General features: G+C 37.2%; 1 protein-coding gene across 1 annotated transcript; it reads left to right on the top strand.

Annotated features, from left to right (window-relative positions):
- The first annotated feature begins 39,554 nt into the window (after nt 1-39,554).
- On the top strand, nt 39,555-57,624 carry LOC117414943 (kit ligand-like). Its single transcript, XM_034024801.3, has 11 exons — nt 39,555-39,749; nt 46,857-46,915; nt 48,157-48,270; nt 49,517-49,579; nt 49,820-49,972; nt 50,446-50,623; nt 52,013-52,087; nt 53,230-53,354; nt 53,943-54,040; nt 56,030-56,095; nt 56,297-57,624. Exons 2-10 carry the CDS (start codon nt 46,898-46,900, stop codon nt 56,058-56,060), a joined length of 855 nt encoding a protein of 284 aa, XP_033880692.2. The 5' UTR covers nt 39,555-39,749; nt 46,857-46,897; the 3' UTR covers nt 56,061-56,095; nt 56,297-57,624.
- The last annotated feature ends 14,465 nt before the right edge of the window (nt 57,625-72,089 follow it).

Raw genomic sequence — 72,089 nt, 5'->3', positions numbered from 1 at the left:
GCATTCGGAAAAATAGGAGGCACTTTTTCACACAGAAAATTGTGGGAGTCTGGAACCAACTCCCCAGTAATGTTGTTGAAACTGACACCGTGGGATCCTTCAAGAAGCTGCTTGATAAGATTCTGGGAGCAATAAGCTACTAACAACCAAACGAGCAAGACAGGCCTAATGGCCTCCTCTCGTTTGTAAACTTTATGTTATTATGTATATGTTTTTGTTTGGTTTGATTTTCATGCTCCACAAATCTCATACAGCGCCTACCGCTCTCTATACTCCTAACTCACCTCACCTCACCTCTGGGCTGTAAGTGCGGCCGCTAAATAGCCCGATGCACAGGTAGCGCTCATTGCGACCCTCATTATCATGATTGAAAGTTATATCAGCAATGGGTTAAGGGGCTCATATTTTTAAAAATAAGTAAGAGTTTGGTATACTTTTAATCATTGCTAACTTATTTCTTAATGAAAAATATCAGTACAAAAGCTGATAAAAGTGCCAAAACTAAGTTTTAACTTTTTAATTTTATTAGTCAATAAATAGGAAAATCAAGTTTATCTTTTGAAAAATGAAAGAAATATTTCACTAATGTGTAATGTTATAATGCCTAATCGATTTGATGTATATTTCTCTTTATACAGCAGTTTTTAGTTGTGTCACGGTAATGACAGATTTATTTGCTAAAACATTTTTTAACAAAAATATATAAAAAATACATTAAAATTTCAGCTTGGCTGAGTTATGTTATATGCAGATAAGACTTTTTCTTATTTAATTTTGGTTGTTTCACAAAAAAAAATATCACATCAATTTCTCAATTTTTTGGAACCCCAATTTGTCCCCGTTCTGTAGAATGAACCTAAAACATATTTTCTCTTTGAAGGATTTCATTTTTTCAGGAGGAGTCAAGACTTACACTGTAACTTACTGTTGAATCTGACATTCCTTATCAGAAGGGTCAACAACTTACTTTCTGTCTAATGTCACGTAATGCAAATACAGTAGGGCTAATTGGATTTTTCAGTTTAACTCAATTCCTATGGGTAAAAAAAAAAAAGACTGTTTATCTTTCAGTTTTAATGAATAGAACTTAACATATCCATGGTTTTGATCTTTGGGAAGCTCAGCTGGAGCGTTATGAAACACCTCATTTCCTGCTCTTATTGATGAGAGCTGGAAGGGATTCTCTAGTTATGTAACATGTTAGTCATCATCACATGAATTATATTTTTGAGTGAACACTTTTGCAAGTTTTCCACTTTATGTGCAGGAATCATTCCACATGGACCCACTTTTCCAGGGCATTCAGAATTAGTCTGGGTCAGGTGACAGTCCAGGAAAAAAAGGAAAGAGGAAGAAAAATCTATCTCTCTCAGTATGTTGTCATCCCAGACATCATATATGCATTAAAAGCCAAAAAGCACTTTTACAATTTCTATAGAAAACACACTGTACAAAGGTAACATCTTTAAATAATTATTGGAAAAAAGCACCTATCTAGCAATAGGGCATTAAAGTGAATCAATATTATGAATCAAGTACTTATTTCTTTTTTTAATGAATATCAAGTGGGGAAGCAAAATTGTTTAAAACAATTTTCAGTGCCCTTGAAAATAAACTATCTAGCCTTTTTCTTTCTCATTGTAAACCTCTTAGCTCAGCCTCTTTGTCTCTCACCGGCCCCTTTTCCATATAGTTAAGGTGGTCAGATTATTATTATTATTATTATTATTATTATTATTTGTTTATTTAGCAGATGCCTTGATCCAAGGCGACTTAGAGACTATGGTGTGTGAGCTATTATTATTATTTGTTTATTTAGCAGACGCCTTTATCCAAGGCGACTTACAGCTGCAGAGTCACTTACAACAACGTCTCACCCGAAAGACTGGTAACAAGCCCTTTTCTTTAACCACCGGACCACACAGCCTCCTGTGTTTAACAGTTTGAGTCATGTGATGAGAAGTGTGCTTCTAGTCATTGGCATTCTTGGCTGAGAAGACCGCAGAGTGTGTGAGTTCGGGAGGAAAATGATCAAGTTCTCCTCCCCATCCTTTAGCCAATCCAAACGGAGAATTCCCAGACTGGGCCTTTGCTTTCTAGGCTGAACACAGTTGATTGGTAAGATTTGTTGCTTAGTTATAGTGGTTGAAAAAGAGGCAATTGGCTTGACAGTGGGAATGGACATTGTCAGTTGATCTGCAGTCCTCCAGCCCAACTCCAATTGACATGGTGCCAGATGGCTGCATTTCTGCCAATGCGCACCTTATATAGCTTAAACAATAGTTTGCAACTGCTGTGGTTTATGTGAAGATTTCACAGGAAGCTTTCCAGAATAATAGCATAATCAACACTTAAATGTATGCATTATACTATCATATACTCACTGATGAGTATATGATAGTGTAATGCATACATTTAAGTGTTGATTATGCTATTATTCTGGAAAGCTTCCTGTAGTTCACTTAATGTGTCAGTAACACATCAAAAGAGAGATACGTTTCCAGTGCATTTAGACAGCTACAGTACTGGTTGTAATGAAGCGAGTGTTATACTCTAGTAAACCTCCAATTACCTGCAAAGTTGTAACAGTTCATGGAAAAAATCCTTAAAAAGCCAACACAGAGAAACATTTCAATTAAGGTATGTCTACCTTACAAATTATTTTGATACCATAATAATACCCTCAAGTAATCTTTGCAGAACTGTAAACAGACCACAGCATTACCACAATGGATTTGTATCATGTAGTCGTCTCTGGCTGAGAGAACACCCCTCGGGAAGCAAGCAATGTGTTCTTAGTCAAAGTATTCTCTAAGACAGAGCTGACCACCAGACACAATATGAATCAATAAATAAATGAAAAAAAGATGTATTACTTGTCATGACGCTTGTGCATCAACATATGAAATTAACAGAAGAGAAATTATGTATGTTAATAAACTATAATAATAAAGTAACAGACAAACGTTAATAAACTAACTGTCAAACTAAAATTACACAGCACCCCTACACACGTAAAAAAAAATGCATCAGCAGCTCTATATTAATTATGAATACCTGTACAAGAGCAATAGTCAAGACACACACACAATTAACAGAATGGTGAAGCAGCTCACCAGAACGCGAAACACCAAATTGCTCAGCTATTTGTCTCCGATTCAGGTTTTTTTTCCAAGAGCTCGAACAATTTTTAACTTTTTGTAATAAGTGACACAGCGGCGCATTTCGCTGTCTGTTTACATGCCATTTTGTAGCGATGAGGTGCAGGCGTGGAAATCAGAATACAAAACGAGGCAATGACAAATAACAGCGGTTCTGGAAAGATTGAATAAACCAATCAGTGTTCCTCAAGACACTCTCACCATGACAAGTCAGTTTTGACAAGTTTGAATAAACCATTTGAATTTAAGTTTGATGATGATGACTTATCAGGTTACAAAACAGTACTGTATCAGTTGTGAATGAATCGCTATCAATGCCAAAAAGGTTCTTTTAAGCTAAGTTCCTGTTATGCTAAGTTCCTGTTCCTTTGGAGGAGCATTTACAATGGGAAGAATCAGTTTCACCACAAGATTGTTCTCTTAGCCAAAGTTTTCCCTTAGGAGTTGTTCCTATATACGGAGACTACTGCATCAGGACCTATTGTTACACCTAAATACTCCTGTGATATAAGTACCAGTACCACTCTACCAATGGTGCATACAAATTGTAGCTACCCTTGGTCTTTCCATTTCCTATAGGTACTGTACATAACGATTGCTTTTGTTCTTTCCAGAAAGTCACCAGCCACATTATGAGCACATATCACTGCTAGCTACAGACTACTGAGTAGATTACCTACTGTCATAAACAGAAACAAACAACTATGGTCCACTACTAGCTACTGCTTACTACTAAAAACAGAGGAATACATAGAACAAAAGACTGCAATCCTAAAGCTTTTAATAACTGCTGGATGAAACATGGTACTGTCAGGTGGCTCTCTGAAAAAATAATTCTGTAACTGGGCTAAGGTAAACCTGAAAACCTTTGCTTTTATATTACCAAAGCAGTAGTCAATGAAAGCGGCGGTCAGTTGATTCATAAAACCAATTTAATACAATCTTTTTTTTTAATAATCTATGCACCCCCAAAATTGATTGTCTTGGTGTAATAAAATCGCTTTATAGAAGATACATCCGATTTGAGTGAGTGTAGGAGTTGAAGGGCTGTGATATTTAGATCTCCTGCTGTTTAAATCATTTTAAAGGGCCACCTTTTATTTTCTGCATCACACTTGAGAAGTTTTGACCTTCCCAAGTGCTATTGGGGATTTGAAATATAGCAGAGAAAACCTGAATGTATCAGCAGAATTGCTTACTCTTGTCTTTACCTCCCTCCCTCCTTTTCTTTCCTCTGTGGCTGTGCTGTTGCTGAGCAGATTATAGGCTATTATCTTCAGGCAGTGAACTGCAGTGTGAATGATGAGGAGCTGCTTTAAGTCCCTCATGAGGCCGGTTGTTTCCAGCTGGCTTATGTCATGGCAACGGCAGCCATTAATAACGTAAAGAGGAGTATCCTGGCCAATCAGAAGGGTTTGCCCCTGCACACATGCACTCATACAGAACAGCTGCAGCCACAGAGCTTGCCATCTCAGCCTAGGGAGTGCTGCCATTCAGAGAAAAGAGAGAAACTGTTGAAAATTGAGGCATGCAGGCTAGGAAGTCTCGGGGGATGGGGAGGGGGTTGACTGTGGGAGAATGCTACCATCTGTTCAGGCTGCTGGATTCCTGCAGCAGGGTGGCATAAGCTTAGGGTACAAAATGCTTCGAGATTCATACCACGAGATACTATTGGGATCAGTAGGAACTGATAAAACCACCACACCTACTGAATTGTTAGCGTTTTAATCATATTGAAATTCTCCTTTCACCCTGTACAATACAAAAGGCTTTCAAAGAGGCCACGCCCTCTGTCACCCACCAAAATAACACAGTAAGGGTAAGCTTCTGAGCACCCAGAGACAAGGAAGGGATTAATTATCCAGGAAATGTAGCTAGGCTATTGAGGGTTTATATACTCTAATACAGTTGCTCTTTTGTCTCAACAATTGTTGAAAAACAATTGTTTGAACAAATCTATACATTGAGTCGTACTTTCTTCGAAGTCCCGAGTTATTAGTGGGCAAGAAATCCCTAGGAGTCTGTGGGAGGGTGGTGGGTCATTCACTGACACACAAGAAACAGCAGGTGTACTTGAAGCACCGCACAGGTGCCCAGTTTTATTGTGCTGGGTGTACTTTTTATCTTCAGCCCGCAGAGGGTGCTGTTCACCGTGGTCTGCGTACCAACTATGGTAAGACAGAACCACGGACATACCAATACGGTACGGTTCAAGTGCGGGCGCACTTACAAGTGCTCAAACAATAATTCCAGAACCAAAGGTGAAAGAAAACAGGAAAATAAAACACAGTAACAAAACTACAAAAGAAAAGGTGCTGCACTTCGGCAGCGTTACCCCAGCCGCCGCTAGCCGCACGGCCCGGGTCTCCGTCCTACTCTGGCCGTCTCCTCAGCCTACCCTTACACTACACAAGGGGTCTGCCCACGGGTTCCCCACTACCGCTAAGTTCTCCGTTCTTTGTCTTTTTTTTGGTACTTCGTTGTTTTTCTTTTTGGTCCCGGTTCTCTCTCGGTCCCGGCTCCCGTACTTCCCAGTACGTATTTAGTTTTGTTCTTTAAAAGGGCAGACCTGAGGAAACAGCAGAGTATTATTTTTATAGGGCAAACAATCCCATTAAAGCCCGCCTACCAGCCACTCAGAGAGGGGGAAAGCGCACACACCCTCCTCCCCACCTCTCCGTGTCACCGCCATGACTGACAGGCCGACCCCACGGGACTGCCGCCCCCTCCCTGCAGCATCGTGCCTGCGTCAGACGGCCAGTCCAGATCTCTCCCTGTTACAGAGTCACAAACTAAAAGGTATTGACAATGTCGACCCACAGAACTTTTTCGACCTGAAAAAAACAAGGACCAGGGGTCACAAATGGAGATTAGATAAAGGGGCATTCAGAACCAAAAAAAAAGGAGGCACTTTTTTACACAGAAAATTGTGAGGGTCTGGAACCAACTCTGCAGTAATGTTGTTGAAGCTGACACCCAGGGATCCTTCTAGAAGCTGCTTGATGAGATTCTGGGATCAATAAGCTACTAACAACCAAACGAGCAAGATGAGCCGAATGGCCCACTCTCGTTTGTAAACTTTCTTATGTTCTTATGTTCTAAACGAGATGTTGTGGGTTGTTCCATTACCCAGCAACTCAGAGTTGCGATTCTTACCCTTTATGCTTGACTAGGGAAGCTTTTTCACCCAGAACTTAGAAACACTGACCTGGAAGGCTAATCTGGTTTCTGACATGTGGAAAAGTCTGAACCAAAGAAAATCTTTAATCAAAACAGACGTCCACTTATTATAAGCTTCTGCCAGACAATTTAACCCATTCTCTCACTGTGTGGATCTCAGATTAATCACTACACAGAGCAGTTGATTTTATACTTAATTTTGAAATGTAGATATGGTGTAATCCTCTCGTTTTCCTGGCTATACCTCCAGGTGCAGTTGGTGTTGTATCTTCTTTCATAGCAAACAGGCTCTTTTTTCATATTTCTAGCTTTGTTTGCAACTATTGCTCTTTAGTAGTTCCACTGTAATGTGACAGTCAGACAAGTCAGAATTATGAATAGAGTTGTAGCCTTCATATTTCACCCACTGGGGGAACCAGCACAAAATAGATTGACCAAAATTGAAAATGTTTCGATATGTTTTATATAGTTTAATATCCTGTATTTTCTTTAAGTGTTAGTAACGTGTTCAGTATTGCATAAAAACTGTGCAGGTAAATATCCTGTACCAAATATGAATCCAGCCCATGTGAGGTTGTTTTTTGGGGTGTTTTTTTTACATTTCTGAATCTCAGTTTATCAATCCATAAATAAATAATGCATCTGAAATTTACTTTTTTTCTTGTTCTGTCTTCCCAGGCATATGGGATTAATTGTCCCCATGCCTTTTGATTCTATAAACTCTTTCTGAATAATGGTCCCTGGGTTCTCCTGACTCTCACTGAGATGACACAACTGAGCAGAATATTCTCAATTGGACTATTTATAATAATTAGCTCAGAGCCTTGTGGATTTAAGTAAGTAGTTCAAACCAGTGCTTTCTGGTCCAGTCTATTGCCCCCCTCAGCTCATAGAACTTGACCTTCTAAACATGTGTGCTATTCTATTACAGTGTTTGTTTGTCTGTGTAAGCTTGGCTTTAAGCACTATATTTATTCATATCATAAAGAATTGTTATAATCTATGTAACACTGACTTATGTAAAACATAAAAGAATAAATAGTCCAACCGAGAATATTAAAAAACATAAAAGAATATGTAAAAACGACCTCTGTAATAGGTTCAAAGTTGCAGATGAATTCAAATTTGTATTCAGATTTGAGAGAAAGGATAACATTAAAATAGTATACTTGTCTATTACAGTGTTAATGTATGTTTGGGTAGGAGGTAAGCCTCTGCTGTCCTGTCCACTCCTCCCCCTTGTAAAAACAGGTAGCCAGTTCCCCAATGTAAATAGTGTGTTTATTATTATACCCTGATATGGATGCAGATGTCACACTTTAGTGGTCTGTATATACAGTATATAGATAACCTCTTGTTCAATTGTCACAAAACATACATAGAATCTGTACTATAATATAATGGTGCTTGGAGGCTCTTTGCACCTTGCTCAAGGGTACAGCAGCAGTGTCCCCCACCTAGGATTGAACCCACAACCCTCCGGTCAAGAGTCCAGAGCCCTAACCACTACTCCACACTGCTGCCCATTACTTGGGTCATTCAGCTGATGTAAACAGAATTGCTGAGACAAATTACGCACTAGCTTATCTCTCAAACTCTGTGTAACTGGAATTAGCAAATCAGTTGAATTTGAAGAAGACGGTGTCTCCTCTTCATCAGGAACTTCAGTCAGTCTGTGCTTTATCCCTGTTGCAAGTGGGTACAAAGAACTAGCCGTAATGTTTCTCTGCAAAAGTACTGTAGTCAGTCCGAATGGCTGTAGTAGAAGTAGTATCTCAGCCATTAGCAACCACTGCTCAGTTGTGAGATCTAAAGTAGCTACGTTAGACTTTTTGGTCAAATCTGGGTTGGAAAAAACAGCAATAACCGGCTATTTTAATTCAATAAGGCGTTCAAACATATAATAAACTGTGTTCCACCTTGTTTGTACGTCCTGTATTAACTTGAGTGGTGCTTTTTCTGTGTTGAGCATTTCTGTTTGTTTCCTATTTCCACTCTTTTTAAAATGTGCAACCAGTCTTCTTGCTGCTGCCACTAACGTATAGACTTGTTGTACATCCTCTAAGCTTTTCTGAATGCAGAGATTTATATTGTGCCCTGCACAGCTCACACTTGCCACGCTACCAAAAAGATTGTTTCTGCTAAATTCACAGCTGTGTGTCTCATGTGATTTTCATGTCGCTAATACTTTTGACTCGAGTTCCCAATTTTGCTTAATGTAATGGCAGGTGACTATTAAAAATGTTTCTTGTGCCATGCTTGTCCGTACATCGGTAGTGATGGACATTGAATTACACTCCTGGCTTTAATCCTGTCAAAGCTTTTCCTTTGCACGTTCATGATCCAGAGTAATGAATTTGGAGACTGTCTTTCGACAGGACATTTCATAGCCCGGAGCAAGATTCGCAATCAGATTTTTAAACACAGCTCCCTCTACTATAACAGGTCTGATATCTTGTGTGACAACATCCACTATCAGGCCTGTTATTTCTTTTGCTCTGATGCTTTTTTAATCAACCTTCTTTCCAAAATAAGCTGTCACTGAAGGTGTTGCTTCCTTTTGTTTTTTACTTGTGTTCCCGCTGTTGTGTTTTGTAGGGTGCTGTCTTACTAAATGATCCTGTAGGTTGGTGGTATTGCCACAGAAGCTCATTAAAACAACACAAGCAGCACATTTTACCTTTCCATTTTGTTCTTTTGTAAAAAAAAAAAAAAAAAAACTTCCAAACTTCTGACGGCATTATTTAAAATTAAATTAAATTGACAATTTAATTAGCAAAATCTGATCCTGAAATGCAGCCTACCTCTAGTCACTTCTCAAATTTTTTATTTTTTAAATTTTTTTGTCACGGTTATTACTCTGAAAATGTACATGCTGCATAGCGAGCGGGGTGGTTTTGTATTATTATTATTATTTAAAGGATCCAAAGCAAAGGTAAAGAATAAGAGTGTAGATTTAAATTTTGTCCGTCCTAATAAAAAACGGTCCTATTAATGAACTGATAGATGCATTTTGTTTTTCAACCATCGATGGTTATTCCAACGATTCGATGCATTGATGCGTTGTCCCAGCCCTACTGTCAGCCTTGCAGCTGCCAGCATTGCCACTGGCAACATGTCCACTGCCAGAACTGCCTTGGCTGGAGGAGCAAGCCTGTCCGCTGCCAGCGGTACCACGGGAGGAGGACCTCGCCCCACTGTCAGCATTGCCTTTGCCAGGATCACCCCACCCCACCTCAGCCCAGCATTGCCGCTGCCAGCGTTGTTCCTAGCAGCAGTTCCTCTGCAGGAGTGTGCCACCCCGCTGTCGTCCTTTCCGCTGCCAGCGGTGCCACTGGAGGAGGACCTTGTCCCCCTGTCAGCATCTCCGCCGATAGTATTACCCCGACTGGAGGAGACAGCCTGTGCCCTGACAGCATTGCCACCCATGGGCCCATGGATGCCTCTGTTCCTGGCCCAGGACTATGACCAAGACTGTAGGGCTTTTAAGGGGGAGGTAGCCTTTAAGGTCAAGTATGCTTGACACAAGGGGGGAGATGTGTGGCGGGGTGCCCCACCTTTGTGCATATTTTCTGTTTTATGTTGTATGTGCGATGTTTAAAATATAACCCCTCATTATTGGATGATTCTCTGATCCTGGTATATATAAAAACTAAAGTTGCCAAAATAAAGAAAACGTACACAGTGTAATCCCCCAAAAAACACAAGTGACTGTCATTGAAAATATCTGACTTGGACACAGTAAATAACAAGTTTACTTAAGTGTTCTGTATCGCTTTAATTAACAAATCAAGCCAAGGCTGGGATTCAAATATTGGATAACAGCTCCAACTGTTGGGCCTCATGTGGCTCCTGTTTCTTCTCAATCTTTTCAGCCACCCAAATACATTTATTGGGATCAGCTTTCAGCTGTAGTAACCGGTTTTCATAACCTCTCTGGTTTTTGTCACTAACATTGGAGAGATTAAACAGGCAGCCCCCAGCCTGAGAGGCCTCATCACCAGCTGAAGTGAGAGGAATACAGCCTGGGAATAACCAGGAGACCCTGTGATTAGATACAGGCAATTATTTGATTTTTAAAAATATTTTACACAGACACCAAGTAGAAGAATATAAATGTGAGATTTTCTCCTGAGGTGCTGATTAATTAGTCTATCAATTAACAGTAATCCCCTGCCAACTGAGATGATTCCTTAAACTAAAAGCAGTTTTAACCCTGACGATGCATCACAAGACTGAGCAGTGAATTATACGCGGATTAGCAGAAGGCAGTGTAGCCTAGTGAGGAGATCTAGGAAGCCTTTAATAGTTTAATGATGGATTTAGGATAGATACAGATGTATACCGCCACACATGCTGGGACTATATTTTAAATTGGCTCCTTATAATATTGCCCTGCAATATTATAAGGAATGAAATTAGCTAGATCTGTTCTGACTTGTTACCTAACACTGTCCTATATTTCAAAAGTCACAGTACACCAAAATACAAACATTAACAATGAAAGATATTTTCCCAATCATGTATTTTAATGTAAGTGCATGTTTCATTTAACATAACAAAGTGTAGTTGCAGTTCAGTTAATGTACTGGGATTTAGAAGTGTATCTGCATGTTAAGTATACAGTACATTTTACAACACCTGGTCACATTTTATGCTTATTCAAATGTGTTCAAGTATTCATTAACATGACAGCCCTGCTAATCTATGCATCGCTTTTTTAATTTATTTCCTGGCTTGCCTAGTTGATGTCAGTGACGGCTCTTACTGTGCCTCACTAAAGTTTCTTGGCTTCACAGTTCCAAGGACAAAGAGGAAAATAAGAGACTGGCAGGCTGAGCAGCTGATCCTTCCTGACACCTCTCTCCCCTGGAGACATATGTCCCATTAAAACAAAGCCCATGGATTCCTCGGGTGCCAGTGCTATATAAGCTCAAATACTGGATATATCTGGCTAGGTGACTCAGACTATACTAATGCATACTCATAAGTGTTAAATTCAATTGTGATGCGTTTCATCCATGCAATTATATATACAGCACCTGGTTATAAAGACACATTTAGCAGTATAACTGCATGGTTTAGGCTATCTACATGTAATGATTCTGCGGTACTAGGATACGGCCCCGAGCAGCAGGAGAGTGTACTTCAATCCTTAGGGGAGTAAATTAAGAGATGAGCTTTAAAAGTGGGAACCTTTTCTGATGTGTGAAGCAATTAAGTACTAATATAATATAATGTATTCTTCTAACAAACCTGATTTAACCTGTACGCTCAAATAAAAGTAACAAATCTGCTACAGCTGTGCCTCTGGCTGATGTTATTCATCCACTAGAACTGTCCTGTCTAGCTACCCTAGTCAGCCTGCTATCTTCAAGGAACACGCCCCTAGTGTGATAAACCCTCTTCTGCTACCTACAACAAGGGGAGTTTGCATTACATACTTGGTTAGTCTGGATGTGGGATGTTGTGGCTATCTGTGCTCTTACTGAAATCACGTTAAGCGCTGTATAAAACACATCTTAATCTATCCTAATATAAATCGATAAGATCCCCTTTGGTACTGCACTATCCCCACAGTAGGGATAATACCATTTGCTTAAAATACCACAAGATCTAGTGCTAAAAGCTGCTAATTAGATATTACCTACATCATCACTGCCTGTGCCCACTGCAACCAATGACAATACATATCTATATACACAGCATGATTTGTATGCTATTTTGGAAATAGAAATCAGCATTCTATTTAGACTTATGTAAAGGAAGGCACACATACAACTGTTATACAAGTGAAAGTTTGTACAGTAGTTCATATCCAATCAATCAGTAGACACTACACTCCAGTGGGCATTTTTGGTACTGCAATACTGATGTAATTCAAGCATTCATGTTTCCCGTTATGCAGTGTGCAAGAGAGAAAGGCATTAAGTTATTGCTTCAATCACCATAACTTGAAGTTACTAAACTTTTAAAGCTGATTGTGCTTCATTATTTAGAATATATGTGAATTAAAACGTGGCTGTTTGCTTTCTTGTGTAATTTTGGGTATAGCTCCCAGCACAATTAAATTCAGAAAAAAAGATATATAAGCTGCCCAGGCACCACAGGCTTCAGGAAACTTTGTGGTATTTTTCAATGTAATTATCAACCTGCCTAGTGGTGCCTGTCTGCCCCCTCACCCACTCAGGTTAATCTAAAAATGCATTCACAAATTAGCATGAATGGGAACAAATGCTGCCAGCACAGATGATAAATATGCATAAATCCCTCCTGACTTTCATTCACGGATCCATTTATAGGTACAGGGATGTGTAATTATGCAGTCTTGCTGTGTGTATGGGAGGATCAATGCACTGGCACATACTTTGGAACATCATTTGCAAGACCATGGCCCAGATATTGGAAGCCATGCGCAAACCCCTCGCACAATGTGTGCCTCGCAAAAAATTAGTGCTTTTGCACAAAAAATTATATTTTCCAACACGGCACAAAACAGTTGAGTATTTGTTTTCTATGGTGCAATAATCATTTAACAAGGGCCCCTCTCGAATGACTAATCCAACTAACACCACCATGAATGCCTCCATGAGCCACGAATGCTTGTGGAATGCAAGTGTTAAGGAAGTCCTGTATTGTTGTGTTCATCAGAAAAAGATGTACCAAGGTTTGGAATTCATGTTAAATTCTTTGGAACTGAGTATAGGGAAGTAACTGTGTAGGGAAGATATATATGTAAAAATCATTTCCAAAATCTCCACCTTTAATAGTTTTTTTCACTATTTTCAGAAATTGTTGTTGCTGAAGCCTGCTTAGTCTATGTCATACATGCACATGATATGCTGTCGTCCATTTGGCAACTATACCCACCATTGCTAACACAAAAAAGCAGAAAACAGCAAAGATGTGTTACATTTATCCTGTTATATTAGTCACATTACACCAAGATAACAGTCAAAGCTTAAACATAATTGGAAAAAGTCCCTGGTTTGGTGTTCAGCCTCATAAGCAAAGAAGAGAGAAAGAAGAAGTATCTCTATTACACAAAAGTGATGGACACAGATCTCGTCTCCACATGGTTCAATCCTGTTATCAAACCACACACAGTGTGAATGCAAGGATGTTACTTTCAAGTAGTTACTTTTACATATGCTGAGAACTACCAGAAGAAGCATAAAATTTGACTGGAGTACAGGATTTTCATACTGCATAATAGCAATAGCCTGGGTCAGGCCCTAAAAACTGAAAGACCTGAAAGTCGCTGCTACAATATTTAGATTTTGTTTTACAAAACAGTTTCACAAGTGTTGTTAGTCAGCTCACAAACTTAATACAAATTTCTGTTAATTATGATAGATGCCTTTTCTTACAATTTTAAGGTATGCTATAACAAAATCGTAATTTTGTTTTTACTGGTTACCTTCCGCAGTTTGATCTTCATTTGTATCTGCAAGTATCATCTGATCAGTTAAATGCTGACTTCAGAATAGGTCAGAGATCAGAGTGCAGCAAGGAAAACTTAATTTTACATTGTTATTATTAAGCAGAACCAAACTGAAGCAGGATATTTCAGTTTAAATATGAATGCTATTTTTTATCACACAACAAATATATAAATAAATAAAAAGCAAAAGTTACAACCAACAAATGACCACATAACAATGTAGCTATAATGTAAAAACCTGTTTAAAATCTCCTAGGTTGCCACTTTTTACAGCTCTGTATTGGTGGTCAGTTATTGATGAAGCAATGGACAAACCAGAACAAACTCTGTTGATGTACTTTCACAAAATAACAATTGAAACCTTCAGTGCAAGTACTGTACATAGTTATAGTAGTATTTCACTTATTGGGTCAAGGAATAAAACTAGGTAATTTTTATTGATATTTTTGTAACAAAATGATAAATGAGCATTTTGTAATTACGTTCTCTCCCTCTCTCTCTCTCTCTCTCTCTCTCTCTCATACCTGTCAACATTGAGTTTTCAAAATAAGGGAGCTTTTGTGAAGCTGAAACCTTAGTGGCCTGAATTGAAGTGAATACCTACAGAAGACAAAGGCATCCAACTATTCCACTTTATTACTGAATGATAGACTGTGATAAGGTCTCCTTCTAATTGTTTCTAAAAAGGAAAACTATCAAACAGAAAAACAACCATGACATGTTTAACAACGCAGATGAGATGTTAAATCAATGTCCTATTGTAAGTGACTCTGCATATAATGCATGGTTCACAGCCTACCTCTGTAAAGTGCTTTGTGATGGTAGTCCACTATGAAAGGCGCTATATAAAAAGATATTATTATATGTAACGTTCTTGATATCTGGTTTTCCTTTGGCAATGAAAGATGTTATTTATTTATCTGTTTATTTAGCAGACGCCTTTATCCAAAGCGACTTACAGAGACTAGGGTGTGTGAACTATGGATCAGCTGCAGAGTCACTTACAACTACATCTCACCCGAAAGACGGAGCACAAGGAGGTTAAGTGACTTGCTCAGGATCACACAATGAGTCAGTGGCTGGGGTGGGATTTGAACCAGGGACCTCTTGGTTACAAGCCCCTTGTCTTTAACCACTGGACCACACAGCCTCAATTTTCTGAGCATCACTGACTTTTGGTGTTTTTGTTATCTCTAGTGCTTACCACAAACATTCTTACTCCCATGTCCCACCGTTAAAATCAGTGCTGGATAGTTTACAGAAAGTATGCCTTTTTCCAACATTGTTTAGGATTATGTGAAAATATGTTGTGGTCCAAGAAGCTTGAAATTTGCATCAATATATACTTTTTTTTACCGGGAGGGCTTCTAGCATGCAAACCATTGTAGGCGGTTGAGTATGTGAGCTTCAGGGTTGCCAGATTTCTAACAGAAAAATAGCAACCTTGTTCTTCAAATTAAGCCCAAAAGAAGCGAAACCCTGGCCACGACCCTTTTCTGGTCACACTTGCCAATCTTTCATAACCAAAGAGCGTAAACGGGGGACTTGGTATTAATTTCCGTTTTGCTGTTAGACCTGCTTTTCGTTGATATGTGTTGGAAATATGCGCTATATCTAGCCTCAGTCGACTCGTCTCTTCTCTTGTGTTTCACTCTTTGCTTGTTTGACATTTTCCATTTCGCAATTTGATCAAAATAATTTGTTTAAAGACTGAAATAACCTTTCATTTCATTCTTTAATAATTTGTAAATGCTCAGATTGCAAAATGGTTATTTTTTAAAGCTTTTTCAGCTTTTAGTCTGCATTTAAAAAACTGTGTAGACAAAGTTTGAAATTCATAAAACTGTTACGAACTGTTGCTGGTTTCTTTAACTTAAAGCTTTGGTGAATGGGGCCCACATATTCTTTTCCCCCACTCTGTGAGGTTTTCTTTTACTCTCTGCTTGCATTGAGCATACACTAGGACAATGTTATAACCATGGGTTTATCCTGGCAAGCTTCCAATCTAAATAAAAAGGGTGTGTTTTCTTTCCTCAGATTTTCAGTTCTTAAAAGTACAACATTATCAGCCTTTCTTTAAGTCACTAAATTAATGATACTCTCTATCCTCAATGAACCACTGTAATTTACTCAAATCAACCCCAATCTGTGATCACATTTTTCACGAACATTGATTGTTACAACGTTTAGCATGAGAAGTACAAACTGCAAGTACACAGCTATGGCCAAATGGCCACACTTATTTCTTATATACTATATTGGTGAGCCACAAGAGGGCACTATTGTAAAATTGAAAAACATTTGAGGACAGATTTACTATCACCACATTTCCATCTGTTCCAGTATCAAACTTTGGCTTCCATTGGTTCCATTTGCAATCTGAAATATAATCTGCAACTGAACATTACACAAACGTCAGAGATCACCTGTATGTCTTGTATGTTTTTGTACAATTGCTATTTAAAAAATATATTCACAGACCTCAAATATTTTCCTGACTGTATAGTTTATTCAGAGCCCTCGTGTTTAGCCTACATATTTTTTTCTGCTGTCCAAAGTTTAAACCCTGCTTCATCCTTGGCATTGAACAGTCATTAGGTAACATCAGTGTGTGTAGGAGAGATCTGAGGTCCAAATTGATCTATTCTTAATCTGATGCTAATTGAAATAAACATCTGAAATCTGAATATACACATTCTGTTCCCAGTGCACAGAATCCAGCCACCAACAACAGAGTAACACCATCACAGTGAGCCTGAAATGAAAGACATGAGAACAAGCCAGAACTGGATCTCATAATGACAGGCCATCCTGGTACCTTTGCATATCGTTTTGTTTCCAGGTACTGTATTGTGATTTATTGATTTCAGATTTGCATTAGATTGTACCCAAAAGCAACATGGATAAATGAAGTGTTGTTGAATCAAGTTGTTTTTTTCTAATCACATACAACTACAACCTGGCATTTTGAGGCATCATCGCTATTCCACTGATCCTAGCAGAACCAATGTGCTTTGGGGATAACAACTCTGCCAGGAGTCAGCTCATCAGAACCCTATTTTTGGTTTTGGGTTTGTGCACATTGTTGCTGGCAACTTTTGGAACCAGGTAGAGCAAATAGGCAGATTTCTCGCAACATACTCTTTATATATATATATATATGCATGCTCTGAGCACACTCTTAAACTCAGGGGAGACGTTCAGGAGGACATAAAGATGTTTCAGACTCCTGTAATTAGATTGTTCGTGCACTGGGCTTGCAACGTATCCAGATGACTTTTTTAATAATCGAGAAAATGACACAGACTCATTTAATTTGAAGTTTTAACAAATCAGAGTTGTATCAGTACTCCTTCTGTTTATTAAATGCTTAAAAATGGATTGAGTAGTTACAGACTACTTCCAATCCCAGCTGACAGGCAGCCTGGGCATTTCCAGTGCCTTTACAGGTTTAACAGCATTAATACTTCAATACAGTAATAAAAATATAGTTATCATATATTTAGCTCTTAGGCTATAAAATGCAAAAAAATGCAAAAATAAAATGCAAAAAGCTAAAGCGCCTACCGCTATGTTCTAGAACATTCAATATATCATTCTCTACAGCTAAAATATAAATATAATATTATTTCAATCAATACAGGTTAGTTTAAATCATCCAATTAATGTCTAATAACTCAGCATGTTCCCAACAGGATTCGAACTCTGTGCCAGGCTCAGCTCGGACTGGTTCTGCAAACACCATGACAGGCCTGTGCAGCCAGCGTTTTACATCACAGGTGTGGGTGACCAGGGTCTTTACTTGATACCTGCAAAAACTTAAATCTTGTTAGCTGGGCTCCTATCTCTACATTCCCATTCCCATCATTAGTGGGAAGACTTCAAATAAATGAAACCGTTTCTATCAAAGAGTCACCTTTCACACCTTTCACTCAAAAAAAGGTGCTCCCTACAAGGGATGGGTTTCAGGGTCACTCCATGACTAATATATATATATATATATATAAATATATATATATATATATATATATATATATATATATATATATATATATATATATATATATTGTGACAAAGCCGCAACTCACTCACGGTTCTTTGCCCCTTTGAAAAGTGACCCAGCACACAGGAATGGAGGTTTCGAAAGCGCTGACGCGCTAATTTTTAATAAACAAACAAAACACAAAATAAACACCTGACTCTTATATGAGCACTAACTAAACAAACAGGAACCTACTGATCTGCAGGACGGCTAAGCCGTTTACCTGCCCGACAAAAAAATGCACTTTTTGCACTTACTCTTTAATGGCTGCTTGGAAGCAGAGCACCTTTTCTGCCTCCCTCTCCTCGGCAGCCTTGAGCAGACTGACTTCCCCCTGGACTACACTATCTCACAATATATATATATATATATAGTCGAGAAAACCATTCAATGGCCGAGTGAGACCGATTGGAATCGAGGGAAGCCGAAAAAAAAGGGGCGGATCTGAGCAATACACATAGCACCGGCAACACAGAGATAACACGGCCATAAACAAACAAGACAGCTGCTTCTGCATCCAGCGCTCAAAGAATATTATAGACATTTGCAGAGCTTTTTGAGATGTTACAGTAATAAAATAATAACTTGGATCGCATTATTGAGGAGTTTGGTGATAAAACGAGTGATCAGGAGATTATTTATCAGTATGCACGACTATGAAGAGATGTGATAAATACAGCGAACAAGGGGTGGGGCGGGGCTGGAGATGCAGTACTGAGTGTCCTGTTGATATGCAGTGCCTTTTAAACCTGTTTTACTGTGAAAAAAAATACTTTAAAACAGTGTGTCTAAAATAAACTGCACGTGTGAAAATAAATTGGACCCGACGTGCTGAATAAATGGACCACTATGGGTTATGGGCAAACCCGGTGGTCTGGCGAGTCTAGTTTTGCCCGGGACAATCTATTTCGCGAAGCCCGAAGTTACCACTTTTTTTCGGCACTCGCCCGCATCCAATCAGGTGAATCTAGATTGGCCCAGCACTTGAAAAAGACAGACAAGAGCTGGTCAGACTGATGCAGAGCTCTTGTCCTATCCATGTAGCACCTCAATGCCCGCACCGGGCAGAGGAAATTCAATCTCTCATCCTCCTCCTCCAAAGAAAATGGGAGTGGATGGAAGGACTCCAGTTCCACAGACTGATTCATGTGGAAGGCTGTGATCACTTTGGGGAGGAAAACAGGGTTTCTATGTAGTGACACCCTGCTGCCATCGTCCCAAATACGCATACAGGAGCTGTGCACAGACAGTGCCTGTAATTCACTGACTTGCTTAGCGGAGGTGATAGCCACTATGTGCACCATGTACCGTGCACTGACACTATCTCAATCGGCCGATGACCGTGTGCACCGTGAGAACCAAGCACCATGTGCGCCAAGTACCATAGCACTACATGCACCATGTACCATGCAGCACCGTGCGTTCTTGCAGTGGTTATGGTGTTTATTAATTAATTATAAATTCAGACAATCACTGCTTGTGGCATACTTTGAGTTAGTGCACATTTAAGTTCTAGTTTAGGGCTGTGTTTTTAAATTTGATTTTTGTCTTTTCATTCAAACTAATTTACATATTTTGCCTTATCTATTTAAAGGTGTGTATGTCGAAGGTGCATGCCAGTGCCAACACAAATGGACATCTTTCTACACCTACACTACACCCTGCTGGAGGAAATGATTCTGATTAGGTAGTGTCCTCTATGATATCTTCTGCCCTATCCGTTTCTGTCATTTATGCTTTCGTGACCTTTATGAGACTCTTGCAAGATCTGTTAAAAATAAAATTTATAAGAGGACTAACAATTAAATCGCAGACATTTGTTTGTAAAACTTGTGGATTTCTGTTTACCCTGTAGGGAAAATGAGAGGGCCTGTACTATAATGGTGTAAAGTAATCTAATCATCTGATCTTCTGCAAATAGTCAGAAAAAAAATTACAATAGACACACAACGACTAACTTCCATTTCATATTTGTGTAATAGCAGCCAAGTCATTAAAAGGTAAAAAAAAAATAAAAAAATACAAGAAAAACTTCATATATCAAAGCGCTCCGGCTATATACATTGCATCCATATCAAGTAACACATTATTGGGGACCCTCACCTCAGCTATGTTACGCTTTCTAATTGCACTGCATTTCTTTTTCATCAGAGGTCGTGACAGATCTATCTCATGATTGTGTCATTTATTTTTATCATAAACACTATGCCTCGAGTCAAGTGGAGACTTTTGGGCCAGGCTTCGAGTCGAGTCTTTTGAGCAGAGACTTGAGTCAAGTCGAGTATTTTCTTGCAATGACTCGAGTCGAGTCACCGAAAATTGTGACTTGAGTCTGACTTGAGTTACTGCCTGTACCTAGCAGGGTTTAAGACCCAGGGGAGTCCTGTTGAAGGCAAGCTCACATACTTGATCCATATGTAAAGCTTCTTGAACAAAAACATATTCTCACATAATCTGAAATAACGCTGGAAAAGGGCAACTATGCAGGACTGATTTTAACAGTGGGAGCAAGATTGATGTTTGTGATAAGCAAGAGATCACAAAAACACCCAAAAGCCAATGACGCTCAGAAAACCAGTGCTTCAATAATATCTTTCGTTGCCAAAGGAAAAATGGAAATTAAGACAGTTACATATGCAGAGGCCTTTACATGTTGTGACTAGTTCAGCAAATCTGTAGTTGACATGTTCTCAGACAAATTGCAACGTATTCTGCAGGAAAGTCTAAAAGTCACACAAACGGTGAAAGGCGTTTACATATTCAGCATCTACATTGCTTTAGACATTCGAATTGATTGATAATATGTGTTTATTTACAGTACTAGTGTGTTCATTTAAAATAGAAGATAGTTGACAATGAAATGTTACTGGCAGTGGTATTATTGATCCGCCAAATATGTGCAGTATAATGAAAAATGTTGTAATACCCCCCTTTTTTATGATGACTTATTGAATTTAGAGTTTTTTTTTCTTGTTATAAAGTAGGTGTCATTGCTCGTCCTTTAGGTTTGTCCTGTGATGAAAGTAACAACGGCAATTGTGTATGTATGCTTTGCTGTCGCCTAATCAACGACAGTGGACCTGCTTACAAAGTATTGTGGCTGCTGCCAAATCAGCCATCTACAACCACAGTACAATAAGAACCACAGGGGCCAAGAGAGAATCTGATTATGAAGCATGTCATGGTTGTTTTTCTGTTTTGATATTTTTCATTTTTAAAATCAATTAGAAAGAGTATATCATTCAATAATAAAGTGGAATAGTTGTATGCCTTTGTCTTATGTAGGTATTCACTTCAATTCAGGCCACTAAGATTTCAGTTTGCAAAAGCTCCCTTATTTTGAAAACTCATTGTTGACAGGTTTGAGCAGATCCAATTTTATTTAACACTCCCCAAAATATTAGTGACTGCTACTGTTGCTTCCTGATACCTGGGGCCTCTTTGCTTGAACCTGTGCATCAACATCTGGAGCAAATGACTGGATGAGGATATCTTGAGTATTGAGTTTAGTAAGTTGAGAACAACATTTAGAGAAAGCTTGCTGCTTCTCAGGACACACTATTTCAGCAGCTTTTAGCAGCATTTCTTCAAAAATGGTGTTGAAAAAACAGCTATTTCATGGGCAATCACATAGCTCGCCTTAATAGCCGCATCACTTACTGGTATGTTACAAGCATTAGTAAACATCGATTGCTGCTTTTTCAATGAATGTTAATTGAGAGTTTTAGATTCACCTAACTCTCCTCTCATTTCTTGCCATGGTTAGCTTCATAGTGTCTTTTAATGTTGTATTAAGCACGTTGGCTTTCCATTCATGTCCACAAAGGAATTTCTCTTGAAACACACAGCACTCTTGGTCCACCTTTCTCTTCACGGATAAAGACATGGTGACACTTGTCACTACAGAACTTACAAATCAAAACTAAAAACCTTTTTTTGGTATCACTGGTGTCGTAACTCGAACAAGCTGACACACTGCAGTCTCCCCACGTGGTCGGCGATTGACAGCAATCGCAGCAACATGATCATTTGTGTTGCTTATGTGAGGAACTCGCTCAGACACATGTTTGCACACGTGTTCTAAGCGTGAAATAATCAAAATATGTGCTATTTAGGGGAATGTAATATGCTATGTATGATAATTGTTGTTAAATACAAAAATGTTGAGGTTTTGGCTTTGTCTTGTATTTTTATAAATGTCATTTGGCCTAAGCAAAGTGCCAGGGTATCGGATGAGACCCACCATACAAAACGAGTTTGACACCCCTGGCTTAGCCCTGTCATAATATAAATGTATGGCAATATTCAATTCTGGAAGCAGTTTCTAATGATGGAAAAAATATATTGCTGCATAATAAAGCACCTTTCCTGAAAAATCAAATATTTTATATGACAATACGAGCCATGTGAAAGACCTCAAAGTGACTGAGAGATTTGCATTTTGATAGAAATCACTGGACTTTGGTAACAACTGATGGAAATGATGGAATTTATTTTAATGCTGATTCTCACTACATGACTGTCCACTTCCAATTTTCACAACTTCAGAAACATATAGCTTGACAATTTCAGTTACCTTGTGTAACTTGCAGGCAGCCATTTTACACATGTATGAAACTGTAGGGCTGAACAGAATTAAATGTTTTGTTTCTTTTACTGTCAGTTGCACCCATTGGATTTAATAGTCTGTGAATTCCAATAGGAAAAGTCAAACTCTAAGAAAGTTCATCACCAGTGTCATTGAACATGTTTTCAAATGGCATTATTTACATCACCTTTAATAACCTCAGCCAAAGATATTTTTGTGCGCAAACACCTCTTTGTAAACGTCTTTGCACTGCTACAGTAACTGATTCTCAAGTAGGCAGAAGCACTGAAAATGGAAATCCAGCAAATACAAGCCATAAACTTAAATCTCTTCAAAATCACTGCAAAGAGAGGCTGTGTATTTCTTTTAGATTCCTTAAATACACTGGCAGAATACCGTAAATTTGGCAAATGTAATGTACCATTTATTTTCTCATGACCGCAAAGACTGTTCTAGCCATACCTTGTGTGTTTACACAGTAAGAGGCTCATAACTTAAGATGACAGATGTAACAGCTGTTTGATCTATTCAAACGTTACGGTAATTACCCAAACTCCCTTTAATAACTGGTGTGTACATTTAGATTATGGGAAAGATTTTACTAAAAAAGGTCTTATTTACAGTAGCATTTAGTTAGGTTGTAATGCAAGATCAAACAACAAATAGCTTTGATTTGTAATATACAGCCTGAAACTGTTTGTCAGAAATCAACCAGAGAAATCTCCGGTCATTACAACTGTGCTACTGTAGCTGAGTTGAGATTAAGTTTATTTTATTATAATTGTGAAAATAAGTCTGATTTTTTTTTAATGTTCAACCTTTTTATTTTATAAATGTACAATAAATCTGTGCACCAGTGCATTGCACTCATAGTACTGTGTCTCTGTACATATGGTGTCAAAAAGTGGAAAACAGCACCTTCACATATGCAGGCCAGGAAAGGTATTGCAGGGACATTTTTTTTTTTTTTTTTTTTTTTTTGATTTATTGTGTGTGAAGTATGGTGGAAATAAAAGTGGGGGAATACATGGAGAGGTGGCATGCTCCATGGTGCCTATCCTGTCTGGAGTATGGGCACGTCCCGGATGTGTGCCCCTAAAAAGACCCCCTTTTTGTAAAGGCCTTCAATCGGGGGAGGTGGAGACCACGAGGACTTACGATTGTAAGTTGCCCTGGATAAGGGCGTCTGCTAAATGGCCATACCAATCCCGCTGGCGGGCCAGGACACCTGCCTCACCTGCCAAAAAGGGGAACAGTGGTGCTTCGCCTGTGCTGAGCCCAGTCACTCCACCGCGTGCGGCACCCTGCGCTGAAGAAGAAAAAGGAGGGAAGGAGTGGTCATCCCTAGAAGAAGACGAAGAAGCCGATGCGAGCTCCAGAACCCCAGAGAGAGGAGCCACTGTCCCCACAGCAGGAGTGCTCAGTGCCGCTAGGCACAAAGCTGGAGGCAGGCATCTCTGCCCTCTAAGAGGCAGGGGAGGATGGAATACATGCCCTCCTTAGGTACCTCGATGACAGAGAATGGTGCCGTGTCTGTGGACAGCCTGGGCATTGGTCAGTGGACTGCCCCCTTCCGGATGAAGAAGGGGAGCTGCACCAGTCCCCAGAGACTGAAGGAGAGCTGCACCAGTCCCCAGTGATAGAGGGAGACATGAGGCCACCCGCCCCCCTCTGGGTGTATTTTGTTTATTCTGTATAGTTTGGGTTATGTAGCACGGGTGTGTTTATAATTATATATATATATATATATATATATATATATATATATATATATATATACACATATGCCCATATATATATATAATGTATAATAATATAATATATATATAAGGTAATGCACAAATGGTTCACGTGCAGACTGTTGACTGGACTCAGTTGAATGATTGATTAGCAGTCGAGTCTCGATACAGCTGGATGGGAGAGAGACGTGGATTAAAGAGAATTAAGGAAAAAACAGTAAGCAATTGCAGCTCCATACTTGTTTTGGGGTTTGGTGTCAGTGTTTTGTTTATCTGTATTTTGGCCATTGTGCCATTTTCTTTTGTATAAGTGTTTGTCTTTTGTTCAACCTTTTTATTTTATAATTTACAATAAATCCATGCACCAGCGCATTACAGTCACAGTACTGTGTCTCTGTATTTCCTGGTCCGACGTCACCACAAAGCCATTCCTGCCTGTAACAGGGGAGGTCTATGCTGACTGTCTGGCGCATGCGTGGTACTGCAGGAAGGGGGCAGCAGCCTCGTAGAACCGCCTGTCAGTCATGGCAGTGACACAGAGAGGTGGGGAAGAGGGTGTGTTGGCTTTCCCTCTCTCTGAGTGGCTGAGAGGCAGGCATTGGGGGATTGCTCACCCTATAAGATAATGCTCTGGTGTTCCCTCAGCCTGCCCCTCTAAGACGAAACGAACCGAGCACAACAACAAATTAATTAAAAAGAAAATGAAATTTTTAGTAGCGGGCAGAACCCGGAACAGTACAATCAGGTTGAGAGGACGGGTGAGCGTAGGACGGGGACCCGGGCCGTGCGGATAGCGATGGTTGGGGAAACGCTGCTGAGTGCAGCACCTTTATTTTGTAGTTTTATTACTGTGTTTTATTTTCCCTTTATCTTTCGCCGTTTGTTTTCATTATTCTTTTGAGCACCTGTGAGTGCTAAAACATTGGTCTGTACCTGTATTGGTATTACTGTGGGCCTGACTACCGTTGTCGTTACTCAGGCCACAGACAACAGCGCCCTCTGCAGACTAAAGAGAAAAATAGAGCCAAAAGAAAACAATAAAACTGGGCACCAGTGCGGTGTTGCAAATAAAACTTCTGTCTCCCGTGTATGTCAGTGAATTGCCCACCACCCTTCCACCCTTCCATATGTTTAATAACATTTTAAAGTCTTGCATAGCTCTTCTGATATGAAAGTCAACTCTGCTGGCACCTGCATGCTATGGTTTTGATGACTCATATTGAACCTAAAAGTGCCAAGTATCCCCAAAATTGAAACTGTTTGAGACTTTCTCAGTCATTGTGTCATAGCAGTAACTTACTTCATTTATTTCAAAGAACAATTGCTTGACCAGTGAATACAGCCCCCTCCCCCTTCTAACTTAGTGGGGTTTTTTAAAGTTGCTTTCAGAGTCCTACAGGGTACTACAGCATGACATCATACATGGCTTAGCTTGAACATCTCCTTTAACTTAAGAAGTTCAAAGACAGGTAGCTGGCGAAGTTATAAAAGCCTGGCTGACAGTTACTGAAATTGATAGGAGAAGAAATGGCATGGAGCAGCTGTGATTTTTTACTTTCTTTTTTTGGGCAACACTATTTTCTGTTTTACATGCATTGTAATACTGTACTTTGGTTAATTTCATGATAGCTACTATGTTCTTAATGTGAGAATGTTTGGAATTCTGTGTTCATTCAAATTTTGAAATAAGAGCTTAATTTATCTTCAAGCTGAAGAACACATGTAACACTGGATGATAGGGGTATGTCTATGCTTGTATTTTCTGAGTAATTGCCTTTAAAAAATTGTAAGTTCTTATTAATTAAATGGGATAAAAATATGTTAATTACTCAACACAAAACAATGCAGCCACAATCAAACTATAACTAAAACTCATTTATATTTAATAAGCAATTATTTGTCTTACCTTTTATCCATTTGATATAAAAAAAATCTTTATTTAGATTCCTTAGAAATTTCACCAACTCTGCAGTGAATTGTACCGAGTAGTCCTGGGCAAGGTGTTCTCTGATTAAACTAGACAAAGAAATTCATATCCCAGTTTCCACAGTGGTAGCTTGTGTTAGGTTAAGGAAAGGTTACATTTTCATGACAAGTCAATTGCATCTGCTAGTTTTGCAACACATTTTCATGGTCAGATTACAGCCCTGGTGTGGCAGGACAGCATTAAAATAATCAGTGCCTCGAACAAATGGAAAAACAATGTGGAAGTCAATTGCCATTGATTGGTACTCCTTTGTAAAGGTGAGGGAAGGGCAGGTTTTCTTGTTTGAAAATCAACACATTAATAAATTGGTGTGTTTTGATTAATTTAATATCTGCTGAGAAATACTTCTTAAAGGCAATTACTCTGAAAGTATCAGCACACCCTTACTTGATAGATTGTTTGAATGGGAAAGGTTTAAAATGTTATATCATGAGATTACTGCTATTGCAAGAGACAGAAAGAATATTATGATAAAATGTTTATGGAGTGATGTGTGAAAATGAGCTCCCACCACCACCTGCTGCATCTAGGGGCATCTGGGACACTATCAATTCAAGAACAATATATATTTCTTACTTAAAAACTAATCGACCTAAATAAAAAATGTGATTGCTGCAAATAGTGAGCAAAAAACAGACCAGTGTCTACATGTTGCCTCCAGATGTTCTTGGAAGCCACACCCCCATACTGGATGCAGCAGAACACACGTTTGAAAGACCTGGGAGCAAAACTGTAAGTTGCCAGGCTGTAAAACATTGTATTAACTAAGATGCCATTTTAAACATAATTCATTACATATTAACAGTTGAAATGATCAAACAGAGCGATAAATTACACAATTTTGATAGTTTATGTAGCAGGCTGCAAAACTGGAAAAGGCTGTTTTGACATGCAGTGTCTACTTCACCAATTTTATTAACATTTTGTTTGGGAGGTTTAAAACTAATAGTGGTGTGACAAACTGGCTTGAGCTTGCCACATGTAGGACTGTCTTCACTTGTCTTTTTGTGTAAAAAAAACAGTACTCCAACAACACAGGTAGGTTTTTAAACATGGCAGGTCTGTATGTTTACTTTAAACACAAAATAAAATAAACAAAGCAAAAACCTAAAATGCCTTCCAGGAGTCCTAACTAAACGTAATAAATTGGACGGCCAAATATCACATACATACATACATACATACATACATACATACATACATACATACATACATACATACATACATACATACATACATACATACATACATACATACATACATACATATTCTTAAAGTATACATACAGTACCTTTTCTTTGTTCCAGCTCCCTGGTAGTCTGGAACCCTGGTCTCTCCTTTTATAGGATGTGGCTACCAATTATCACCAATTATTCAATTTGAGAGCAGCCACATTCTTGCATGTTTTGGAAGGGACAGGAATTAACCCCATCCCTGCCAACCACCACCAAAACACACAAATCCTCGCTACAAAAAAGGATATTGCTGCTCTAGAAAGAGTGCAAAGAAGGGTGACCAGAATTATTCCGGGTTTAAAAGGCATGTCATATGCAGACAGGCTTAAAGAATTGAATCTATTCAGTCTTGAATGAAGAAGACTACACAGCGATCTGATTCAAGCATTCAAAATTCTAAAAGGTATTGACAATGTCGACCCAAGGGACTTTTTCAACCTGAAAAAGAAACAAGAACCAGGGGTCACAAATGGAGATTAGATAAAGGGATATTCAGAACAGAAAATAGGAGGCACTTTTTTACACCGAGAATTTTGAGGGTCTGGAACCAACTCCTCAGTAATGTTGTTGAAGCCGACACCCTGGGATCCTTCAAGAAGCTGCTTGATGAGATTCTGGGATCAATAAGCTACAAACAACCAAACAAGCAAGATGGGCCGAAAGGCCTCCTCTCATTTGTAAACTTTATGTTCTTATGTTCTTAAATACCAACACTATTTACAGGCAGAGCTCCTGCTTTGCCACAAGTGGGCTATTGATTCCTATCGTGTTATTGCAAGCCTAACATGTTACAATACCATAATACTGGAGCTTGATAGCTGGGCACATGGAATTTCACTTCCATGCTTTCTGTTTAAGACACTTTAATAAATAGAAATGACATATACTTGCACTGAAAAACGTAACAATTCCAGTTGAAATCAGTGTTTGCTTCTTCATACTGACCTTTCTAGTTAGTATCGTGCTGTGCATTCTGTAAAACACCCAACTTTACCATTAAGCTGGTTATGTAAAATCAGGTACAAAGCTTATTATATGATAGTAGACTTCTATAAATGCTGGGTGTTGAAAGGTGAATGTGTAGGCAGCCGTCCAGATAAGCTGCGTACCAGCCATTTTTATGCATTAATAAATCATAAATACTACTCAATTTAAATTTAACACGTAAAAATATGCATAGCAATTTTGCTGCACAGCTTGTCTGCCTCGCCTAAAACTTCCACTAACTACATCTCCCAGAATACAATGTCTTCAGTTACTAGGAAACTTTACACAAGAAAAACCAACCAATCAAACAATCTCTGGCTAGCCCTGTTGTCTTTGCAGCCAGTAAGAATAAGAAATACACAGGTTGAAGGTTAAGTCCAGCTACAAATCCAACTGACTATCGTCAGAGGCAACCGCTAAAAAAGGCACCTATAATATCAAACAAACTGTTTATAACTTATCAATGCATTTCCGTATTGTATTTATCTGTATGGCTTTATATTGAAGTTTTAACATGTTCACAGAGTTTAAGATTTTAATGTTGAAATATAAGTAACGTAATTAATTTGCAGAGTCGTGTGATACCTTGAAACAAATGCGCTGAGGTTGTACAGTAGTTCAAAGTAACATTGCAGTTAAAATTGAAGGCTCGTTTTTAATGCCTACCCCATTAAACCATTACAGATTATACAATATTTATCTAGATTACTCATGACTTCAAGGTAATGTTGCATTTTACCCCCTGAAAATGCATTTTACTCTCTATGACAGAGAAAGAATGAATCTTGGTTGTAAATCTCCCTCCCGACCTGTGAGGGCACTGTGTAAAGGGAACAGAGTGCCACGGACTAGATAGTCTGACAGTTCATTCCAGGGGAAGGTGGAAGTCGGCCATCTAGAAAGGGAGTGGAGCTACGGTAAATCAAGTTATCGCCCCAGAAGGGAAGTGATGTGGCAACCGTGGATTGGATTTGAAATGGTTGCACTCACTAACCAAGGGAGCGTGACATTGTTGTGTATTGCCTGGGATTATTATTTGCGGTCATAACGACCTGGATTACAAACGGGATCAAATAAAACATTGTTTGGACCATGAACTTACGTGTTTTATTACTTGTTTACCGCATCACCTCTACACCTGCGCACTGCAAACCACTTTGCCACACTCTCTCAGTGTTAAAATTAGAGGGTAAGTTACTTCCAGATCTGTCTACTCTAGTTTTACAGAACATAACCTATCATAGCAGTTAATTAAAAATATTCATAGATAAAATATGATGCAACATATTTGATTGACAGCTAAAAAACAACATTTACAATCTATGTTTATCACACAATGGAAGAACCCACTGCAGATTACACATGCTTTGTCTAGATAGCAAGCTGTATTTTTTGCTTCACCACAAAAATTATCCCTAGGCCATTTTACCAAATTGGTAAAGGGCACCGAAACAACATACAGTAATATGAGAGAGGAGAGAAGTCAATTGGGCAAATACATAAAAGCAAGGCTTCTAAACTGCCACAAGAAAACACTAAACACAACATACTACATCCCATTAACAGCTTGGCTTACATTAGTTCAAGTTAATGGAAAGACAAAAAAAAACTTGTATCCAATCATCTTCCATAACAAACAACATAATACAGTAAACTGGCATAAACTTACATTAAACAATTCAGACACAACAGTACAATGGCCAAAAATATAAAAAACAGATTGCTGTGGTCTGCTAAGAAAAACGATCAACCAAACACCCAAGCATGAGGTTAGGGGTCACTTTACTGTAGGATGTGCCGTTCTTCAGGTTACTTTCTTGCTCTTGCATGTGTGAAGACACAAAACTGTGATTTAAAAGTAATGCAAATGTGTAACTTACTAATGGGTGAAAAGAGGAGAGAAAAACAGGACGGTTGTTAAATTGTGTTTGGCTACTATATATCATCTTCTTTACATGCAATGCATTGCAACTGACCGTGCTTGTGACAAACTGTTTCTGAATGCAACAGTGAATGGTTGGCGTTTCGCTATTTTATAACTTGTCATTCAAGTAAAAGCTGTAACTTATTTCCCTGTGAAATTACAGTGATTGCAGAGAAAGAAATGTACTGCATATTTAGCTGTCAGGGTCCATAAAGTAAGGAATTTGCAGATTGGTTACCCAGAGTTTAGAAACTTTAATATTGCTGGGAAAGAATGTTTTCTATAAAACTAAAAATTTACAGTATGTATACTTACCTGTGTGGGGAAAAGGTTAATTAGTTTATTGCTGTTAAGTGTGTGGGTAATTAGGTGTAATATGTGTTACAGTGCAATATATCAAGCTTGCTTTCTTCCCTTTTCTTTTGTGGGGGTCAATAAATTGCTCTATGCTCAATAATTTTGTAGTTGTGATTGTTCCCTGGGGCACAGAAATTGTAGTAGGGGTAACTTGTTTAATGTGGGTTTACTACTATGTCCTAGTGTCAGTTTTGTTGAAAACTAATATTAATATTGGTAGATTAAATATGATCCTGGCACCCCAGATATTAATGTCTATATTTATTTGCACAAGGCACAATGGTAATTTAGCTGTTTTAAGTTTACTGTTTAAATTTAAAATGAAAAGTTAAACTCAGTAGACAGCAACCTCGGTGAGATAACATAAGCAAATAACACAAGAGTAGTAAAGGCATGATACCTGGTGTCAGAATGCCTTTATTACACCACTGAGCGATTGATTTATGGTCCCTAAGCACTGCCCCTTCAATTGATTTATGACATGTTTATCCCCGCCCCATTGGCTTATGTCTTTTATTATTGACAGGTCTTTCCCTCCAGCTTAGGGCTGGTCATTTTTTTAAGCCCTGCAGCATCATCTGTTTGTTTAATATGCCTGTTTCTATAGGTTGACTTGGGCGAGAGTGAGATGTTAATATACATTTCATTATTATGGTGTGGGTTACTTTGGTTTAAGTTGCTGGCGGTAGTGCTTGTGTTAACCGGGGGATATGGATGCCTTAAAACTAGTGGTGCAATCGGCACCCTAATTTCGTATTCGATTATCGTATAGGTATTTATCAACAATAATCGATGCATTGATGTTTTATTTTTGAAAACATTAACAATAAAATTTTTTTGTATTTATTTTTTTTAAACAGAAGACCAATAATAGTTAAACAAAAAGGCACAACTAGCATTCAAATTATAAGACTTATTAAAAAAGAAATACAGCAGTTTTTAACAAGTGGAAAGAATATGCATGCGTCCTCATCAGATGTCCCTTTAACCGCCGCGGTTATACTCATACCTAAAACCAGCACAGGCAGTCATTATGACGGTTACATTTTAAACATTAAATTGAAAGAAAAACTATCGGATACAACTCAAAAGTTTTATTGAAGCACGTCATATCAAACACTTGCACAGCCGAAATGCCATATTTAAACGAACAATTAAACATAAAAGGGTTTATTTTCTAACTTATAAAGCATTACTTCAAAAAATGAAAAAAAAAATAATACTTTTTCAATTATAATATACATTTCAAAAGAAACTGCTGTGTAAACAGGTATATGTACATACAAAACATAAAAACAAATGTATTTTGTAATTTAAAATGAAAGTTCTCTGTGTGTGTCACTCTAGCACTGAATCCAGGTTGAGCTGCTGCTTTGCAATTTTCTGATTGAAATGTTTCTGCTGAAGTGCTGTGGTTAGCTTCAAGATGAAATCTCTCCTACTGAAATTTCCCTGGTGCATTCCTTGTACAAAAACGAAGGACTTGGTGGCTTGCAGGTCCAGTAGAGATAAGAATAGGCTTGTATATTAAAAAAAAATAGAATATGTATATTCAAAATAAAAACATGCATTGTAAAGGGCAGTCAAAGTTTCCGCCACGGCAGTGTGACAGAAATACAGTGATTCTTGGTTGTAAATCTCCCTCCCGATTTGTGAGGGTGCTCAGCAGCGAGAACAGAGTTCCTTGGATGGGCTGGCCTGACAGTTCTTTCCCAGGGTTCAAGGGAAATCGGCCAGCCAGGAAGGGGGTGAGAATCCATTGCAATAACGCATTGACCCGAAAGGGAAACGATGTGGCAGCTGCAGATTGGAGAGGCGTTTGCACTCGTTTACCAAGGGGTCATGTCTGACAGCATCAAAGGGGACGGAGAATCGTAATCTGTTCCTTCGCTTTGGTTTGTGTAAATAAACTAAGAAGGACTGTGAGAGACCCTGTTGCACGTAAAAAGTACCGTGAGTGTTTTGTTTGTTTGACTTGTAATTGTCTTGTCTTGTGCATTACTAGATGGCTAACACAGATTCGAAGCTGTCGCCAAGGGCCAGCACTAAACCGGACAGCACTTCACCATTGTCACAAATATAAACTTGTATCACCCACCACGAGCACTACTGCACGCACCCAGGACTGGTGACCGTGTCTGTATTATCGTGGGGTGGATATTGTTTATTATTTGGGACTGTCTTTTCCCGTGTTATTTACCCAGTGCTGTACACATTGGTGTGTATTGCTGGGGAATTATTGTTTTGTCGCCAGACCTGAAAAATATAAAAAAACATTTCCAAACCAGATTACAATTATCTCTGTCTGCTTCTTTCACACACTGCATCACTCCTGCACCTGTTGCCACTCAGCTGCTTTGCCACACTTATAGAGATTATGTAAAGCCATTTATTTTAGTGGACCAAAAAATTCACGTGTTTATATATTTTTTAAATGTAGCAACACGATCATGGTCCTTAAAGGGTTAATCATTGATGTAAAGTTACTGAAAAAACAGATCAAATCTGGAATAGGTTGCAGATATTTTGTCAATTTTGGGTCAGACAAACTAGGTGTTTTAAGAAAATAAAGGTTGTATTAGGCCCACATTTTGGACAACAGGAATACATGCCTTACAGACAGTGTATATTCAGTAATGTGGTTAAATCATTACAGTGTATATTCAGTAATGTGGTTAAATCATTGATTTTAATAACATGAGAGATTAAAGTTTTCTAAAGTACTGTTTTAGAAACATTTGACTTGGAGTATAAATACATTTCTTCAATTTCCTGGTTTCTGAGAGCTTGCGAAATTCCCCCAAATAAAGTTGAAAACGTTAATGCTAAATCAGAATTTGCATAAAAGACAATAATATGCATGTCTTTGAGTAGGGCCCCAATTGATTTTGTTCAACACAAGGTTGCAAATGACTAAGGATTTATATTAGAAAAATGATCTTCCTCATTCTGTTTCCTTCTTACAATTGTAGTACTGATGAGCTTCAGTAACTGACTTGAAACTTGAGAGCGACTGTACACAATGACTAACCTGGCTTTGTCAGATGAAACACAGGACCACAAAATTAATACAAATTAATACAGTGTAAAAGAGAGAAAAATTTCGCTATTACAACTATTTTATTTTATTAAGGATTTTTTATCAAATACCTTAACTTTGTTATAAGTATAAAATTGTGAGTATTGTGGTGTCATTTTACCTTTTTGTACATTATTTCTTTCATTTCCATGTGTCCAAGTCAGGAATGTAATGTCAGACCTCCCTTCTGAATCCAATCCATTCCTCCACTCCCAGAAGCTCTTGTTCAGTATTGAAAGCATAATTCCCTAACGGAGGAAATGAAAGGTAGGATTCACATGGGAAGTTAAACATCATTGTCCTGTCAATAGATAAGGCAAAACTGAAAAAAAAAACACAAAGAAAATAATGTAGAAAAACGAATCGACTGTTTACTATTTTTGTGGCTTGATCTTAGCATATTCTTGTGTATGTTTTTTCAAGTTATACATTGCATATTATTATCTAAATGATATTTTTAATTGACAATAAGCCATATAAAAACAATCTTTTAGGCAATTTGACTTCAGATAGAGAAATTAAAGGCACTTTTAAGTTTTCATTATATGGCAAAGTGCAGTAGTGTTCTTTTTGTTGAATAAATAAATCAGTTTGAATTGTCAAAACAGTCACATAAACCAGGAAGTGGGCATCCACAATAGCACAGTAATTCTCACCTGACAAACTGAACAACAATTATACACTACATATAAAAGATATTGAAAAGAGAAAAATGTATCTCTAGGAGGCACAAGGATGTTATTAAATATGTTTTAATCCACAGGTGTCGGATTAAGTGAAGACACCAGAGAGATACATTTGTTTTTAAACATCTCCCCAGGCAGGGAAGTATGCTTTATTTTCTAAGGCATAGTAAGCAAGTCTCTATCTCAATTCTCCCATTCTTTTGTGTAGATTGTCCAAACTCCTTCACTGGATAAAACTTTCCATTGTATATGTCCCTGCCATGCTCTACATCCCAGCTGTCTCTAAAACAGAGGAGCTCTAAAGCCTATTTTCTGCTACACTAATGTGATATGGAAAAACCCAGTGAACTAATACAAAAGGCTGGTACAGTAGACATTTTAATTTTAGCTCACCAGCTATTTTTATTTATTTCTTAGCAGACACCTTTATCCAGGACAACTTACAATTGTTACAAGATACCACATTATTTTTTACATACAATTACATTTTTTTTTTTACATACAAGTACCCATTTATACAGTTGGGTTTTTACTGGAATCTAGGTAAAGTACCTCGCTCAATGGTACAGCAGCAGTGTCCGCCACCTGGGATTGAATCCACAGCCCTCCGGTCAAGAGTCCAGAGCCCTAACCACTACTCCACACTGCTGCCCTGGATCTGTTATGACATTTTCCCTAAAACGATACCACATTTCAAGATGCGCCAAAACCAAGGCAATTTTTTTTTTTTTTTATATTCGGAAATATGTCTTAATTAATTAATACTATACTTGTTATATCCTTTCTATCACAAACAATTATATGTTATGTTTTCGTTTAACGAAGTTTAATTGATTGAATGCTGTTCTGTATGTGTTTTCACTATTCTAAATAAAAAGCTTGTTCATGTGGGGTAATTGGGTTCTTTTTTGTAATGGATCTTTTCTAAATACATTAATATGGTATAATGTTTGTTAATATCTTTCAAACAGACTATAAAAATCAGACCATGATACATGTAGCAGGTTCCTTAATCGCTTTAATTATGGATAAATATAATTGCAAAATTAAGACACACCTATTTCCCACCCCCAGTGAGAAAGGGTTGTCACAGAGTAATAATTGTTAGATTTGGTAAAGAGAAATGTATTGCTGATTACAATAATTATGTTGTTTGATAAGGCTAAAAACCTGATTTATTTATCAATGCTAAAAGAGAAATGTAATCCAGGACTATAGGGGTGCACAACATTAAAATGTCTAGTCCAGCACTTTGTTCCAACCATGTCTGAATTGTTTAACTGAACCCAAAACAGCTCTATCCTAAAGTGTATAAATATTTTCACCTTCATACAGTTTAAATGTAATGGATGTTTGATTATCCTCCTTGAATGCCAACTGTTTTCTTGTAAACTGTGAGCATGTTATCATAGTTGTAATTTTGGAGGCACTTAAAGGATGGGAGTGGATTGACAAATGCTGACAGGTTCTCCAGTACTGACAGGGTTATCTATTTAGAAACAAGAAAAACATTTCAGATTGTGGTATGTTCTTACCTCTTACTGTACAGTAGCTCTCATTTTATTATTTGGTTGTATTTAAAACTTTAGCTCACTGTGTTTACACAGTTCTGGAATGAGAGTAGAACAGAAAGAACATACGGTAACTGTTTAGCCTCATAAGTAGGGCATTTTATTTTCAGTAATACATCACACTCTTTCAAGGATAACCTTTGTTTTGAGCAGACTTGGGCTCTTCATTGAAACATCATGAAACTTATGAGCGTCCAGGTACCGGTATAATAGAAAAGCAAATACGGAAAAGCGAACACGGTTTGTGAACTGTTTGTAAAATGTGTAAAAGAATAAAAGTACAGGTAACTTTTTTTGTTTTTTTATTTGAAATGATTGATTTGGAACAGTAATTAATTAGTTTGAAAGATAACATTCAAAGTCCTTTGCCAGAGATTAAAGCCCTTGTTTTGACCAATCAGGTTAAAAGAAATCTACGATCCGTTATCTAATTATAAATAAACTCACACACAAGTTATTTAGTGCAGTAGTCTTCTGTATTTTGCAAAACATGTTATCTACAGTGCCACTTTTCTTTTGTTTCGGACTTAGCAATCACAGCAAGCTGTGTGAAACATGATTTTTTCACAATGTAAACCAACGTATTATTACACATATTGTTGTAAATAGAGGTATTATTTTTGCATTTGTTAAAAACAAGAACACATCAGTAATACATTCGAGCACCGTACACATACCACTGTGCAATATTTGTTCTAAATTCATTGTGTTGCCTTTGCTGGACATGCTGTGGTTCCTTCCACATATATGATAATGGTATCCCAAAGGTATTTGATGTTGGGGTATGGGTAATGCCGTCCTTTCAGCAAGTTCCTATTTAAGCTTTATATTGTATATAGCTCTCTCAGTGGCGTTCCCAATCCAGAAGACTGGGACCCTCATGAGCACAACGAACATTGTGACAAGTGCTGTACATTTTGGTCAACATGTCTTCATTTTTAAAGACATTTATTTTTTCTCTTAAATATTTTCCTGCCTCGACAGTAGCATATGTATAATCAGAAATTATTTTGAAATGCTAGGCTTCCTCAAAACCTTGCATACATTATCCTCAATAACCAGCAATCCTTCTCACAATTCAATGACTGCTAAGCCTGTTTGACAAGATTCTTTGTGGTTTAATCTGTGAGATGTGATACAACTTTAGGCTAAATTGTGAAATAAGTAGAAATAATTAATTGTTTGAGTGAGACACATTATTGTCCACAATCCCACGAACCTCGCTGTTCCAGACCATCTCCTTCAAGTTTTTTTATTTGATGCACCTTTTTGCTTTGCTTTTACTGTATGTTGTTACATATGCAGCCTCCTTAAAGATCTGCTTCAACCTGAATATTGACGTATGTGGATCACTGCTTTCCAGATTTGCATTCACACCTTGCTATCACAGTATCCTTGATAGACTCCAGAGCACACATTGCAGTACTGAATATGAAATAATGTTGTTTCTTTTAATATATTACTGAGTATGTACTGTAGCTGAATGATCTATTTTCCATATTTATAAAGGCCTATATGTTCACAATTATTCACTAAAAGGGAATCATCTTGTACCCTGTAAAATCAAGGTAACTACAGTATGCACAGTATAATGAAACTATAATGATCAGGGCTGGTGTCCCTTGATAAAGAATTCCAAATTCATTTCCACATCATGCTTTGGATATTAAAGTTGAGGAAAAGTCACTGCATTACCATCTCATGGCTGGACTCATGGCAAATATGAAATTCAAAAGGAATAAAATATACAAGATACAGACAATTTGATTTAGTGATTAGTAAATCTGGGCTAAAGACTTACTTATTGTACAAGGTCTTTGCTGTGCAGTAATCCTGTCTGTAAAGCACCACCTGAAAGGCACCATAGAAGATGATATAGTAGTGCATTGTAATATGATCCTCCCAGATTTAGGCTACATTGTCTGGCTCATCTTATTCAAGTTTTTACTAAATATGTTTCCCCACACAATGTTAGAAACATTCCAACAAGAACATCAGTCTACAAACATCTAATGAAGATACTTTAAAAGACTCATTATTCACACATTTTCTGAAAGCAGTGCTCTCCCTGTTCATTTAAGACGCTCCCTATGTGATTCGATGTGATGTGGTGTAAAGAAATTATCAGATATCCTGGTAACCCCCTTGTGGCAAAGTGGTTAACAGTGTGCAGGTGCAGATGATCAATGAACAGACAAATAATTATAATCCAGGTGCAATGTTATTTAATGGGTTTGTATGTCTAGTGCCTGACGGCAAAACAAACAGTAAACAATAAATGACGCTAAGTAATACAGCAGCTTGTATTACTTAAATTGTAATCCCCAGGTTTGTTCCGAAATAATAGTCCCATTCTTTATACACCCACACAAAACACAAAACACATACGCACATCCGTTAGCGAGTGAATTATTGCTCGTGGTGCAAATACAGTTATTCGTGATACAAGTGCAGTGCTGTTCCTGGTTTGTGCTGGCCCTTGGCGACAGCTCCGGAACGTGTTAGCCATCTATTAATAACAAGACACAGTTAGACAAAACAAACAAACACTCACAATACAGTTACACAAAACACAGGTCCTTCCAGGTTCTTTTCTCTAACCAAAACAATTTTACGTTGCTTCGTCCCCTACTTATACCATCACTCATGACCCCTTGGTAAACGATTGCAGCCGCTCCTACAATCCGCAGCTGCCACATCATTTCCATTCCGGGTCGATGAGTTAATGTACCAAAACTCCGCCCCTTTTTTAAATGGCCGACTTCCTTTTAACCCTAGGAACGAAGTGTCAGGCCAAACAATCCAGGGTACTCTGTTCCCGTTACTTAGTGCCCTCACAGGTCGGGAGGGAGATTTACCACCAAGAATCATTGTCTTTCTGTCACAACCCTACATACAGACTTCTCAAGAGGGCTTATTCTGTTTAAGGCATATGCAGTATAAAAAATATGTATTTCTTGAGCTTTATACAGTGGTAAAGGCTTTTGATCTTTATTTAATTCATGCTTAATTGCAAAACCCACATCCGTTTTCTAATTATAAATAAACTCACACACAAGTTATTTAGTGCAGTAGTCTTCTATATTTTGCAAAACATGTTATCTACAGTGCCACTTTTCTTTTGTTTCGGACTTAGCAATCACATCAAGCTGTGTGAAACATGATTTTTTCACAATGTAAACCAACGTATTATTACACATATTGTTGTAAATAGAGGTATTATTTTTGCATTTTGCATTTTTTATACATCCCAAATACCAATCAATATATATATATATATATATATATATATATATATATATATATATATATATATATATATATATATATAGGTATTTGGGATGTATAATTATAAGTATGTGGTTGTCATGTCGTTAATGGTTTTGTAAATATATTTGTAGACTAAAAAGTCTGTATATACTCCAGTCGTGAATTAGCACACAGAAGTGACCTTCCACTCAGTGTGACTTGGGACAACGTTCCAAAAAAAAAAAAAGTGACATTGTAGTGGGCGTTTCTAAAATGTTTCTATAAAGCAAGGGCGTTGCGGTTAAACAGTGACTTTCACTTTGTACCGTGGATATGTGCAACTTGTGCAGGGTTCGTTGTATACAAAGTGTATCTCTCCAGCTTGGATGCTAGTTTTGAGAAACATTGGATATGTGCAGGGACAATATGCGAACCATTTTCCTTCTATCTGAAGTCCACTAACAAGGTTGTACTTAACATTTGGGATTTACTGCCCTATTTCCTTATGAAGAAGACAAAAGTAAGTAAAGATATATCTTGCACATTTATGGGGGAAAAAACACATGGGGATGTTTTTATGTATTAATATTATTTATTTGAGAGAGAGTGCATTGTTCCTAAACAGAACAAGATACTTAAAAAAAAAAAAAAAAAAACATTAAAAGTGATTTACCACGTAATTGTATGTTAGTTGGTGTAGATTGCAGTGCACGAGTAAAGATATTTCTCGTTATAAGCAAAGAATACTTTTCAAACCTTTTCTTGTGTTATGCTAGTACCCTTATTACTATGTAGTATAAAAATGTCAAAGTGTGAGAAAGCATATGCAAGCACTGTACAGCCCCAAAGCACACCTAGCAAATCGTGGCATAATCCTGGGAAAACCACGAGCAAACTGCAAAGTTACTGGTCAAAAATGCAACGATGACTTTTCACGCTAGCAAGGGTGTTTTGTCATGTTATATATGTATGGAGACATTATTATTTTGCCCATGCAAACTGGTGTGGTACACAGATCTTAATCTGCGGAACAAATACGTCCCTTCAAATCAGATGTAATTGTAATATTTGTAAGATTGTTACTCACTGTTACTCTTGATTATTATAGATAAAATCCAGGGAGATGTAATAGTATCTTTCTATTCTTTTTTTTTTTTAATTCCCGTTTGTCTTAAGAAAAAAACAACCGCCTTGTACGTTAGGGTTTATCTGCTTTCATCGTGTCTTCGCCTTGAAGAAACGTCAGCAGATTTATTTTACAAATAGAATACTAAAAAAAGTTTCAATGTGGACAAAAGCAGTGGTGTACTTTGTGAACATGTTATCAAAATACTACTATGTAAGTGCTACAGGATATCGCTGCATCGTATTTCTAGTAAGCTCTTACTGTATAGTGTATAGTTAATGCTGTGTTTATGCATGCACACAATTGGAAAACAGCATGTATCTGCATTATCTATGTATTTCTATAGCATCGAACCTTTCTAAAAAAAAAAACTAAAGTTTTAAAAAGTAGCCTATAGTAGGAAAACCCGGCTACTGTTGGACCGTTAATATTAAAATGTAATATTGATAGATATTGACAATTTTAAAGTCACCACACATAGTAAAAACACATGTTTAAGAATTGAACATAAATCCTTTGTTGCAGATTTTATACACATCTTGTTTATTTTAATTGTATACATTAAACGCACACAGAAACAGAAAATGAACATTATAGTGTAATGTGTAAATACACTTGGTGTGTTTAAAATCTACTGCTTAGAAATGATGTTCATTTGCGTATAGTGTACCAGGATATATACCACGGTTTCGTCGTCAAAAGAAATGTAGCGCTTTAACAATAATAGTGTTGCATATGATTAAAAAAAAAATATGAACACGAGTGTTGCGAGTTGTTGGCTTAGACACCTATGCCACAGGTACAGTATGCTTCCTTAAACATATCTTATTTGAAACCCACAAAGTAGAAATGCCAAAAATGAACAACGGGGAGACCGGGGACAGTTGTAACAGTTTTTACATTTCGCGTCATTACTCAGGAACCATTTGAGCTGGTTTTGCATTTTTTTATACAAACAACTTACATCTGTCCGTTACAAATTCCCACCGTTTTTATGTTTGTAGAGCTAATATAAAGACCGCAATGTTGCTTCAAATGCAAGGAGTCCGGTATTACAATTGACCCAATGACCTGGTTGTAACAGTGGTCGGGGTCAAATGTAACACTTTGTAAAGAATAACAAATAAATAACAACACGTTTTATTTAACTAAAAAATTGATATCGTTATTCAATAAGATATATATTTATTAAACTCAAACAATGTCCAACAATGTTTTGTAATTCAGAGGCTATAAACACACACACGCAATTACTATCATTCTTATTTAAGACACCTCTTTACTTTTAAAATAGTTTCAAATCCACTTTCCGCTATTTAATAGGAATAAATGAAAAGGGCCATAAACACAGAGGATAGGATACTGCCAGTGTTCTCAACACTTGTGTTGTCGATATCAACTATTAACTAAGTCCAGCATTGTCTTACACAATGCACAATTTATGCTCCTGCTTATGGGGACAGTCCATAATACAAATCTGCAGCATTCAGTAGATATTCTGCTTGTTCTCCCCTGCTCCTCATTGAAGACTGTAGTTGCACTACAGTAGCCTATGAGGTAGTTTACTAGATCCTTCCTCAGCTAACTGCTTTCCGGCCTTACAAAATCTGGAAAATGTTATATGGCAAATATCAAATGATTTTGCCAGATGGCACTGACTTTCCCTCATTCTGCACTTCATTGGATGCTTTCTCCAGGGTGTGTGTAATGGTACGCTTTTATTTGTCTAACTCTTAACATACTGAAAGCGAAATAATGAATAAAAAAATGAGCTAGTGTTGTATGGGGTTACAACTGGCCCCAACCCTGGGATCCATTATTAAGCTTCATGTTCTGGCAAGAAACAACAAAACTAACATCAATCAACGGTGTCAATTGTAATTACACAGATTAGAGATAAAAAATGTATAGGTTTGGATTTATGAAGTGGGGAGCTCAGGAATATATCACAAAAATAAAGTTGGTGAAAAAATGTGCTTACCTACCTCAAAAATCGTTTTTTGTAGATAAAATCTTAAGCTTTAAAGCACAGGTAGTTTATTTTCTAGAGGCAGGCAGGAAACCTATCAGAGCAGGTACAGAGTGAGTTTCATCACTCAAGCTTGTTTCAGATTGGAGAAATTTGAGGTGTTACAATTGACCCGTGTTACAACTGCCCCCGGTCTCCATTACCAAGCCAAATAGTCGTTTTAAATGTTTATTATTATTATTATTATTTTATTTTTTGCAATTGGATGGCCTTAAGAGTAAGTGGCAGGGTTCATAAAAATATAGCCACCCCCCACATGTTGCTACAACTTAAAAAAAAAAAAAACATACCTGCAATTTTTATTTTCATTGTTAACATCCTGACAACTTTTTACACTTTTAACTGTAATGTTTCAATGCTGTTTTCAAAATGTCCGCTCTGGTGCACTGACAGTGTAAGGATTGTTAACCACATTGTCAAATGGGTAACACAGCAATAACGATCCATGATGTGTTACAAAACAGAAAAGCCAGAGCACTTCCTGCAGTGATTTAGAGGACAGTTCTCAAACCCCAGTGCACTAGAGCGGACATTTTGAAAAGAACTTTGAAACAGACTTTATTATGAAACAAAGTTATAAGTGTAAAAAGTTGTCAGGATGTTAACAATGAAAATAAAATAAAATGACAGGTACGTTATTTAAATAGTTGTAGCAACACATTGGGGCCATATAATGCTATCCTGCTGCTTACTTTAGCAATTGATTATGTTGCTGTTGTTAGCTTATTCAAAAGGCAGTTCTCACATACACTATTTACCTTTCTTTAACCAAAATTCAGACTTCCGATGGGAAAGTTTGCCTATTATATTGCACATTAGCCTCCTATTGCTATTCTTGGTTATGTATCTTATCTCTGGCTATTATTTATACAATTTGCTTTGTACAGTAGTTTCACAAAGTGCACATTTAATATTAGCCGTTGGTGATCTTACAATTGTCATTACAAGTCATACAGTTCTGTTAGAAGTCAGAGAAACACAAGACCAGGTGCAGGGAGCTAATTTATTAAATAATTGGATGAAACAATGATACTATTATTTCTGACAGTCATGCTGTTTATTTAAAGGGGATGGTGGATTGAGAATGTTTACAAAGAACAGCCTTTGTCTCTTAACATTCACATAATACACAACATTAGTTAGGAAAGATGAATGAATTTGTATGGAAGTAATGAAAGCACAGTACACGAATATACACGTAGCTCAGTACTGTATTACCTAAGGCTTGCATGAAAACTAGCCTCTTGTGTTCTTTTCATGTCTATCTACTGCAGCTGTTTCATGGTGACCAACTTTAAAAAAAAATACATTTTAAGTAATTTTAAGCAACAAGTTGGTGTTTTTTTTAACTCAGCACTAAGCAACTTTACAGAAAAACTATAGGATAACCAATTTAACAGTTTCAGTGTCTGATAATAGCAAATTGACATATTCATATTAGTATATTGGATTGGGTTGCAATTTTGAGTAGTGATATCTTTTCTTTTTTCTTGTTCTTAGACCACATACAGGTTTGCAGTGCTGAAAGAGTTAAAAATAAACATTCCTTTCACACTCAGGACAGCTCCAAACAGCTTTATGATAATACATTTGCATACACCTTAGATGTTTTGGAGTTGGTGGTTTGCATTATTTGCTTGAACTGAGCAATAAACATGGGGTTTTCCAAAATTTCCTTTTTCTTTCGAAATATATCTTTTTTTTTTATTGCCAAAACTGCTTTCAGGTTAACGTGAGAACAAAGAATACCATGCACATGGAGTTAAATTCAAAAGATTAAAATCTTACGTTGTGAAAGCATCTTTTTAATATCACTTCTGTGAATGCTGAATGTAGGGAATAACTGATCAAAAACTTCTACAATACAGGATACAATACAGGTAATTTTTATCACGCCACATCTCACACTGAACTACAGCCTAGCATGAACCTGTAATACAACCTGAGGAAAGCCTGCCAAAATAGGCTTCTGGTACATCATGGCAAAATACACCTAATGTGAACTGAATAGACATGCGGGTATATAAAGAAGTACCGTAAAAAAAAAAAAACAGTTGAATAAGTAGATTTTCTAAGTATTTTTGCGTGGCCCTTAAAAGGGGGGAGCGACTAACACACCAGTGCAACATGTGCGGCGGTGTGTGTAATATTAAAATACTGTACCAGTGCCACAATGGGATTACTACAGCCACGGTTATGACTCACACAAATTTAACCGTCAACAACCCGATTTATTTGTTCAGGATATTCAGCATTCAGGTCATGCTGCTAGGTAGAAACACAAAACCACCGTTCTAATTAAAAGTTTTAATTTCTTACTCTCAATACCCTTAGTCATTTTGAATGTTAAACGCAAGCTTTCAGACTCTTGACTGACCTCCTCTCGAAAACGTCACATCTATACTGCTTTACTTTGTGTTAGCACAATAGCTGTCAGTCTCTGAATTTCCTTATTCCCACCCTCCCGAGCCATTGGTTTGTCAGCATTCAAACTGAACCCGCCTCTGGGTTCTGTAACCAAACAGCTATTGTAACTGCAATGCTGTAATAATCCTGGTGACCTGTCTTTGAGACTGGATAAAGTAGGACAGTCAGAAAAAAAAAGAAAATGATACTCAACAGGTTTGAAATTGCGCGTTGTTGAATTTGCCAAAATACATCATGTGACTGGAGACGAAACAAAGACAAACTTAAAATGGCCAAAGAAAAACAAGCTGATAGGAGAAAAGTGTTTATGTGGCCCGACATAGAAAACATTTTGTGTGAATGGAGTACTTTGAATGACTTTAATGCATACTGTAACTTGTTCTAAATGAAACATTTAATAAAAAACATTTTAGACAAACTTTAGACAAAATTTCCTTAAATTTTTAAAGCTGGATACTTGATATAGTTACTGCTAATTATACAGTTTTGGAAAACAAAATAGTTTGAAGATATGAATGTGTAGGTGTAGCCTTATTTGGGCTGTGGCAGTTACAGTATGTACCTGTATCATGAAACACTGATGAATATACTTGAGTATAATTACCACTAAACAATTCTATTTTTTTACTGATGACCTTGTATTTTAATCTAAGTTTAATGTGAAATGACAAGTGGTTGTTGATGTTTCACCACGAAATGTAATGCTGTTAAATAGATTGCTATTTGCCAGATTGCTCTGAAGATGTTTGTAGATTTTGTGAATTGTCATTTTTCTTTTTTTTTCTTAGCGCATTTGTTATACACCCATGTTTGTGACTTTTTTTTTTTTTTTTACTCCCATTTATGAATAATTAATTCCAATAACACTACGGAAAAGCATCACATCCAGCCCAGAACACCTCAGAGGGCAGCAATAACTCAATGCATCATGTTAATATTTACTTGTTCTTTTGCAAAATCCTGTTAAACATTGGTGGGGAAAGAGTATTGTAACTGTACATGTATTGCTGGATGAGGGAGACGGATAATACAACATATTAACTGCTTAAATTTTAAGTACAAAGTGTAACGCAAATATAATTTTAAAAAAAAATCCTTTATACATCTTGAGAACAGATTATTATAGTGTCAGTTAGGTTGTGGGTTAAGAAATGACCCATCTAGGAGAGAATGGTGTGATGTAATTACATTCTTATTATTTGTTTATTTAGCAGATGCCTTTATCCAAGGCGACTTACAGAGACTAGGGTGTGTGAACTATGCATCAGCTGCAAAGTCACTTACAATTACATCTCACCCGAAAGACGGAGCACAATGAGGTTAAGTGACTTGCTCAGGGTCACACAATGAGTCAGTGGGTGAGGTGGGATTTGAACCGGGAACCTCCTGGTTACAAGCCCTTTTCTTTAACCACTGGACCACACAGCCTCATACATGTAACATGTAACAGCACATCAAGTAGAAACATCAACTCTGGCACATTACCCGTTAAACTTACCATTAATTATTTTCTTTTAAGTAAATCCACTCCAAAGATTTTTGGCAGTTACCACAATAAAGGCTGAGTAACTGGGCTTGGATCTTTTAGGTTATTTAATAAAACTGTGAGTTTTGGACACCAGGTTGACAGGTATGTCCCAAGTCAGTGGTTGTGCAACTTTTTTCTGTAAGAAATATCACCTCCTCACCTGCTCACTGACAGCCTCATTAGTGAGATCACTTATATCTGGGTTAATCCTAACTATTTCCATGTGATTGACACATTGCATTTTAATACAGTTTATTTAAGCCTATAATAAGGTCCAGTCTATTACTGTAAGCATGGAAAGTATTGTTAAAAACACATGGTAATAGAAGTAACGGCATCTTCTATAAGGCATTTGTTGTTCCACAAAATAGACAAATCAAAACTTTCTAATATAAAAGTTTGGTCTGGAAGTCTGAAACAGCATGTTTTACACATATTACAGGACTTCACTGAGTTCTATAAAAAATCCTGTTTTATGTAAATCCATGACTAATGCATACTTTTTTTTTTTTTGCAGTATGCGCAGACCAGCAGAAACTGTGCGTGAGAGATGGTATAATGTGTACAGTATTTCAGGTACTGAACATGTGCTTAGTTTTGTGTAGGTTTAAGCAAATGCTCAAATTAAATTAATTTAGAAAACCATACTGTAAAAGGGCATTTTAATGTAATTTTAATAAAAAATATATTCACAATGTTCATAAAAATATATTGTTATATGTTTTCTGAGATTTAAACTTTGTCTATCTTTGATGGGTTACAAGTACTGTATGCTGCACAAGCTCATAATAGATCATCTCCTAAAACCCACGAACATACAATAACTAACTAAAGTGTCCTTGCATAGTAACCAAAAATACAGATCTTATAAAAGTGAAGGATTCTTGTCTAGCCACAGAGGTTTTGCCACTTTAAACTTTCATCGACCAAGGCAACGTGCTCACAATCAGACAGCTGGTTTGTGTGGATTGCACAACGGCATTAAAAACCTCAAGGCATTTCCAACCAAGATGAGAAAATAATTGGAAAATGATACACTATCTTTTAGGTGCTTTGTAGATCAAGCTGAGAAATTTTCTGTCTTCAACACTGATTGATAGTAGGATGCACAATCTTGGTCATTAAGTGCAGTGGTTATAAAGAGATTTGTGGAACTAGCTAACATAGTACTTGATTCTCTGTAACTCATATGGTGCAAGGTAAGTAACTTGCAGGACAGCTCCCACAGTAACTATTAGCAAATGTATCTATCCCAGTCATCTGGTATAATTATCAAATTGCAAAACCTGCTGCTCCACATTCACTACTCACTCCTGAGCTCAGATTATAGTGAATCATTATCTTATTCTTCCAGGCGTAGAAGAGCACCCTCAGGCATTGGGGAAAAAAATACCATAAACTTGAGTTAACATTGTATGGGCCCTTCATTTAAAACCACGTGCAGTATACAGCACCCCTGGAAAGTTTGATTGAATGTCGCCATGGAATGAAATGACATGAATGGAACTTTCCATGATATTGGTACTTTTACAATGTGAAGAGCAGACTAATGTCAAGTACACATTTGTGTGTTGATGGGTACACAATTAAGTTCACCAAAAGTCTTGGGCTTGCCAATAGTTTGATACTGATGACTTATCCCATGTAACACACTTTCAGTGGTGTATTTGGTTATTGAATCTCCCCAGAATAGCTAAACAGAAAATATTAGATACTGCTCTGAAGTATTTCCTCTGCTGGCTATAGCTGTTTTAATTATTAACTTATAAGGTTTCTTGTAATATTTAACTGACTTTCATATGTATTTATTTCCCCAGATTTGGATAACTGCTTTTATCTACCCTTGTTTATTATTTTGCTTCACATTTGTGGAACATTCATGTGGATTGGGAAATGTTGTAACCGATGATGTTAACAAAATTCCCATTCTGGTAAGCTGAATTAAATTGTACATTGACTAAACTTCCACAGTCATGCAAGTAACTCCAGAGGAAATATTGGTCTCATATTACCTTATTAGTATTTTTTTTTTTTATTTAAAAGGAAGTAGTACCTTATCTCGGCATGCATGCTACATTCAAGGTTGAACTGATTAATGATCCCTGACTAACTGATTACTGTACTTTTTAAATAACACTGACAGTTCTTTATGGTCATGGGGTTTTTCTGCCACATCGTTTCAACCACATTCTACTAAAATAGTTTATGGAATAATACTATGCAACAAGGGGTGAATTTGAAAGTAGGTTTTTCCTTAACATTACTCATAACACATCTTTACATTATTGACTATTAGGTTATTGGATTATTATATATTCTCTAGAATGGGCTTAGAGCTGTGGTTTTATGTGTAAACTACAGTTTATCCATAATTTCCAGACTTTTATTAGGGATATAATGTAACAAGTAGTGGTGTGCAGAAACTTGGAATTGTCTTTCACTAGTATTTAACGGAAAACAAGAAAATAAGTCCTCCCTAATATTTACAATTGAGTATCAATCAATGGCAATTAACTTCCGCATTGAGTTTTTTAAAAAGCTTATTGGAAGAATATTTCTCTCATCCGGGGCCATGAACTGAGTCAACAGGCTTTTAAAGCACTCAATGCGGAAGTTAATTGGCGTTGATTAGTACTCAATGGTAGCACATGACAGTTTTTCTTATTTTTAAATAAACATGTTAATGAATGGATTTCTTGAATACCTGCAGATAAATACTTCTTAAAGACAATTCCAACTACGAGCAACAAGTTTCTGCATATCCCTAGTACCAAGGCTTAACTAGAGGGTGCGATCACAATTATGTCCTCTTTAAGCGACATGTATTTCGTAGGATGGAACTGTTGAACTAGGCTGTGTACAAGTTGAAGTACTGGACGACCAAAATAAATGTACTCTGCCCTTGTACTCAAAATCTATGTCTGAAGTTTCTTTGCCACATTCTAACCTGGCTTAACTCCACAGCAGCAGGCCCATTGTTACAATTAAGAAAGAAGCTTCGTTGAAGTTTATATAATTTGTTCATGTAAATGCATTCAATTACGCAGCATATCAACATGTAAAAAGGTGTTAGTGATTCAGTTTTAAAATATTATGCCCGGATGTATATACTTCATGAGTATTTTATAGAGCGGTAATTATTGTGGATGTCATTGTTACTCTGTTTCTGTGTTACAGAAAGGGAATATACCAAATGACTACATTATTAAAGTACGCTATGTTCCTCAGTCAGAAGAATTGGTAAGTTTGTAAAAAAATTAAAGTAGAATTAATTAGTAGTTTAATGCTTTAGTGGCAAGAACTGTCTTGTAAGAGGGGGCACAGTCCTAATGGGTCATCTTCACCTTGTAAAACAGAAATACTATACATTTACTAAATGTGTCACTGAGAAGTATGATTGAGTCAAGCAGCTAAATATGCATTTTATAACAAAATTGTTCCAGTGAACACCCATTTCTCAAACCTGTTATTTTCTTACAGAATGACATATGTTGGTTGATGCTCAACATCTATGAACTGCAGTTAAGTTTAACCAGTCTTGCTGTTAAGTTTGCTGAAACCTCTTCCAACAAAGAGAATATTACAGTTCTTATAGACATGGTGATGAAAATGCGGAGGCCCTTTCAATATGAGGTAAGGAATCAGCTTCTCAGCCCAAATGATGCTGTTTATGGCTAGTATGAAACATAGATTAGAAAAGGAAAATTGACTGAATATTATTGATTAGAATTCTCAAATTGCACAGTTGAGGGGTGTATTTTTAGTTTTCTTTAGATAACCCAATATTTCCAACTAAATTGATTAAGTGTGCTTTATATTACCAATCAAATATAAATTCTGAAGAAAAAAATAAATTTATGAGGGTTATGGAGTTTTTCTACCACATTGTTTTTCATTTTTGAGAAAATGTTTTTTGGAATAATACTATGCAGTAACACTAACAAAGACTATATTTATGTAAATAAGTGTTTTGAGGAACACTGAGTAAGGCAGTTTTGCCAAAACTCTTTACTAACATTTAGGTTCTGTTAGGATTACAAAGCTACAATTTGATATTTGTGACATTATCTTAATTTGAATGCCTCCCCCTTTGTTTCTCATTGTAGGAAGAGGTAATTGATGATTACCACTGCCATTATCAAGACGGAAACTTCAATACCAGTGTCTATTTTGACTATTTAAAAAAAATGATTGAAACATATGAATTGCATGAGAGGCAGTTCATCTCTCCTGACTGTGTGTCTCCCCCTTGTCCTACGAGTGAAACGACAACATTAGTGGCAGGTATGAGTATCACACTTTTGGTTTAGATGTTCTTCTCCAAAGTTAGGTTAAGCTTTAGGTGCTAGAGTCATCTTTTAAAATGTGTCTAGATAGTTCAGTTTGTCGTACCTTTCACTCCCTAGCTGACACGATCAGCGACACTTGAGTGATGCAAAAAAACCCAAAAACAAACAGATGGTCTTCTTCCACTACCTTACTCACTAACATATTCCTAACTTACTTCTTATATACCCTATCACAAACCAAACTTGTTTTTTAGCTTACTTTACAACTCATTAACATCTTATTTCTACAGCCCACTTTACGATTGTCAACCCTGTTCCTCAGGACTGTTGATAGTTTCTGTGAATAACCATCTATTTTCCTGAGAAATGGTGCAGTTATTTCATACCCCCCTCTAGCTATTGTAAATTCCTCATTAGGGAGTTGTTTACTAGGTATTCCTATGTCAAACTTATTGTGAGAACAGATAACTGTAAGATAACAGTAGTAACACATAACTTTTAACACTTCAAATTTATTTTCCTACACATGGAAGCCTATTTACAAATCTAGTCAATTTTTGCTTCTTTTGTTCTATATATCTTTGTTTCTTTACCTTAGTGCTTGAATATTTAAAATATATAGACATAAATGATGTTCAGTAAAAATGCATTGTTATAATCTACACAGATTATACAACGATTTTAATACAGAGGGAACATGTCAATGGCTGTACATAAAACAAACAAACAAAAAAAAAAAACGTTTATCAAAAATAGCCTAGGTACATTTTGAGACTTCATCAGTGTCGCATCTGGTATGTAAGATAATTTTGCAGTGTTGTGTCACCCCACAAGAAAGTGCATCACAGTGGTGTGTGGCAGCATATAGATTCCAGCAATCCAGGTTTGGAATATCAGCAGTCCTGAAATTATGCTTATCTCCAGAATGTCTGCTCATAAGCCTGTATATCCGTGTACAGCAGAAGCTCAGATTTTTGTCCTCTTATAAATACAGTACACCACTTTACGTCAGATGGCTCTTTGTAGTATTCCAAAAACTTTGCAAGGGAGAACTTCTTTTGTGATTTTTGTCCTCATCCAGTGTAAAGAAGAAATAATGAAAGAAAGAAAATGGTCCAGTTAAAATGAGCCTTCTTTCTTGTAAATAATAATGAAAGATCCTCTGTTGATTTGTGAAAGGAAATAAAACACAGCTTTCTTTTTAATGTGTAGCTTACAGCTGCAGCATTTGGATCTCCCAAAGATCAAACACTTTTAAAAGGACCACAAATCTGTCCTTTGTGAAAAGGGAAAAAAAAAGAAGCTTAAGATCAACATCTGTTTGTATCTAACAGAATTACTGTGTTTAGCACAACACACTAATACCACACCCTTTTCTATACAGGATCCATTACCATCGCCACTGAGCTGTTGATAATGAATACAACAGCTTGCGTATCTGCAAGTGACTGCAATACACGTAAGTACATTGAGACAGAGCTTGTTATTTAGAAGAACAGTACAAAGAGTTTCTTTGCTTTTACATCATTTTTTTTGCACCAAGCACTATGGTGATCTGCAATACCTGTTGGTCAGTTTCATTTTATACCTCAGAGTTCAATTTTAATGAATGAGTCATAAGATAAATTAGTTGAAACAATATTCACTACTAACAACATCACACCCCACTAATGACATTTGAAAAACATTTTGGGCAAGAGCAGTAAAACACATTATTAACCAACCAGGCATTTTGCTTTATTACAGCAGCTTAGATTCACTTGTGTTCTAGTTCTCTGCACATGGAAACCACATTTTCACAAAATGTCATTAGTAATTTTCAAAAACAGCATGACTACTTTACGGATAGCTAATTTACATATCCACCCCCACCTTTCCCATTAATTTGCATGACGTCGGGTGAAAAGCCCGGTTTACTCGAGTAAAATAAACTGAGCGAATGGAAACCAAAAAAAACATTTTACATGAGACATTTTTCTCAAGTAAATGTCTCAAGCTAAAAAAAACATGCTTGGAAACTCCACCAATGTATCCTTAGTTTGTTTTTTGAGGTTTATTTATCTTAGATGAATGACCTTGTGGTGATTACAGTATGCATGCATTATGATTTTTTTTTTTATTCTTGGGAGGATCATACCTTGGATTTTTTTTTTCTGTACTGAACTTAAGGTGGTCAGAACTCTTAATCTGCATATAGTAGAGGAATTGAAAGAATTCCTTTCTACACTAAAGTTTTACTGACGCTTAAGTGTTAGATTAGGTTTGTCTTAATGAACCTCTTAAATCCACATGCTCTGCCCTTTTGTGTTTGAATAAAGTGTGTTTCCTAAAACAGAATGAATTATGTTTTGTTGAGGAGACTGAATGATTGAGCCATCACAATATGAGAAAGAGTTGCATGTTGTTTTACTGTGTATTTGATAGAAAAGATATTGCTAAGAATAGAAATGCAGTTAAAGCAGAGAAGTTTTACTAGACGCATGTATTTCATTAAGGATTCAGGTTCAGCAGTCAGATTTAGCTAAGGATAAGCATGAGATCGTGTGACATCTCTGTAGTAGAACATTGCATTTACAGTTTGTTTCCTTTTTTGTTACACAGAGGAAACAAGACGTGATAAAAACACTGAGGCTAAAACCAACACACAAGGGGCAGAAAAACTGCACATACCACTCTACTTACTTCTAATACCAGTTTTTGGTATTTTGCTGGTTTTGACATGGAAGGTAAGCAAGCTTACTGTAAAAGAAAATCATTATTGCCTGAAGAGCAGTATGAACTCAAACAAGAACCTTACTTTTGCAGCATATCTATACAGTATGGTATTCCAAACCTTACTAACATGCCTCATTAAATGGAGATTTAAGATACATTTAAAAATAAGTTACAAGGCTTATACTGGTGCAGAAATACTAAATTAATACATATTAAGATATGAAGATTTTTTTGGTAATAAAACTTCTACCAATTACAATGCATTAAAGGTGTACATCATTATACAAGGTAAAGCTATTGCTATGACAGATTGGTGGTATTATAGGACACATGATAAAAAGAAAAGTTAAATGCTGGAAATACAGTAAAAAAAACCACATATGTATGTACTGCACAAATGTTTCTTCAGGCTAAGCAATCCATATGGTGGAAGTTGTTTATTAATATTTCTTACACGGTACATGGATTTTGAATAGGACACCCTTTAGAATGTATATACATTAAAAAGGAAAATTACATTTTATAGTAAGGATTAAAACATGCAAAACAAAACATAAAAATTGGGAATTTTTAATTTGTCTACTTTTTTTCTCCAACAGCATACAAAAAAGAGAAGAATGAATACACAAACAATACAGGAAAATGAAGCAATGAATGTTGAAGACAATGTAAATCAGGAAGATCCTGCAGCAGAAATGTAAATCTCTTTTTAAACTCCTATTAGTACCTAAAGATTTTGTGACGGTTTCATCCTGGGGTTATTGGTCATGCAATGATGTACTGGTCTGTATATTTTGTCATAACTCCGGGAGGTAGTCATTCTTGTCTGTTTTCTTGCTCCTCCAACCTCCCCACCTACATTGCAGCTGCATTCTATCTCTTGAACCTTAAGGTTGTTTAAGCCCCTTTCCCTTTTTAACCCATAATTGACACCACTCCTGTTAGGATACAGTATTTCCCACAGCCTACAATCATTTCAAGCCTAGGAATCATTTGAAGCTCTACAAAACAATGAGTGTGAGAGCAGTGTACAAAGCAATTCAGGCCTCAATTATCAAGATTAACATGCCAATGGAAGAGGACCTTTACTCCTTAAACAGTTACTTATAAACATTATTCGGAATGTATCTGCTATATATATATATATATATATATATATATATATATATATATATATATACATATATATATTGTAAAAGATTCACCCTCGCTCGTGTTCGTTGCCCCTTTAAAAACTTGACCCAGCACACAGAAATTGGATTTTTCAGCGCTGACGCGCAATTTTTTTAATAACACACAATAAAACAAAAACACAAAATAAACACCTAGCTCTTTCTGAGCACTAACTACAAACGCAGGAACCTAACTACCACAGGACGGCTAAGCCGTTTCCCTGTCCCAAAACTTAACCACACAGGTTTGCACTATACCTTTTTTTATCTCGGCCTGCCAGGAAGCAGAGCACTCCCTTCTGCCTCCTTCTCCTTAGCAGCCCCGAGCAGACTGCCTGCTCTCTTTTTAAACCCCGCACCTGGGCCTAATTTCCAATAACGCCCAGGTGCGGATGATAATTAATAATAAAACAATTAAACTAAACAATAAAACAATTCGCAAATTAAATGAAACAATAAAGCAACACAAATCAAACAAAAAGGTGCATTTTCACATTTTTTTTTTTTTTTTCTTTGCAGGGAGGTTTTAACCCCCTCCCTGTCGTCTCTCACAACCCGCTATATTACAATATATATATATATAAAGAGAAAGTGTGTCTGTCAGTCTGTTCCTTTATGCATTCAGACCCCACAGGAGCCAGTGCAACCAAACTTTGCAAAATTTTGACCCCTGGGGTACTTTATTCAGTAACCCTATTGCTGGTTCACTACAGTAGCCATGTATCTCAAATTAAAGAAACCCACAAAACCAAAACAATATAAAAATAACAAAAATGTAAAAAACTTGGCAAAAAAATGGCAAAAACTAAAAACAAAAAAAGTTTAAAAAAAAAGGGAAAGGGTTTTGAGCGCATTGAGCGACACCGAAGATCGGTAACTTCTAGGAAACCATAATGCTACCGTTACCCAATTTGTCATGCATGAAATATTGAATTTCCCTGGGCAACGGCAGGTACTTCAGCTAGTATATACTGTATATATATATATATATATATATATATATATATATATATATATATATATATATAGCTCTGGAAAAAATTAAGAGACCACTGCAAAATTATCAGTTTCTCTGGTTTTACTATTTATAGGTATGTGTTTGGGTAAAATGAACATTTTTGTTTTATTCTATAAACTACTGACAACATTTCTCCCAAATTCCAAATAAAAAATATTGTCATTTAGAGCATTTATTTGCAGAAAATGACAACTGGTCAAAATAACAAAAAAGATGCAGTGTTGTCAGACCTCGAATAATGCAAAGAAAATAAGTTCATATTCATTTTTAAACAACACAATACTAATGTTTTAACTTAGGAAGAGTTCAGAAATCAATATTTGGTGGAATAACCCTGATTTTCAAGCACAGCATTCATGCGTCTTGGCATGCTCTCCACCAGTCTTTCACATTGATGTTGGGTGACTTTATGCCACTCCTAGCGCAGAAATTCACACTCATTCAGTTAGACTGTTTTGTCTTCCAGATCATTTTATTTGTATCTCTTTGCTTGCAGGGTCACATTACAAGCTGTTGTAGAACTATAGTTCTGAAGGGTGTAGATGTTGCTAGTAATACTTGGGTAAGTCAATTATGTACTTTGACACTGTTTGATTTATAGTTGTTTCAGTTAAATGCAGTCTGTAATAACCAGGTTAACATTTAAAGCTAACATGTTTTCCCCATTAGTTTAAATACTTACTGTAGCTTAGTGCATGTGGAATGTGGTTTGGGTTGTAAAGCAAGCATCGTGGTTAACTTTTTTTTTCTTTTCACATTTCAGGTGACATTGTACATGTTGCTTCCTGATGAAGCTGTTTTATATAAATCCACATATTCCTCTTTTATCTGGAGTGAAGGACAGAAGTTAGATTCTTGCTCTGTTGAACTGCTTTCAGAAACAAGAGTCTGTAAGACTAGCACCCCTGAGATTCAGTGAATGATACATTCTGAGCAAAATGGAAGTTAGCCACAATTACCAGCAAACTCGCTGAAACAATTGTCTACATGCAAGCAAACTACAAGTTTCAAATGCTGTAAGCTATGATTCATGCAAAACATATCTACACACTGGTTCAAGAGGAGACATTGCAACAAGGACTACTGTGAAAACAAAGACTTTTAAATTATAATTGGTGAAGGTTTTAGAGAGTTTTATCAGAGAATGTGTAAATATTGATTTTTGTACTGGTGAAGTGTGGGTTAAGTACCTTTGAGTGTTAGATAACGGTTTCAAATGTATGTTTAAAACCAGCAAAATCTGCTATCTGACACATTCTGCATCACTAATGTTGTATATGCACTTTTTTTAATTTTAATTTTTATTTTTTAACATCATTCTTGGAGTTGCCTTTTTAGTGTTCCCCTGGACATGGAACCTCACTTCTGCCCACATTATAGAAACTAGTCATTTTGCTTTGGTGCCTGGTTATACCAGTATCATCAGTATGATGGTTGATCATGACCTCCATTCACTCTTAATCTTTCACCTTTCGCATTGCAATGCAAAGTTCATTAACCTGAGAATACTATGCATACATGCTTATATCAAGATTGCATGTCCTCTGTTGTTCCCTTGTATAACATGATAGTTAGCTCTTTTCAAGTGCTTATTTTTCCTCTCAAGTAGTATGCAAGTTATTCAACCGAGGGTCATTTACCTAAATGTCACTTCCACTGACAATGTGAGATGTGGAAGTCATATATTAAGAAAGGTTGTGGTTCCACCCATCCAGTAAACATTAGACTTGACTGCATTTGACTTACACCAGCACCATTAGCAAAGGCTTACAACTACTATTGTTTTGTAATCTGCAAGTACTGAGGGTGTAACTTCCTGTCTCATTTCACTGTGGTGTGTAAACCTTATTATATCAAACCCTAAAATAATAGACAAGCACAGAAACTTTCTGGATATACTGTTAAAAAAACAGAGATAGACATTCTTTAACTATTAAATACGACTAATTATTTGGTTGAATGTAAAAAATGCATTATATTTCTAATAGGTATATTTTATTACCTGAAGGCAACACATCTAAACTGTTTCTAAATGTTTTTACTTGTCTAAAATTGTTCTTGTAATAAATAAAGCTTTATATTTATATTCAATTTTAAATCTGAACAAGGGAATGCATATTTTTAAATACAGTAATACTCTATTGAAGAATTAAATGTCAAGAACGGATTTTAAAAAGAGATTTCTAGCAGTACTATTTTATGGTATAATATTGCTGAGAGACATGTTTGGATATCTTAATAGTCTTTCATGGAAAGTAGTGGGGACACTAGTAACATAATGCAAAATACACCACGAATATCCACATCCAGGAGCATCTACACATAACCCAACCCTTAAATCACAATTTTACCCCAAACCTTTACCTTATCTTAATCTCAACATCACTATTAGATTGTAAAATTGCAATTCAGTCCCCCAGGTGCTCGATTGAAATTATTTCTCTATACAATTGATGCTCTTCAAATTACGGATGTTCCCGGAGAATTTAGCGCCAGGTGAATCAATAATCTGCTATATTACTTACACTACCAGTTCAAGTGACTTGTTTTACAATAGTAACCTTGTGTATCTCTGAAGCTCAATCCTTCATATTGCTGAACTGCAATAGGATGCTACAATACTTCCTATTTGTCTTTTCCTTTCTGGGCTTGAGGATGTAAGGCTTAATTATTCCTATTGTAAATTTACCTCTGCAGCAGTTTAGCAGTAGACATGATTAGAGACCAAGGATCTACAATGGCTGGTCTCACAGATCCCGATTAGCACTAGTATTGGACAACTTTCCAAAATAACATTAGTTATTCCAATATTAGTGATAATTGGGATCTGTGAAACCAGCCATTAAAGTTTACTGCGATAATAATGTGGCACACGTAACCTCATTTTACCAAGCTACTTTATGATTTATCAGGCTTACATTTGTTAACCATGTTTTCAGTAACTGTTACATACTAGATTAGATTTAAAAAAAAACCCATAAACATACAATATATTATTTCGGTATGTTTAACGTAACTTTGTCAAGGGAACGTGTGTTTGAAAACAAACATTGGAGGTATTTATAGGCTTTTGATGCCATGGTAACCACACATTTATTTCTCTTTAAATATAATGTCTTTGTGATGTCATTCACTGTATAGCTAATGATGTAACGATCTACTGTTCCTTTCTATTTAACCCTTCAGGCATCATGGTATCTAGTCTATTTATCCATTTATTTTATTTTATTCTCCTATACTGTACATTATCTAATTTTATTTTTTCTAAAACCACAAACTTTAGGTCATCCATGTTGTGTCTGTTCCTTGAAAGTGCTGAACTATTGGTTCATTTATTTTTTTATTTCTTATATTTAAATATATTTTTATTTAACCTTTTATTTAAATTTTTTAAAAACCTTTTCTTTCATATATATATATATATATATATATATATATATATATATATATATATGCATGCTATATTATGCATTTACTATAGTTTACCCTGGTTTGCCATATTTATTAATATGCTTTACCATACCTTCTTGTTCTTTACAATGCCTAACTATGCTTTCACTATGCTTTATTACACTTGGCTCTGCTTTTACTTTGGTAAGCTGTTATAAGGGTAACTGAATGAGCTGAATAAACATTTCTGATAAAACTTCCATTTAAGAAGGAAATGGAAGGAGCTTTTCTGTAGAACGGCTACCCTGCAGCATTATTCAACATTCGAAAGATATGTGTTCTGGGCTCCCAAGTGGCGCATCCAGTAAACGTGCTCCAAGTGGAGTGCAGGATGCGCTCTATAGTCTGGACGTCGCAAGTTTGAGTCCAGGCTATTCCTTTGCCGACCGAGGACGGGAACTTCCAGGGGGCGGTGCTCAATTGGCCGAGCGCTGCCCGGGTGGGGGGGGGACTAGGTCGGCTAGGGTGTCCTCGGCGCACCAGCGACCCCTGTAGTCTGGGCGGGCGCCTGCGGGCTGCATGGTGAGTCCGCAGTGTGAAAAAAAGTGGTCGGCTGACGGCACACGCTTCGGAGGACAGCGTGTGTTCATCTTCTCCCTCCTGAGTCAGCGCAGGGGTGGTAGCGGTGAGCTGAGCCTAAAAATAATTGGCTATTTCCAAATTTGGGAGAAAATAATAAAAAATAATTGGCAACGACTAAATTTATAAAGAAAAAAAAAGATATGTGTTCAATCATGGGGTTTCCATGCGGGTCAATTTACACATGAAATGGCGATGCGCGTGCACGTTTGGGAGAATTACTCGTGTAAATCAGGTTTGTGGCCGAAAAAAAACGGCCAAAGAGAGGGATAGGGTAAATCTCATTTACTCGTGTAAATGATGAAACACATGGGAAAACCATGCACAGTTTTGCATGGAAACCAGCATTTCACATGTAAATAGGAAAAATACAGTACAGTACTACTATTATGGCTCCTGGTAGACTTTTGCAATATCATTTTGTAGTTTCTTTGATTACATGATGTTAAATAAAATATCTAAATTATGTTCATTTAGTTTGTCAATCCATAAATTCTAGGTGATGCAAACTTGTGGCCATAGCGGTACTTCCATTTAACAAATTTACAGACGTGCTCAAATTTGTTGGTACCCCTACACAAAAAACGAAGAATGCACAATTTTCTCTGAAATAACTTGAAACTGACAAAAGTAATTGGCATCCACCATTGTTTATTCCATATTTAATAGAAATCAGACTTTGCTTTTGATTTTTTATTCAACATAATATTGTAAATAATAAAACAAATGAAAATGGCATGGACAAAAATGATGGGACCACGAACCTAATATTTTGTTGCACAACCTTTAGAGGCAATCACTGCAATCAAACGTTTTCTGTAGCTCTCAATGAGACTTCTGCACCTGTTAACAGGTAGTTTGGCCCACTCTTCCTGAGCAAACTGCTCCAGCTGTCTCAGGTTTGATGGGTGCCTTCTCCAGACTGCTGCAAGTTTCAGCTCTTTCCATAGATGTTCGATAGGATTCAGATCAGGACTCATAGAAGGCCACTTCAGAATAGTCCAATGTTTTGTTCTTATCCCTTCTTGGGTGCTTTTAGCTGTGTGTTTTGGATCATTATCCTGTTGGAGGACCCATGACCTGCGACTGAGACACAGCTTTCTGACACTGGGCAGTACATTTCGCTCCATAATGCCTTGATAGTCTTGAGATTTCATTGTGCCCTACACAGATTCAAGGCACCCTGTGCCAGGCGCAGCAAAGCAGCCCCAAAACATAACCGAGCCTCCTCCATGTTTCACTGTAGGTATGGTGTTCTTTTCTTTGAAAGCTTCATTTTTTTGTCTGTGAACATAGAGCTGATGTGACTTGCCAAAAAGCTCCGGTTTTGACTCATCTGTCCAAAGGACATTCTCCCAGAAGGATTGTGGCTTGTCAATATGCATTTTAGCAAATTCCAGTCTGGCTTTTTTATGTTTTTCTTTCAAAAGTGGAGTCCTCCTGGGTCTTCTTCCATGGAGCCCACTTTCGCTCAAAAAGCGACGGATGGTGCGATCAGAAACTGACGTACCTTCACCTTGGATTTCAGCTTGTATCTCTTTGGCAGTTATCCTTGGTTCTTTTTCTACCATTCGCACTATCCTTCTGTTCAATCTGGGGTCGATTTTCCTCTTGCGGCCGCGCCCAGGGAGGTTGGCTACAGTTCCATGGACCTTAAACTTCTTAATAATATTTGCAACTGTTGTCACAGGAACATCAAGCTGCTTGGAGATGGTCTTGTAGCCTTTACCTTTACCATGCTTGTCTATTATTTTCTTTCTGATCTCCTCAGACAACTCTCTCCTTTGCTTTCTCTGGTCCATGTTCAGTGTGGTGCACACAATGATACCAGACAGCACAGTGACTACTTTTCTCCATTTAAATAGGCTGAATGACTGATTACAAGATTGGAGAGATGTGTGATACTAATTTAAGAAACTAATTAGTTTGAAATATCACTATAATCCAATTATTTATTATCTTTTCTAAGGGGTACCAACAAATGTGTCCAGGCCATTTTAGAATATCTTTGTATCTTTTCACAGCTTCTTTGCTTTATTCTATGACATACCAAAGGCATGCAAGTATACATGATAAAATAGCTTTTAAGTTCATTACTTTTCAGGAGGAATGAAGCATTATTTCAATGAGCTGTAAGGGTACCAACAAATTTGAGCACGTCTGTATTTGAAAATGAAAAGAAATCTTCCTACCTGACAGTATATACTATAGCTGTACAAAATTGTATCCATATCTGATCTCTCTTACTTTGAGGAAAGTGAAAATTATCCTATGGTTATGTTTGAAGTCTCATTACCTATTTTTAGGCTTGCTACTATTCGATTTTTATTTTTTTTCCAAATTGACGATTAATATCGACGTTTATTTTTTAAAGAATTTACCGGGTTTTTTTATCTTTATTTTTCAATTCAAGCATAGCATGGGTGAAATCTACCTTTATGCTTTAAAAAAACCCAGACTTTTTATACCATTGAGAAACGCCGCATTTAGAGAAACTCCTTTATAATATTCGACATGCAACAAAACCATGGTTACCAACATTCTAATTGAAATAAGGTTTGGGCACAGCAAAGCTATATCTTGTATAGATACAGATCCTACACAAATTTTTTAAAAAAATGTCTCAAATAAACCATAGAAAACGCAGCATATAAAGTGTATTACGCAGACTTTTATATCATACATTTACAAGTAAAAACAATATGCACAGAACAAAACTTTAGAGAGTTGAACAGAACTAACTTGCACTTATTCCGAGCTCCGCCCCTCTCCGTAAAAACACAGCTGGACTCAATGGAGGCAAGACAGACTGGCACGCTTCGTCCTGCCGTGGAGACTTCTGCCGTCGATCAGGGTATTGTGCACAATACTCATTAACTGTTTTCCTCATGTGCCCCATTTTCAAATCAAACCAGCTGTCACCATATATACCTATAATAGCAGATGCTTACCTACACCTTAACCCGCAAATTTCAAAGTAGGCGCTTTGAATGACAGGCTATAGCTGGCAAATGAAAGTGCACAGTCGCTTCTGATGATTGACAGTCATTTAAACGAATGAGAGCATTCTAGCGCTGTTTCAGCCAACGAGATCTATCAGGACAGGATGAAATGACTGATGGTGAAACTACACTAGCTTATTAAGGAATCACTAATTTGACTGACAGCGACCCCTAGCCATTCAGAGTGGAACGGAGATGGGACAGACAGCAAGTATAAAAACTACACAGATGAGATGATTTCTTAAATTATTATTTTTGGTAAGAAAATAAAAAATAGTGAGTGGTTTTACAACCATTTACCATATATAAATTTATTTCAGTCAAACTCATTTTTGGGGGATTTGACATTTAACAAGCTTTACCGATCACAATCAAAAAGTAGCAAGCCTACCTGTTTTCATCTGTGATCAGGTGGCTTGAGTGGTGCGTGTGGGTGGTGACGTCAGACCAGGAAATGAAACATAAATACAGGTTGTACGGGCAAAACGGCGCTTCTGTCCTCGTATTTAATAATTAACAAAATAAACAGTTTAAACAAAAAAAAAAACACAAAACAAAATAGAGTGCACTCTGGCCAAAGTAAAACAAACACTAAAACTTCTAAACAAGTATATTTTTGATAGCAATTGTTTCTCTATTAATTTGGACTCACGTCTCGCTTCTGACACTCTCTCCCCGAATGAACCGAGAGTGGGTCCTTTTATATTTATTACCCATAAATAAATTACCTTATGTTTTAGTAATATAAGAACATAAGAACATAATAACATAAGAAAGTTTACAAACGAGAGGAGGCCATTCGGCCCATCTTGCTCATTTGGTTGTTAGTAGCTTATTGATCCCAGAATCTCATCAAGCAGCTTCTTGAAGGATCCCAGGGTGTCAGCTTCAACAACATTACTGGGGAGTTGGTTCCAGACCCTCACAATTCTCTATGTAAAAAAGTGCCTCCTATTTTCTGTTCTGAATGCCCCTTTATCTAATCTCCATTTGTGATCCCTGGTCCTTGTTTCTTTTTCGACATTGTCAATACCTTTTAGATTTTCAAATGATTGAATCAGATCACCGTGTAGTCTTCTTTGTTCAAGACTGAATAGATTCAATTCTTTTATCCTGTCAGCATATGACATGCCTTTTAAACCCGGGATAATTCTAGTCGCTCTTCTTTGCACTCTTTCTAGAGCAGCAATATCCTTTTTGTAACGAGGTGACCAGAACGGAACACAATATTCTAGATGAGGTCTTACTAATGCATTGTAAAGTTTTAACATGACTTCCCTTGATTTAAATTCAACACTTTTCACAATATATCCGAGCATCTTGTTGGCCAACATAAACTCCTAGGTCTTTTTCATAGTCAATTTCAGTATCTCCCATATGATATTTATAATGCACATTTTTATTGCCTGCGTGCAGTACCTGCTGTCTAGATCATTTTGAATGACCTTTGCTGCTGCAACAGTGTTTGCCACTCCTCCTATTTTTGTGTCGTCTGCAAATTTAACAAGTTTGCTTACTATACCAGAATCTAAATCATTAAAGTAGATTAGGAATAGCAGAGGACCTAATACTGATCCCTGTGGTAAACCACTGGTTACCTCGATCCATTTTGAGGTTTCTCCTCTAATCAGTACTTTCTGTTTTCTACATGTTAACCAGTCCCTGATCCATGTGCATGCTTTTTCTCGAATCCCTGCTGCGTTCAGTTTGAGAATGAATCTTTTATGTGGGACTTTGTCAAAAGCTTTCTGGAAATCTAAATAAACCATGTCGTATGCTTTGCAATTATCCACTGTCGATGTTGCATCCTCAAAAAAATCAAGCAGGTTAGTTAGACACGATCTCCCTTTCCTAAAACCATGCTGACTGTCTCCCAGGATACTGTTACCATATAGGTAATTTCACATTTTGGATATTATTATAGTTTCCATAAGTTTACATATAATAGAAGTCAGGCTTATTGATCTGTAGTTACTTGGTTCGGTTTTGTTTCCCGGTATTACGTTTGCAATTTTCCAGTCTGTCGGTACAACCCCTGTGTCAAGAGACTGTTGCATGATCTTGGTTAGCGGTTTGTAAATAACTTCTTTCACTTCTTTGAGTACTATTGGGAGGATCTCATCCGGCTCAGGGGATTTATTTATTTTAAGAGCTCCTAGTCCCTTTAACACTTCTGCCTCTGTTATGTTATAGTCATTTAAAACTGGATAGGAACAGGTCAACATGTGGGGCATGTTGTCCGTGTCCTCCTTTGTAAAAACCTGTCAAAATTAATCATTTAATATATTTGCTATTTTTTTCTTCATCTATGATTTTTCCATTTGTGTCTCTTAGTCATTTAACCTCCTCTTTGAATGTTCTCTTGCTGTTATAATATTGGAAAAACATTTTGGAATTGGTTTTAGCCCTCTTAGCAATATTGATTTCTATCTCTCTCTTGGCCTTTCTAAATTCCTTCTTGACTTGCGTTTGCAGTTCCAAGTACTCTTTCTGTGTACTTTGTTTTTGGTCCCTTTTAAATGCTCTGTAAAGTGCTTTTTTTTGCTGAATATTTTTTTTTAATTGATCTATTAAACCATTTTGGCCATTTTGTTTTAGATTTAGATTCGTCTACTTTTGGGATGTAATTGTTTTGCACCTCTAGTTCTACATTTTTAAAAAACAGCCATCCTTTTTCTGTGGATGTTTTCTCTATTTTACTCCAATCTATTATTATTATTATTATTATTTATTTCTTAGCAGACGCCTTTATCCAGGGCGACTTACAATCGTAAGCAAATACATTTCAAGTGTTACAATACAAGTAATACAATAATCTACTTCTGTTAGTCTCTGTTTCATACCTTCATAGTTTGCTTTTCTAAAATTGTAAACCTTAGCTTTAGTCATTACTTTTGGGGTTTTAAAAATCACTTCAAATGAGACCATGTTGTGGTTTGAGTTTGCCAATGGTTCTCTGACCTCTGTTTTAGTTATTCTGTCTTTCTGTTATTCTGTCTGGCTACGGTACACCAAGTCATCGACCCAGAAAGGAATCGATGTGGCAACCGCGGATTGGTGGAGAAACGGTTGCACTCGCTAAACAAGGGGGTTGACTGACAGTACAAAAGGGGACGTAGTGAGGTGATCTGTTCTTTTATTATGGTTAAGCTGAACCAGAAGGATTACTGTGAAATTATCGTAAGTGTTTTGTTTGTTTTGTCGTGTCGAAAAATCTACTTGTTTGTTATTATTAGATGGCTAACACGATCCGGAGCTGTCGCTACAGGCCAGTACTAAACCTGGACAACACTGCACCTTTAATCACGAATGAATTGTAATTCACCACGAGCACAATAACAATCACTCTGGACTTGTGAACATGTGTCTTTGTGTGTGTTCTAACTGTGCTTATTATTTTGGGAGTGCAATCCGTTGTTTTGGAACAGATTATTCTTTGTGGTTGCCAGACCAGGATTATAAAAATAAAACCTGTTTGGATCGTGAACTTTGTTGTCACATTATCACTACACCTGCACACTGCAAACCACTTTACCACAGTATCTTAGTGAGGTTTGTAAATCAAAACAGACATTACTGGTAGCATAGTTCTAGGAACCGTTCTCACGTTCAATCTCAAGCATTGTGCAACATTACAAATACCAAAGAATAAACTGATAGACAGCATGTATTTTGAAGCTGTAAAGCTGCCAATCTTTTATAATCCTGCCCTACTGCATATTAAAGATCACTTTTGGAATCAATGCACACTATGTTATGATGTGATTCCTTTACATGGTCTATCCTAAAACAGTCATGGTCAAAATGTCAAATGTCATGAAAATCACAGACAGGTTTTTAGTAATCAAACTACCTTTATTTTGCTTTAATTTTCTATAAACAGTCACTAGACTGAGGGGTCTGGAGTGTATTTGGGTCCCCATCTGTACCGACAGGTCCCGACACAGCCAGACCTACAAGGCGAGGCGAGCTTCATGGGACACACTTTTTTAGGAGTGGTGGGGGGAGAATGGAAGTAGCAATAAACACAGCCAAAATATGAATTCTCAGACTGGATATAAATAGGTTTTCCAAGTGAAGTAGCTGGCGGGAGCTCTTGAAATGCTTCCTGAACCACACTGAGGCTAAAACAAAAACAAATAAAAGTTACAAGTGTGTATTTTTTATGCTGTTTATGGTAAATCCATATGCATTTTTTTGTAAGGCAAGGCTTGTGTCTAAATTGAATTTAATGTATTTATTTTAAATATTTCAGCCGTTTACTTTTGGAGGCTTGTGTCTGTCCTTTTCTCTTTTATTTCCCTGCTCTTTTAAAAGTTAGCTGGCAGCAGCTTCCATCTCTCAAGCTCATTGTTGACAGGAATATTTACCAGGCAATCTGGCTCCCATCTACTCAACAAGGTAATTTGCAGGACTCCTACATCTTTGACAGGAACTTGTAGCTGTATGGCCTGATACATATTGTTAAATTAATATTTAATTATTCAGTTACTGTAGATGCTTCCCTACTTTTGGAAATCTGTGAATAAAACCAGCTAATTATTTCTGCCTGAACCACTTAATGTCTCATTTCCACTGCAGGCCAGGGCTGGTGCTGGCTGGCCCAGGCCAACAGACATGGAATGTATTGTACTGTGTTATAAAGAAGCTATAGTAGAAGCTCAGGGGAAAAAAAGCCCGAGCCATGGATGCTGCTGCAGTTGAAAAAAGTTTCATCGCTATTTTTATTTTCGTGCTATACACGATTGCAGACAGTATTCTCAAGATCCAATTTTCCAAACCAAAAAGAAGGCAGATTGAAAGTGAATCTGATAGTTTCCATGTTAAAAACACTATATAAATCTAGCACTACTAGCAAGGAATGAATCTTTAAGCATGCAGGATTTCCAAGCAGGTAACATTCGTGTTTTATGTATGCCAGAAAAAAAAAAAAAAAAAATTGTTATTTTTTTAAATGTATTTATTTTTTATAAATTTAGAGTGACCAGTTATTATTTGTATTGTGTTTCCCCCAATTAGGAATGTCCAATTATGTTTTTTCTCCTCACCGCAGCAGATCCCCAAACAGCACAGACGTTCTGAGGGCATGTGAGCGTCCTCCGATCTCACAAGCCAATAGCCAGAATTGCTTTTACGCCGAGCAATCCAGAGCAGAGGTGGACAGGCTACCAATCCCAGAGAACAGAGATCAGCCCTGCTTTTTATCCACTCTGAATTTGCTTGGTGTCTGGCCAGTAAGGTTCGCTATTGAGCAATGAGGAGAAAGTCCCTGCCAGTTTCCTATCCCCCACCCCAGGAACGTCAGAGCCTTGGGGGCCCCCAGGAAAGTTCAGTCTCTTTGCACAGCCCGGACGCGAACTGGTGCCAACCAAGCTGTATGACTCAGAGGGCTGACAGCAGCCAAAACAAACAGCTAGGTTTTGTCGTTTAGCCTTAGCAATAAAGTATTGTAATCTCTCCCGTAAACCTGTAACCACCCCCAAGACATATTTTACTATAGAATCACTGTAGTGCTCTAAATGTTTACCGAAGCATGATTACTGATAGCAGACAGTTTCCTGCTTTCAGAGCAAACAGTACAGCTTATGTGTATTTATCTACAAAAACATCACATGCTTGTTTTATCTACAAGAAAGACATTGCATTGATGATATATTCAAAGGTGGACTTCAATATGGAAACTTTGGTGGGGTGCTTTTCTTTAAGAACATAAGAACATAAGAAAGTTTACAAATGAGAAGAGGCCATTCAGGCCATCTTGCTCATTTGGTTGTTAGTAGCTTATTGATCCAAGAATCTCATCAAGCAGCTTCTTGAAGGATCCCATGGTGTCAGCTTCAACAACATTACTGGGGAGTTGGTTCCAGACCCTCACAATTCTCTATGTAAAAAAAGTGCCTCCTATTTTCTGTTCTGAATGCCCCTTTATCTAATCTCCATTTGTGACCCCTGGTCTTTGTTTCTTCAGGTCGAAAAAGTCCCCTGGGTCGACATTGTCAATACCTTTTAGAATTTTGAATGCTTAAATCAGATCACCGCGTAGTCTTCTTTCTTTTGGCCTGTCTGCATATGACATGCCTTTTAAACCCAGGATAATTCTGGTCTCTCTCCTTTGCACTCTTACTAGAGCAGCAATATCCTTTTTGTGACCAGAACTGAACACAATATTCTAGATGAGGTCTTACTAATGCATTGTAAAGTTTTAACATTACTTCCCTTGATTTAAATTCAACATTTTTCACAATATATCCGAGCATCGTGTTGGCCTTTTTATAGCTTCCCCACATTGTCTAGATGAAGACATTTCTTAGTCAACATAAACTCCTAGGTCTTTTTCATAGATTCCTTCTTCAATTTCAGTCTCCCATATGATATTTATAATGCACATTTGTATTGCCTGCATGCAGTACCTTACACTTTTCTCTATTAAATGTCATTTGTCATGTGTCTGCCCAGTTCTGAATGCTGTCTAGATCATTTTGAATGACCTTTGCTGCTGCAACAGTGTTTGCCACTCCTCCTATTTTTGTGTTGTCTGCAAATTTAACAAGTTTGCTTACTATACAACAATTTAAATCATTAATGTAGATTAGGAATAGCCGAGGTTGCACAAGAGTCACAGAGATTATATCATCAATGTATTTGTAATTCCATGAACTGAATATCGTTTAAGACCACTTTTGCCTTAAGGAGACCATTCAGGCTCAAATAGTTTATGAACATGTTGTCGTGGAACATGTTAATGCTTCATAAAGATTCACACCCTGTACACAGTTTCCCTTTGCCATGCTAGCTGTCATATTTGTATATAGATCTTGCAGCTGCAACAAAAAAACAACAATTGTATTAATTTACTTAGAAAACAAACTTGTTAAAGAAAGCTACTTGTACCACTGCAAACCATAGTTACAAATGGTGAATATATTCACTGCTCCTTTAACAAGCCACAAAAATTGAAGCCTTAAACAAATGAAACATGTCTCACTTGTTATTTGCTCCAGATTTAGGCCTAATAACACAGTTACACCTGTAAGCATTGCATTAATGTCTCCACCCACGCCTTAGGAAAAGATGATGAAACTGATCAGAGTGCACACTTTATTATTATTATTATTATTATTATTATTATTATTATTTATTTCTTAGCAGACGCTGTGTCCATGTACATGCTGTGTCTTTAAGGCATACAACATTTTAATACCTACAAAACGTATGGTTTATTTTTATTTTGAACTAATGTATCTACCACCCTGGAAATTACATTAGTTCACAGGCAATTATCTTAGGTAAATGTAACCAAAAATACCTGTCTGCTTCTGAAATGAAAAGCTTTTTTTAAAAATTCAATTAAAATTTAGTATTTGTGAATTTAAAACGTAATTTGTTTCTCAGATGGAATTAAAGTAAAGTATTCTGAGTAAATCTGGGACAGTAATGTCAATAGCAATCTCTAAACTATTTTATATTGTTGTTATTTTCTTTATTTTTGACCTGTATTGTAAGAAGCATATTCTGTAACATTCTTAAGTGCAAGAACGAAAGACAAAGGTGAAACACACCCACGGCCTTACACAAACAAACAGTTAACTATACTGGACCGGAAACTGGTGTGTATTTTAATTGAATATACAAAGAAAGAAAACATGACATAACACTTTTTTAAATTTTAAGAGATTATTTTGAATACTTATTTTAATTGAATGAACATATTTTTTTGTGTTAAAGAATATTTCTTCATATTTTCTCTTTATGGCATATAATGTATTTACCTGCATTAGCTGTTGACATGCTATCATAAGTAAATAACATTTTGGTGTAGGCATGTGTTTAGTTTTGAAAAGCATTAATCTTTTAAACAGAGACAGTTTTAATGGAACACCTGTTATAACACAATATTTAAACTAAAGTCTTATAACAAAAGACAGTATGTTTAGCATACAACGTCATTCTAAGAATCAAACAATAAACTTATCTTTTCTATGCTGTGTGAAGATGTAAAGAATACATTAATAAATAAATAAATAAATAAATAAATAAATAAATAAATAAATAATATCAGATGTTCTAATTAAGCAATTATGTAACTGCTTTACCTCACTGTAAAAATAAGAAAGTTAGCACCATTTTATTTGTGGAAAGTGTTACATGTGTGGGTCGTCACTTAATAATACTGAGGCAGACACAGAGCATTGGGTGTTGACACGCCACATAGGCATGCAGATTTTAATCAACACAAGTGCAGACACTAGGGTACCAGCAAGGGTAGCCCTAGTGTCAGGTTTAATAAAGAAAACAAAACAAAGCTCAAAATAAGTTTGCCACACAAGGCGAGCGCTAGTCTCACTAAAAGAGATGTCCCGCTCCAGGAGCCCAATACACTATGAAAACCCTCTCTATACTGTTGCAGTATAGAGAGGGTAAACAAAGGGCCCCTCTGTGCAGCATGGCATTGCAGTGGCCCCGAGCTGTGGCGCAGATGCCCTTTGAGCTGCTTGCAGCCTCCCCAGGCACACCTCCCCCGCCAATCCGGACCTCCCAATCAGCTCAGCACTGGGCGAGCCTACCTGCTCAATTAGTTGCCTAGCAACGCGTCTCCTGTTCCACATCCCAGCTGCACACATTTGCACAAGAACCAGCGACAGGGCCCTCCCCGTCACCTACCCTCCCCCTCAGAATGGCACCGCGGGTACATTCGATATTCTTCAACTGGTTCCTCTTCTGTTTCTAGGGGATTAGCGGGTGATGGGAGGTCCAGACACAACGGTGGGGTGTCTGGAAGCATGGGCCGAGGAAGTGCAGGGCTTGTGGTCGGGGTTGTGGTGGAGCTGGTCTCCTTGACTCCCCCTGCCATAGAAACCCGCCGCTTCTCTCCTTTCTCACTGTCGGGGACGGTGGTTCCTCCTCCTCAGGCTGACGGTTGGCAGCTCCTCTATCTTTGTCCCTTGGGACAGCAGCTACTCCTTCTAGAACCATAGCTTCTCCTCTGGCTCTTCAGACAGGCAGGCAGCCACTCCTACTCTGGCTTTTGAGGATGGTAGCTCCTCCTACTTTGGCCTTTGAGGACTGTAACTCCTCCTCCTCCGGTTTTCGGGTCTCCAGCGCCTCCCCCTGTGGCTTTTCACCAGGAACAGCAGGAACAGTGATGCCCACAACTGCCACCATATTTATATAAAACTATATTTTACAGGGGCAGGCCTCAGCCCTGCCACAGACACATATGTCCCTTGAACCTTAAAAGGTAAATAACACTCATCAAGACCAGTGACTTTTTGTTGAGCTATTTCTGTAGCAAAATTAAACATGGTACTTACCTGTGAGAAGGGCAAGGGAGCTGGGAGGAGTCCAGGTAGAATCCTGTTAAAAGAGGAAGAAAATTATTGATTGTGTTTTTAATAATAAAGGACTCCTCCTCCCGGTTGAGGCGAGGACCCTGTTTCCTGTCCTCTTCTCATAGTCTTGGAGTTTTTACAAGATTTTTTTGAGCAGGGTAAGGCCCCTGCTACTATTAAAGTCTACCTGGCTGCC

The sequence above is a fragment of the Acipenser ruthenus genome, chromosome 7, assembly GCF_902713425.1.
Source record: "Acipenser ruthenus chromosome 7, fAciRut3.2 maternal haplotype, whole genome shotgun sequence".
NCBI lineage: Eukaryota > Metazoa > Chordata > Actinopteri > Acipenseriformes > Acipenseridae > Acipenser > Acipenser ruthenus.
The sequence above is the reverse complement of the archived record's forward strand: the minus strand, read 5'-3'. Positions and strand labels throughout refer to the sequence as shown.

Excerpts from the sequence above, each read along its gene's own strand:
- LOC117414943 (XM_034024801.3), top strand. Across the intron at positions 50,624-52,012 it reads AACGACAACATTAGTGGCAG|GATCCATTACCATCGCCACT; the intron begins GTATGAGTATCA and ends TTTTCTATACAG. Across the intron at positions 52,088-53,229 it reads TGCAAGTGACTGCAATACAC|AGGAAACAAGACGTGATAAA; the intron begins GTAAGTACATTG and ends TTTGTTACACAG.